Genomic DNA, 60,948 nt, shown 5'->3' with positions numbered 1-60,948 from the left:
GGCACATGTTCCCTCACATAAATAAATAAAATGTAAAAAAAAAAAAAAAAAATGGAGCTGTTCTTGAGTACACATCATCAGTGACTGTGAAAACTGGTTTATGGGTATATGCGCATGTCAAAATATCTACTTTGTATAAAGCACCATAAAATATATAGTCTCTAAACAGATACAGAGTGACTATGTGGTATAAAATGAAGGGTGACTAGGAAATCTAAAAAGGCTCTTTCGGGAGGCAATTAAACACGTAAGAACCCTGCTACAGAGACGCTTGAGAAATCGAAATACTGAAGCAACTCTACTTGAACGTTAAGTCAAAATACATGGATAAGTGTTCGCAGCCGTCGCCCCGTCACTGCGCCGCCGTGGCTCCCTAACGCCAGCGCCGCCTCTCGCTTGCAGAGCTCCAGCCGAAGGAGAAGGGGGTTAAGTAAGGAGGTGCCCATACCATGGCTCGTACAAAGCAGACTGCCCGCAAATCCACCGGTGGTAAAGCACCCAGGAAACAACTGGCTACTAAAGCCGCTCACAAGAGTGCGCCCTCTACTGGAGGGGTGAAGAAACCTCATCGTTACAGGCTTGGTACTGTGGCACTCCGTGAAATCAGACGTTATCAGAAGTCCACTGAACTTCTGATTCGCAAGCTCCCCTTCCAGCGTCTGGTGCGAGAAATTGCTCAGGACTTCAAAACGATCTGCGCTTCCAGAGTGCAGCTATTGGTGCTTTGCAGGAGGCAAGTGAGGACTATCGGGTTGGCCTTTTTGAAGATACCAACCTGTGTGCTATCCATGCCAAACGTGTAACAATTATGTCAAAAGATATTCAGCTAGCACGCCGCATACGCGGAGAACGTGCTTAAGAGTCCACTATGAGGGGAAACATTTCACTCTCAAAAACTTTTTTCCTCTTCTTCCTGTTATCAGTAGTTCTGAATGTTAGATATTCTTTCCATGGGGTCAAAAGATACCTAAGTATATGATTGCGAGTAGAAAAATAGGGGACAGAAATCAGGTATTGGCAGTTTTTCCATTTTCATTTGTGTGTGAATTTTTAATATAAATGCAAGATGTAAAGCATCAATGAAAGCAAAATGTCTCAGTGAACACATTTCAACAGTTCAACTTTATAACAATTATAAATAAACCTGTTAAAATTTTCTGGACAATGCCAGCATTTGGATTTTTTTTAAATAAGTAAATTTCTTATTGACGGGGAAAAAAAAACAACAACATGGATAAAAACATTATGGGGGGGTTGGTGATTTATCTCAATAGTAGAATGCTTGCCTAGCAAGCGCAAGGCCCTGGGTTTGGTCCTCAGCTCTAGAAAACAAAACAAAACAAAAAAACCATCATGGTCACTATGTTCCTAAGCAATGCACTTGTTTGGCCCATGCTTCTCTTAGGCAAGGTCATTAAAATTTGCAAAGAGTTGGAATAATTGCCAGGCGGTGGCGGCACATGCCTTTAATCCCAGCACTCGGGAGGCAGAGGCAGGTGGATCTTTGTGAGTTTGAGGCTGGCCTGGTCTACAGAGCGAGATCCAGGACAGGCACCAAAACTGCACAGAGAAACCCTGTCTCGAACCGCCCGCCCCCCAAAGAGTTGGATTAATTAAAAAACAGGCTTGTAAATCATTAAGTTTATAACACACAGAGTACAAACCCAAAAAGTAAATTTATTTAAAATATTACTAAAATAGCTTTTAAAGTTATTTACACATTAGCTGCTACAATTTTTTTTCCTGAAACGTATAAGCAACATATCACTTCAAAATTATTTAAGTCAGTGGAACATTTAATAAAACACTTCTTTTTCCATATGATATGTATGTAAAAAATAAAGACTTTTCAAAACTTTTTCTTTTATAATTCTTTATAAAATAAACCTGTCGCCTGACTTCTGACAGGAACAGATTATAATAAAGGTACACATGTTGCTAGTCTCCTTGGAAAGAAGTGAGACCACTTTCTCCCACCCACCATGAGACCCCCAGGGGGTAAAGAAAGGTTGTCTAGGACTCTAAAGTAGAACTTTCATCTAGAACTCAGATCTAGAGCTGTAAGAGTTGAAGACAAGAGGGCAGCTGGCAGACAAGAAAGCCGAGTTCTAAGTGCAAAGAACCTGAAATACTGATTGTAACAGCAGAGACGTAGGTCCAGCGTTCTTCAAGGGTGGTCCGGTTTACTCTTCTTGGCTTGAGGCACTCAATAAAACTGAGCACGTGCAGAGTAGATTTTCGTATTTGTTATGGCGTGCTAGTCAAGGGCTCAAAGCACACATGTGCAAGCACAAACCGGGGTCCTCTTCAACAGCCCAGCAGGGAACTGGGCACCAATGTCTGAAGGTGTGTGTGTGTGTGTGTGTGTGTGTGTGTGTGTGTGTGTGTGTGTGTGTTGGGGGAGCGTGGTAAGACAGTATTTCATTCTGCAGCCCATGCAGGCTGGCTTGAAACTCGCTATATAGCTAGTGATGGCCACGAATTCACAGCAATCCTCCTGCTTCAGCTTCCCAAGTCCTGGAATTACGGACACGAGACACCTGACTTTGAAATGTATTTCTACTGCTGGGGGATGTAGTTCAGTGGCAGAGTGCTTGATGGGCAGGGTTGGGCCTTAGGTTCAATCCCTGCTATTGGCAAAAAGAAAAAAAAATTAAAAAAAAAAATTCTGAACCATCAAGTTGAGGATGTACTGGAAACTGCATTTCTTTAAGACAAAAACTGTCAGGTTATAACCAAAGAGACTGCTTTGAATTTACCTACCTTTAAAATTGTTAAGTGTCAAATAAGGAAAAGAACTGTATAACATACCTGCTTTAAAATCTTGGGAGGGCCATGGAATTCCCTTTTACCGGGGCGTGGGCTTGAGATAGGGTCTGATATGATACATACACTCTGACTGGCTTTGGACACCAGATGCTAACACCTCAGTTTGTCAAGTGCTGACATTACAGGTGTGTGGAATGCTGGGTATTGAACCCAGGGTAAGGAACAAGCTGTGCAAATGCTCTACCACTAAGCTTTGAACTCATACCAAGAACTTCTCCAAGTGGGCAAAAGAAGTATAAAAAGCAAATTGTAACAGCTCACCAAGGTAACATCCTAGACATGTGTGAGTAACCCACCTCTCAGAGGCTTGTTACTTTCATGCTTTTTTTTTTTTTTAAAGTAACATCTCATTTTGAAAACTTTTTTTTTTGGTTTTTCAAGACAGGGTTTCTCTGTGTAGCTTTGTGCCTTTCCTGGAACTCATTTTGGAGACCAGGCTGGCCTCGAACTCACAGAGATCCGCCTGCCTCTGCCTCCCGAGTGCTGGGATTAAAGGCGTGCACCACCACCGCCCGGCTAACTTTTTTTTTTTTTTTTTTTTTTAAGACAGTGTCTCATGTAGCCCAGGGTGGCAGAAAACTCACTATGTAGATGAGGTTGGCCTTGAACCTCTGACCCTCCTGACTGAGATTACAGGCATGTCTCGACATGCCCAGCTTGCAGCTATTTTTCCCCTTCCTTTTCCTTTTCCATTCGACAGTTTCTCTTCCCTTTCCACCTTCCAAACCCCCTTCTCCTCTAGAAGCCGGTAGGTGTGTGTGTGTGTGCGCGCGCGCAGTTTGGGGTTGGGGGGCAAACTGCATACCCAGGTGATCTTTCACGACTTTCGTCTTGTACAGGCAGAAGCTGAGGACCACACACTTAACTGGTATGAAAGGAAAGGTAATGGGGAAGCCCACAGCTACAACTGGAGAGCTGTCAGACTAATAAGGTCACAAACAAACAAACAAAAATATCCACAGTTAAAAATAAAGCTGATTTTGAGAAAGGAACCTAGTCCTTCTCTCTGGTCACACCACAGCAAGAACGAATCAGGCAGAATCAAAGCAGATTCTCAGGGAAGTGCATATACTTTAGGCCATGCTAAACACCCTTAATATAGTTCTCAGTGGAAAAAGAGAAACGATTCTCTAAAATCACAGATAATCAGGCTACATAAATGATTTAGGTATTCCACTTTTATGTATGAACTTCCTTCAAAAAGAAACCAGTTTTCAAAAACTGCTCCAAATTCCGTCTCTGATTACAAAGTCTGAACACTGCTCAGAACTCGAGACGGGATCTCCGCTTCTCTCCTCACAAGCAGCTGCCCCCTTTCAGGGCGTTTTCGGGCTGCACGGGCAGCACCAGGTGGGAGATGCGGCTCCAGAGCCCATTCAGCTTGTCTGGGTCCATGTGGTTGTAGGAGCTGGCCGTGTCAGAGTTGGTGAACTTGACTTTGAGGAAATCCCTCACTTTCTCTTCAATCTCCTTTAGGCCCAGACTGGCTGCCAGGGTCTTCTCCTCCAACAGTACCGTCAGGACCAGGGCTACGTCTTTGAAGGCTGCGTTTTCGTGGTCACAGTACTTATAGAAGATCAAGGTTGAGCCTGCAGGCAGGGACTCGAAGCGGTGTACCACAGCTGCGTTCTGGCCGTTTCTAAACCCATCACTCAGTTCTTGATCTACTTCTTGTTTGACGCGGTCGCTGTCTTGAGCGGCTTTCCCTGCCCCGTCGATGCGGATGGCTCGGACACTGCGGAAGGAAGAATAGGCGTCGGCGATCTGCTCACTCAGGCACTTGAGCGCCTCTTCGGCATCTTGGGCTGCCGTGAGCAGAAGGATGGCAGGCTGGGGCCGAGGGAGCGAGCTGTTGAGATGTCTCTCGAGGAAGGTTGTGCCTCTTTTCCACAGCTTCTCATCCTGACTCTGGTACTTGGACTGAAGTTGTCTCATCTGGTTCTGGAATTCTTGAACGGCAGTGGTTTCTACTGCAGGAGTACGAAAGAACCAAAATAATCCGATGGCAAGGGCGGCCACCAGACCCAGCAGCCACCACTTTGTCTTGAGAGAAGGCTCCCTTTGGGCACGTTCAGCAACTTCTGCACAGGGGGGGAAAAACACATATTACGTTTTCTTAGATTCAAGGGTGAGGGATTTCTTTTCATTCTGTGTATGTATGTGCATGTGGGCGCAGGTGCTCCCTCCTCAGAGGTCAAACGTAATGGGTCCTCCTGGAGTTAAGGTACATGTGACTGTGAATGCCTGATGGGTGCTGGGAATTCACCTGGGTCCCCAGCATGAGCAGAACATACTCTTAACCGCTCAGCTTTAGCTCCGGCCCCATGCGTGACTCTGTCTAGTACTCAGTATGTAGACCAGGCTAGCCTGAAACTCCCTCCCTCTGCCTCTTGAGTGCTGGGATAAAAGGTGTGTCCCACCATGTTTGACTAAGAGGGAATACTTTAAAGAAGGGAGCTGGCAATTTTCTTTTTTCTTAAAAATAAATATATACTCTTCAGGAAAAGCTCATAAAACCCTAAGTTATGGATATATATATATATATATATCATAAATATTAGAAAGATAATAGTTTCTAAAGAAAAGTAATTTGAATATATTTAAATAAAAACTTTTCATATTTAAAAATTTCATAATTCAGAAATAAATTCAGAATAAAATTTCATAATTTCAGAAGTAAAACTGTTTATAAAGCAAGACTTATGAGTATTTTCTCATAGTTGAGAAGTACATAGTGGATGCTTTATAAAACTGTTTAATTTAGAAACCCAATAGTTAACATGGCTGGCTATCTGGGGTAGAACATTTCTGAAGTATATAAAGGATCCGATATAAATGAATGCATTCCGTATGCTACACCAGCTACTTGTCCATGTAAATTCACTGTACTGTTACCTATCTTTGTGGCATGCGAGTTGACAGTGTTAAAACTCTGGCACCAGGGCTGGAGAGATGGCTCAGAGGTTGAGAGCACCAGCTGCTCTTCCAGAGGCCCCGAGTTCAATTCCCAGCAACCACATGCATCTATAATGAGACCTGGTGCTCTCTTCCTACCTGCAGGCATACATGCAGGCAGAATACTGTATACATATAATAAATAAATAAATCTTTAAAAAAAAAAACCTCTGGCACTAAACTTGTCATTATTACTGGAAATAATTATGGTATCATTTTGCTTACATAATGCTTTTCAATTTATATAGCATTTTTCATAGATCACTTCATTTACCGACAAATCATACACTCGTGATACCGCTTCTGAATCTTCTATTTGTGGATTACTCTAGCCTAACAGATGAACAGGGACCTTTTAGAGCAGCAGTCTCAGAGTGTGGGCTGCAGCTACTCAAGCAATATTTAGTAGGTGTTGTTCCCCAAATTAACAGGAAGGGTTTTTGTTTTGTTTTGTTTTTGTTTTTTGAGACAGGGTTTCTCTGTGTAGCTTTGCTCCTTTCCTGGAACTCACTCGGTAGCCCAGGCTGGCCTCGAACTCACAGAGATCCGCCTGCCTCTGCCTCCTGAGAGCTGGGATTAAAGGCGTGCGCCACCACCGCCCTTGTTATGTTTGTATATGTGTGTGGAGGTCAGAGGACGGCTGTCAGGAGTCAGTTTTCTTCTAACGTGTGGTACTGGGGACCAGACTCCGGGCATCAGGCTTAGTGGCAGGCAGCTTTACCTACTGAGCCAGGGCACCAGCCCTCCCCCGATTTGTTGTTGTTGTTGTTGCTTTTTTTTTTTTTTTTTTTTTTTTTTTTTTTTTTAAATGGTCTCTTTGCATAGCCCTGGCTGGCCTGGAACTATGTAGACCATGCTGACCTCGAACTCACAGAAATCCACCTGCCTCCTGAGTGCTGGGTGATCCTCCTGTCTTCCCCTCTTGAGTGCTGGGATTACAGGCATGGGATACACCTGGCTATACAGACTGCTTTAAAGATGAGTTCTCACTCTGTAGTCTGGGCACGATTCTCCTGCTTCAGTTCCCCACCACACCTAGTAAAAATCTGCATAGCTTAGTGAATCAGAATTTTCTAATGACCAATGCATGATGTCCCATTCAGATTCTAAGAAATTAAGCAAGATGTTGTGGCACACACCTGTAACTTTAGCACTTGGAAGGTGGGGGCTGAAGCATCAAGAGTTCAAGGCCAGCTTCAGCTACATAGTGAGTTCAAGGCCAACATAGGTTATTTAAAAGCTCGCCTCAAAAACAACACACACACACAGCCCACCAAAAAAGGAACTAACAAAACAATTCTAAAAATTGTAATGCAAGAGCACCAGAAATTCATTAACAGTTTCTGATTTCACATTTCAGACTGCTCTTAGGAAACTACTGCCATTCCTCTTGTGTGTCACATCCTCTGGTCCTCCTGCCCATAACTCCCACCTCCTTTATCCTCCCTAAGCACTCACTTTCACACCCCCTTAGTCTTCTTTCTCACCCAGCACTCCCACCTCCTTTATCCTCCCTAAGCACTCACTTTCACACCCCCTTAGTCTTCTTTCTCACCCACCACTCCCACCTCCTTTATCCTCCCTAAGCACTCACTTTCACACCCCCTTAGTCTTCTTTCTCACCCACCACTCCCACCTCCTTTATCCTTCCTAAGCACTCATTTTCACACCCCTTTAGTCTTCTTCCTAGTGTTTTATGCTTTACCCACAATCACATCTCTTTATATGCACATATAACATACATTTAAGTATATTAAATTTATACATATACACACTTACACATTACAGGCTGGAATCTGCATATAAGAGAACATGTAGTTTCTGTCTGAGTTTGGACCACTTTCCTTAATGTTATACTTTCCAGATGCATCCATTTCCTTAAAAATTCCCTAATTTTACCTTTCTTTACATCTGAATAAAATTCCATTGTATGTATATATACCACATTTTCATTATCCACTCATCTGCGGATGGACAACAACCTAATTCCACTTGCTGTCATGAATAGAAAAGCAATGAACATGGATGGATGTCCAAGTGTCTCTGTGGTAGGACACAGAGTTCTTTAGCCGTATGCCCAGGTGGTATAAATGGGTGATATGGCAGCTCTTTAATTTTTGCGAAACCTCCATACTGATCTCCATAATGGCTGTGCCAGTTTGTACTGTCACCGGCAGTGAATAAGGGTTTTTTTCCCACGTCCTCACTAGTATTTACTGTCAGCTGTTCGATATTGAAATTGCAAGGAAAAGTCCACAATTCCACGAAAAGGCTTTTAAAATTCTTCATATCTGAACAATATTCTTAGATATCTAAATATAGAAGCAGGTGTGAGAATCCAACTAAAGTTTATTAAAGTAGACATTAATTTCTAGGTAAATATGAATAGGTTTAATCCGCTGTTTATTTCTTCTTAAAGCACCCCAGAAAGTTAAAAATAAAGTGCTATGTGATCCAGCAACGCCATTGCTAGGTACATACCCAAAGGGATGTATTCAATATATGGAGGAGACATCTGTATCCCAGGTTCACTACAGCAATGATTCATAACATCCAACAGTGGAGACCACTTAAATGTCCATCAGCTTAGGAGTGGTTATAAGGAAAATCATCCATAAAAGAATCCTGTAATTTTCAAATTAATTAAAACCCTTTGGGGGTACTTTATCAATGTAGAGAGAGAAAATTTTGAGAATCACTAGTGATTTCTTAGTACTCATTATTCAGAGTAACAGGCTTTTGGAATAAAAAACTTCCTCAAGGCCATATAAAAAGAAAGTGGTTCAAACACAGTTCTGTGGACCCTGGAACCCACAGCATTTACTTCTACCACACTACGTGCTGCCTTTCTGCTAATCCAGCATAGTTTGGTCTGCTAATGGTTAATAGGTGCTTACTCAATAACCAACAGTTTTTAGTTAATTTATTAGTATCATGTGTGTGCACAGGCCATGACTGATGTGTGGGTGTGAGCATGTATCGAATGGAGGTCAGAGTATAACTTTGTGGAGTTACTTTTCTCCTCTACCTTTTCGTGGGTTCTGGAGACTGAAATCAGGTGGTGAGGCTTTTACAGTATGTCTTTTTACCCACTAAACAATCTCTCCAGCCCTACTTACCAACTTTGATTTTTGATATTATGAACAATAAAGTTAAGAGGAAACTAGACATTTCATATAGTTGCCTACACAGAATTTCACTGCTGATAACACATATACTTTTTCCATAGAAGTACTTATATGATGCCTTAAATACCATTAAGTAACAGAGCTGTCAAAAAATGTTTTAAAACAAATACAGGCCACCAAGTTGGGACTCACTTAATGAATAGATAAACTTACGTTGGCTAGAGGTTGATGGAGATTGGTGTCCAAGCTCTGATTCCTGAATGCTGTTATCTAAAATAAAAAATAATTTCAAAGGACTATCAATTTTATGTTTTATTTGCCCACTTATTTCCATTAGAGAAAGAAAATGCAAATTCTACCAAAAGAAGGTAGAGGTAGTAGGTGAGGCAGAATACCTGAATGCCTGGTGCACTGAAGGCCCCTTCACAGTTAATCACAGCAACACAGAGTGAACATTTAAACACTCAGTGTTGAGAGAAAGCCCTGCAGTTTATTTAATAGGAACGGCAAATTTTGGGACAAAAGTAAGAAGACAAAAAAAAACAAAAAAAAAAACAAACAAACAAACAAAAAAAAACAAATAAGGACACTGTAACAAAAGCATGAAATCATCTGGAAGATGATCATTTACTAAACTGCTACCTAGTGAAGATACAGTAAAGAGGAAGAAAATGTAGACTATGGAGTTCCTAAACTACCTGGAATAAGCTATTTCTCTACAAAACTCAATCTTAAATCCTCATTATTTCCTATCTTAGAATAACTGAAATATCTCTTCTGGGGATTCTGACCATTTAAGTTTTTAATAATGTTTTTAAAATCTTATAAAACAAAACAAACTTGCTTCAGGAGGCAGAAAGGTCCAGCAACCTCACTGGTGTGGCCTCCATTTGCCATTATAGCCATCTCCCACGTGCCTGAAGTAACTTCTGCATGGGCACCTTTTAAATAGATAAATGATCTTCCTTGTGTTTATTAACAGCTTCTACTTGAGAAACACTGGATTAGACCAAGGAATAAAGATAGCACTGCTAAGATACAGAAACAAAACTGAAATACTCAACAACCAAGATAAGATGACATCATGCTAACTCCAAGAGCCATACTGTTTTTCAATTACTAAATCTGCTGAAAAAACTTTATTAGAAACTTCTAAATTATGCCATGAAGTTACAACTGCATTATTAAAAACCAAGTAATAAAAAAGCCCCAAATACATCAGATGTTCATCTTAAATACTTCATTACATGGTTGCAAAGATCAAGCGGGGATACATGACAAGTGGTGTGATGGATATAACAAATAACTAAGTATTACAATGTATTTTAATGTATTACTATGTATCATACACTATGCATGTAATCCACAGATCACAAGCACACTTTTAAGTCTGCTATATATGAACTGCTGAGGTAGGACACAGCCTAAAGGTGAGATTCTCTCTCTGACTAGAGGCAGTAATCACTAGAGTCTAGTAAGTCACTAGGGGCAGTAAAAACCAGAAAATCCGTAGATTTTTGAGCCTGAAGATTACAGCAGCAGTCACTCACTCCATAAAGAGGAGAGGGTGTGAACCCACCACAGTTCTTGATTTGTACGGACCACAAGTAAACTAACAATTACGTGATAAGACTTAAACATCGTGCTGAACGCAGAAGACTCATCACAGTAACTGACCCAAGGTACAGCTGTCTCTAAAGGTAAGAAAGCTGAAGTGCAGAAGTTTTGAATTGGCACCTGGGGAGCTGGGAATTAGAACCCAAGAGCTCTAATGCTAAGAGGTGTGTGTGCACTCTCACTTTTGAGAGGCCCCAAAACATGTTTCAAAGATCTGATCTGTCCAGACATATTTTAAACTATTTTAACACAAGGTAAGCAGAAAGAAGTACAGAGTGACTACATCTTAGCTAAGGTTAGGATGCAGATGGAAACCTGAACTGGGACCTTTTCCACCCAGGGAACTGGTGCTAACAAGAGAGGACAGGAGGAAAAAGAAGTTCCACGTTCTGAAACAAACAGTTAAAAACAACCCCCACCACAGCAAGCAGAAACGCATAACCAACAGAATGATGTGACACTTAGAATGCTGAGAGAGAGAGAGAGAGAGAGAGAGAGAGAGAGAGAGAGAGAGAGAGAGAGAGACACGAGAGGATGGGGGGGGGGGGAATGAGCATTAGCCAAGCATGATGGTGCACACCTATGATCCCAGCACTCAAGAGGTGGCAAGAGGAAAAGGAGATGGGAAGAGGAGAAGGCTCGTGTTGGCTACGTGAGACTCTGCCCAAAACCAAAACAGCAGCAACCGAAGCCAAAGCAAGACCCCAGGAGGAAAGTTTGAACAACGATCTCAAGAGTCATCTCTGTAAAGGCTGTACAAATCACCACAGGCTTCTTTCACCGTTAGAAATACTTTCTTCCTGTCCCTTGTTTTACCCTAAACAAAACTCTGTTAAAGGACCAATAATCTTCCTTCTCCCATTGGCCTAGGTATGTAGCCCAGGCCGTCCTCAAACCTCCAACTTCAGCAGCCTGATTACAGGCGTGCACACTATGTGCAGCTGGATGCGTGCATACTTCTTGTAGGCCATTTTTCTACAAAACTCTCAAAGTTAATTCAATACCTAGATATGGCAGTTACAAGTAAGTAAGTCATAGTAAATATACTAATGAAAGATGAAGTACAAATCCAAACTTAAAATTCTGAAAGTTAGCTACAAATTTGATGAAAAAATGCTAAGCCAGTCATGGTGACTTTTTACCAGTACTTGGGAAGCAAAAGCATTTGGATCTTTGAGTTGCAGGCCAACCTGCTTCATACATCCAGTTTCAGGCCACCCAGGGCAATACACACACAAAAAAAACAAAAACAGCAGCACCAGCACCTGTAGATGTAATTCAGTGTAGATGTAGCCAACGGTTTTATCAGACAAAAAACACAGAGCCGATTCAGAGAAGAAAGCCAAGAGGTCAGAGCCAAGAGAGCTCTCCGAAAGAGGGACCCTCCTTCCTGTGTGTCTGTCTCTATAGTCTCTCTGTTCTGGCTTCTGATTGGTTGTAAACCCAATCATGTGACTGCCTCGTCACTGCCTGTATGTACCGCCCTCCAGGTCATTAAAGGCATACACCACCACTGCCACACACTTGCTATGGCTCTAATAGCTCTGACCCCAGGCAACTTTATTTATTAACATAAAATACCACCACAAGCAGCAGCACTACTACATCTGTATTTCAAACATATGTTCAACATAATTTCTTGGGGACCGCAAGAATATATCATAGAGATTCAGCTGTGTATTAAAGCTGAACTTTGACCGGCCAAGGGTCTGTCAAAAGGGAAAGCCATTTATTATGAATATTTGGTGTTACCCAGCCTTTAATATTTCAACTGTCTTTTGCTATGAAATCCTTGTGTGCCCAGTTGGTAAACAGTTCAGCTCCCCAGACCTGCTGAACTACTAAGTTACTAACTACCCTGCTGAGCTTAGGAGACAAGCTGGCAGGAGACCACTAATTTTGTTTCCTGTGCTAGTGAAGCTCAGACCATCCCCTGGCATTGAGGAGGCCTAGCGGTTCTCCAGAGCACTTTGACTGAGAACAAAAGAGGTTTCTACATGTCAAGGTGAGAGATAAAACAACATTCCTGAGGAGGCAGGGAACCACGCTCCCAGGGAAAGAAAAGGCAGGTATTTTCTGTAGACAGGGAGAGAACAGCAGGAAGAAGAGAAGAGAATGGAAGAACTAGATGGGTAAGAACTTGAGAGGAACAAACTGAGATGGGGAAGAACTAGATTGAAAGGCTAGAAGAGAGTACTAGAGGAATGAGATGGAAGATGAGGAAGAGTCAAATGGGGAAGTACTACCTGGGTAAGAACAAGCTGAAAAGGACCTAGATGAGGCAGAATTCAGACAAGAGAATTAAGATAGAACTTAGAGGGAGCAGTAGATAAGTATAGAGAGAAATCAGGCAAGAAAGGAGCTAGGCACGAGAACAGAACTGAAGCTGTGTAAATAGGATGTTATGCCAGAGGAATTAAAGCAAGTGGACTATAGAGCTCAGTGTGCTGAGATTCTATTTCCCAAAAATAGTCCTCGCCGTTAGTAGTTCTCTCTCCTGAGCCCCTGGGATCTATAATATTAAGGCTGGTCCCTCTAATATTATACAAGAATAATTATTTTTCCTTTTGCAACGAGCAATGTCGTGGAGAAAATAAAAGCTTACAAGGAATTGGAGAGGTAACACTGAGGTTAACATAGCATGTACTGCTCTTCCAGAGGACCAGAGTTCAAATCCCACATCAGGGGGCTGGCTCCAAGGGATCTGTCACCCTCTTCTAACCTCTGGAGGTAGTGCACTCATGTGTACAAATACAGCACACACACAATTAAGAAACAGATTCTAGGGCTAGTGATGATTCAGCTGCTAGGAGCACTTGGCACTTTTGTAGAGGACCTGGCTCATGCCACTTTCTGTACTACAGAGGGCAGTCTGGGAGCCACAGCATAGCTGACCTTTAGTGCTTATCTAAAGAACTCACTATTCGGTGTGTGAGATATTCAACAAAAGTACAGCAGAAAAGAGGCAACTACTTACGTGGCAGTCTAGCCCTCATTCTTAAGACTTGATTAACCCACTCCTGAGGGTTTTTTTGACATCCTGAGCCTGAAGCAAACACACATATAAAAACATCATTTCATATACTTTCTAAGTTTACACCATAGTTCAACATTATATCATAAATCTAACAGAAGCAGGGGGAGAGGAAAACATCCATAGTAAAAGGTAACTCATAAGATCAGATGAGTGAAGACAGAAGCCTTCCCGTAACGAAAAATAATCACTCGCTGGACAAAACTATGTTGTATATCTTTTACTCTGGTCTCTAAGACTGAGTTCAAAACTAGGATTTTAATTACATTTAAGAAGAAAAGCTGGGCATTTACCCTGTAAGTAAACCACTGAGGCTAGAACAGCCCTGAATAGAGTGTCACAGCACAGAGTAATTATTACGTAGAGTACTGCTGTGGGATGGATTTAAAAAGCTGAGGAGGAGAAATGATTTGAAATCATATCAGAACTTTATTTACTTCTTTATTTGGTTTCTTGAGACAGGGTTTCTTTGTGTAGCCCTGGCTGCCCTACAGCTAGCTTTGTAGACCAGACTAGCCTTGAACTCAGAGACCCACCTGCCTCTGCTGGGGTTAAAGGCATGTGTCACCACACCTGGCCATGTAAGAACTTTTTATTGGTTGAGTAAGACAGGCACAAGGCCGACTGAAATAGATAACCGATTATCAACCACTTACTCAGCACTGAAGGCTGATTCTCATGAGCTGTGAAGTCCTGACCTAAAATAGAAAATAAGAATAAGGTCAGAGAATACTGGGAAACAAAGATAAAAAGATGTCATATAGACATTTCACTTATCTACCAGTAGTGCTATAAAGAAACCAAATCCAACCCTTTAACCAGTCAAATATACAATGTTTTTCCCTTAAAAAAAAAAAAACAAAAAAAAAAAAACTGTGCATGTGTGTGTACGTGCAAGTGTGCTGGTGTTTGCAGAACCCAGAAGACGTCAGATCTTCTGAAGGAGGAGTTACAGATGGTTGGGAGCTGTCTATTGTGGTGCTGGGGACTGAAGTCTGGTCCTCTGCGAGAGCAGCAAGCACACTGAACCACTGAGTCATCTTTCCCATCTTATTTTCCCCTTTTCTAAACTTAAAAGTACTTAGAACTGGACAATGACACCACACCAGCTCTAGGATCGCTGCTGTGAAAAGAACGGCTATGGCTGAAGTCACAGCTCAGTGACAGAGCACTTGCTAGTGTGTGCGAGGCTTTCATTCCCAGCACAGAGAGGAAACAGAAAAGCCAATCAACCAACTAAGCACGCTGTGGTGGTCTAAGTCTCGGGGTGACATTTAATACCTAGTTCCCAGTTGGTAGCACTGGTTAAGGAGGCTTGGGAGGTATGGCTTTGTTGGAGAAGGTGTGCCCACGGGGGCAGGTTTTGAGGTTTCAAAAAGCTTGGTGACACTTTGTGTGTGCTCTCACGGCCTCCTGCTTGCTGTGTGAGACGTGAGCTCTCAGCTGCTCCTGCCGCCATGCCTCCACTCTGCCATCAGGGACTTTCAACCCTCTGAACTGTGAGCCTCAAATAAACCCTTCCTTTTAGAACAGTGGTTCCCAACAGTGGGTCGTGACCCTGGTCCCTTATCAGATATCCTGCATATCAGATATTTACATTACGACTCCTAACAGTAGCAGAATTACAGTTACAAAGTAGCAATGAAAACAATCTTATGATCAGGAATCACTACAACATGAGGAGCTGTATTAAAGGGTCACAGTATTAGCAAGGTTGGAACCATTATTCTAGAAGTTGTCTTGGTCATAGGTGTCATATCATAGAAAATCAACAAAGAAACAGACTAAATGTATTCTATGGGTCAAGCTCAATTATGTAATTCTTACACCTATTGTGGTAATTATTATCCTTTATAAATAAGGGGAAAAACGAAATTGATACTTTCTACAAGATTACATATCTAAAAGTTATGGAACTAGCAAACAAATACACGCAGTAATAACTACAAACCATGCCATATAGAACAACATCTATCATATATGTGAATTTGTGGGCACCACAAAGCTGTGGAAGCAAAAGATGCTACTTGGGTTTTTAAGGATAATTATAAAATGATGCAATGGTAAATGTCAAAATCCGCCCTGAAAAGCTAAGTTATAACTGAAGATGACACACACAGGCATCTACACAAACTGACTCTGAACTTTATTTTTTCTGAACACAAATGCAATATATACTTGGACTGGCAAATTTTATGTCAACTTGACACAAGCTAGAGTCAACTGAGAGGAGGGAACCCCAGGTAAGAAAAAGCCTCCATAAGATCAGGCTGTAGACAAGACAAGACTACAGGGCATTTTCTTAATTAGTGATTTGTGAAGGGACAGCCCAGCTTATTATGGGTACCATTTCTGGGCTGGTGGTCCTGGGTCCTATAAGAAAGCAGGTGGAGCAAGCCATGAGGAGCAAGCTAGTAAGCAACACTCCTTCACGACCTTTTTATCAGCAGTTGCCTCCAGGTTCCTGCCCTGCTTGAGTTCCTGGATTCTTCCCTCAATGGGCTGTGATTCTAGCTATGTAAGCCAAATAAACTCTTTCTTCCCCAAGTTGCTTTTGAATGTGGTATTTCACCACAGCAACGGTATCCCTAACTAGAACAGGCCCTTTAAAAAAAACATACTTTAGCTGGGTGGTGGTGGCGCATGCCCTTAATCCCAGCATTCAGGAGGCAGAGCCAGGCAGATCTCTGTGAGTTTGAGGCCAGCCTGGTCTACAGAGCGAGTTCTAGGACAGGCTCCAAAGCTACAGAGAAACCCTGTCTCGAAAAAACCAAAAATATACTTTAAAACAAACAAACAACAACAACAACAAACTGGACACACAGCCAGTCTTGGTGGCACAGGTCTAAAATCCCAACTACTTAGGAAACTGAGACAAGAGGATTGCAGGTTTAAGGCTTGCTTAGCCAATTCAGTGAGGACCCTGTCTCAAAACAAAAAGTAAAAGTGGGTGTGTGCATGTGTGAAAATAAAGGACATATGTGCACACACATATACACACACTTTCTCTCCTTCATCAAATACTAAGAAGTATTTTTTAGAAAAAAATGCTTAAGGCCATATTTAATAATACAACTAAAATGGATATTTTCATCTTACTGAATCGTAAAAAAATGGCAACTTAGATTCAATGAGTATTTTCAGAAAGGAAATGTAGAAGGGGAAAAAAGGTTCTTGACTATTTACACACAAGTATATTATGAGTTAATAACTCAAATACTGGGATTTGATTTAAAAATAGAAAAATTAAAAAATACTATTATTTTGCTTAACCTAAGAAAAAACGTATGCATTATAGATTATTTGCAATAGAAAATAATAACAGCTAAGAAAACTGAGCTGGGGTATAGCATAGTGATACAATGCTTATCGAAAAAGTACTGAAAAACCTTGTTGTACCCTCAGCATCCCTAAAAGAATCAAAGCCAAACGCCACTGTTACCTGAATCTTAAAATATTACTTCAATATTTTAAAGCCTATCATGTCACAACAAATATGAAAAATTTCAAAGTTGTAAGACTCACACTACTGTATCAGGGTACAAACTAAAAGCAATTGATGTGATAACGTAAGCAAAGACACACGTCAAACCACCAAAAGCAAAGAGTTTGTCTTCCCACGGGGAGACACATAAACTCGGACTACTCACTCTGTGGTAACCTCCAAGGTGATTCTTGATGATGATGAGTAGATGACCTGGGGGCTTCATCTAAAAAACAAAAAGTATTTTGATGCATCACTTCTAAGTGCTCATTTTGTAGGAGAACAATGAGTATTTAATGAAAAGAGTAAAACAGATGAACTACAGGGAATAACCGGGAGCGCGTAACTGGTTTTTAAAGAATTCTCAGCCTGAAGCTGTATCGCCCGCCACACATGCCTTCTCTTATGTAACATGAAAGCAGAAGGAAGGACTATCTGCAAGGAGGAAAGGATCAGGCTAAAGTGGAGGTGCAGAAGACTGGGTCATCAACATTCCACCACAGGCGGGGGAGGGGCTCAGGACACCACCTCGCAGAAGGACCTACTGGGCAGTTAACAGTTGCTGGGGAAGGAAAGTCATAATCCCTCAGTGCTGTAGTCACTGGTAAGTTACCCTTGCCCAGATAAACCCTCTCCTCCACCCCTGCTCGTGCAAACAACCCTAATGAAATGTAGTGGGGCACTTACATGCACAGAAGGTAGGAAGGGGACTTGTTGGGAAAGCAGAAGTTTAACAGGAGGCAGGGGTAGACGAAAGAGGATAATGAGGGGAATGTGATCAAAGAACATTACACGTGTATGAAATTGTGAAAGAATAAAAATATGAAATGTTAAAGAAGGATGAGGGATGGAGAGGGAAGTGGGGTCAACAAAGAAACTGTAAAGATGTGTATATGTGAAAATATCAAAAAAAGAAACCCATTAATTTATATACTAGCATTAAAAACAGAAACAGTAATAACGATGCTGGAACCTGGGCACTGTGGTGTATCTCTTTAATGCCAGCACTACTGTGAACAAGGGGAGGATTGAGACAAGAGAATCGATAATTGAAGGACAGCTTGTGTTATACAGCACCTCCTGTCTAATAAAGTAAAAATAAACCTCTCTAAACAAAAAATAGGATTAAAAAAAAAAAAAAAAAGAATGGAGGGAAAATAAGGGGAGGAGATATACAAAATACCAAATGCATGTAAGCCAGCTTTTGAGCTTTAAATTTAAATCAGGGTTTCACACCCAAATGCTAGGCAAGCACTCTACCACCAAGGTTTGTCCTCAGCCCCATGAGCTTATTTTAGTGTGTAGCTGTTGCAGCCTTGACCTTGAAACACTACCCCTAGTGTGACAGCAAGTAACTGCCACACCAGCCTATGACCTGCCCCTGGGGCGTGGCCAAGAGGAGACCCCTTAAGACCCAAGGTGCATACATGCTTGTCTCTCTATTGATCCCTGGTGGGCCTGGAGGCTGGACTTCACCTCATCTCTCCTGGTTCCTGTAACTGACCCCTTATTGGCTGTAAGTTACCCCAAAAATAAACCTCTCTTGATTACCAGATAAACTACATGGAATAGTCTCGTTAATAATAGCAATAGCTTATCTTATTTTAATTTTTGAGATGGGATCTGACTATATAGACTCAATAGATTCCTGACTGGCCTGGAACTTGCTACCGAGACCCAGCTGGCCTGGATCTCAGAGAGATCTACTAGCCTCTGCCTCAAGTGAGTGCTGGAATTAAAGTGTGTGCCACCACACTCAGTCCTGTGAGCTTATCTTTAATGTAAAAAAAAGATGATGCAAATCATGAGAATTATGAGAGATTTCCATGAGGCAATATTCTGTGGGACCAAATATTTACCCATTTACAGAGTTAAGTTACTCCTTTTCTCTATCCAATCAACTCTTTGATGAGTATTCTTTTTTCTTTTTTTTTTTGGTTTTCCAAGACAAAGTTTCTCTATATAATAGTTCTGGCCATCCTGGAACTCACTATGTAGGCCAGAGTGGCCTAGAACTCACAGAGATCCGCCTGCCTCTATCTCCCAAGTGCTGGGATTAAAGGCATGCACCACCACCGCCTGACTTCATGAAGTATACTTAAAGGTAAGTTCACATGCACAATTACAGACTGTCATACTTAAACAACAAAAGCCCCTGTGATGTCTAACATGGTTAAGAATCTGACCTAAAGACAAAGCAATTATCTAAGAATACTAGAAGTTCCTAAAACTGAGCAATACTCCTGAGACTGTTGAATACCAATGTGATCAATTTCTCAAAATTCAAAAACAGGCAGTAGTTCCTGAGCATAAAAATATCTTTCCATAAATATTCAAGCAGTCTAAAAGTGCGTTATTGAGCTATTTGTTCCATGACACATTACTAATAACATGTATATAAAAGTGACTTTACCTCTAGACTCGACAGAATCCCTGGATCTGACCTTGACAGTGGTGTCACTGTAAGAGCTCTCCAGATCATCTTCAGTTTCTCCTAGAAGGAAGCAGACAGTGTACCAGTACAGTCTTTATGCTAATGTTCAAAAGATCTGCGGTAGACACAAGTCAATGTTAAAGCATCTGAGTTCCCAGCACACAGCTACTGTTTGTTTACTGACTTCCTATTTGGAAGAACAAAGTTCTAAAAGGGCTACAGTTGAGCTCATGTGTTTGGTGTTCTTTTAGCACGTAATTTCCTAAACAAATAATGTCTAAAAACTATACACGGAGGCTTGAATGCAGAGTCCAAAATGAAGAGAGGATCAGGAAATAATGGGAATTTTTTAGCTTATGGGAAGAAACTACATAGGAAACTGGCTATGTAATTTCAGCCATGACTAGTGCAGGCTTGCCCATCAGTGCATTTTTTTCCCAAGGGTAATGTATCTACACTCACAAACATTTCTATGTCCAAACTACTAATTTCAAATTATACTGGCTTAATAAACTAAATTAGGCAGGTGGTGGTGGCGCACGCCTTTAATCCCAGCACTTGGAGGCAGAGGCAGATGGATCTCTGAGTTCGAGGCCAACCTGGTCTACAGAGTAAGTTCCAGGATAGCTTGAACTGTTACACAGAGAAATCTGTCTCACAACAAAAACAAAAATGAACTAAATTTATGCATTTTTCAAAAACTAGTCATAAAAATTTCAGAGAGTGATTGCTTTAATATTACAATCAAAGGCAAACATATGCTAGAAGTGGAAAATATTAGCTTTCCTTAAAATTGAACAGATGAAGATGCTTAAAAGTATGTAAGGGCTTTCATTCCTCATTCTATCCAAACTTGTCCTGGTTTATCTTAACTGTTCACTGATGGTTTGTTTTTTTGTTTTGTTTTGTTTTTAAGAAAAAGACTGTTTTCTGCTCTTACCTCTTAAATACCTATCAAAACTGCTTCTACTATAAAGAATGGCAATATATTACATGATAGTTAAAAAGAAATTACCTTCTTCAGAGAAATTAACCTGTTGGATACCGGCAGCTTCTAAAAGAGAAAGGGCAAAGTATATAACACCAGAAACTAAAGCTTAGGGACACAAAATAAGAGCATATGAATAAGGAAAGCCAATATAAAAAACAAAAACTTTTTTTCTCTAAAATGACTAAGAATCTATCATTTCCTTCTGGCTGTTTCAGAAATCCGACAAATCCATATTAGAAGTAAATACTTTTATTAAAATATTAAATCATGTGTATTTGTGTCACGTGTGCAGAAACCAAGGGAGTGGCTCCCCTGGAGCTGGATTTGTAAGCCACCTGACATGGGTGCTGGGAAGTGAACTCAGGTCTTCTGCAAGAGCAGTAATTGTTCTTAACCACTAAGCTATCTCTCCAGCCCCAAATAAAGGGCATTCGTTTTATTTTTTTGAGACAGGGTCTTACTATACAGTCCTGACTAGCCTAGAACTCACTATGTAGTCTAGGCTAGCCTTGAATTCACAATGATCCACCTGTCTCTTGTCTCTGAATTACTAGGATTCAAGGTGTACACCACCATGCTTGATAGGCTTTTAGCTTTATAAAACATGTACTTTTAAAAAGATTTATTTTTACTGATGTGTATGTGTACAAGTGCCTGAGAGGCCGGAAGGGGGCATCAGAGTCCCCAGAGTTGAGGTTGTAAGCTCCTGACATGGATGCTAGTGAACTCAGGTCTACTAGAAGAGCAAGCATTCAACTTCAGAGCCAATCTCCCCAGTCCCAGGACTTTAATTTTTGTTTTTGCAACAGAATTTTAGATAGCCCAGGATAACCTCAAATTTGCTATGTAGCCAAGGTTGGCTTTGAACTTCTCATCCTACTATATGTATCTCTTGAATGCTGGTATTATAGGTGTATAGAACTACACCCAGCTAGAAATAAAGTTTACTTTCTCCTTTCATAGGCCTACTTGTACTCTAAATATGACTTGTGTGCAGAAGACATTAAACTGCACATTGACAAATATTCTAGGTTCCTACAGGTCCCACAGGTTTACACATTTTAATTCTACTTGCCAGACTCCCTCTACTTCCTCCAAAAGCCTAACAAGCTGAAGGAACAAACAAGTTCCTTCTGTACTAGTGTGACAAAGAAGAAGTAGGAACAGAACAAAAAAAAAATGCTTCTTTTTAGTTCCAGTAGTGTGATGCACATTGCTACTGTTCAGAAAACAACCAAACATATCAACAGCATTTGCACATGGCCTATTATGAAAGATTGTTGTTATAAGTTTTTTTTTCTTTTTTTTCTCTGAGACAGTTTGTCTTTTTCAATAAAGGAAGTTACACCTAAATATAAGCCTTACTGGGTAAAAATACTGAATAAAACTGTAGAGGATTAGGATGACTCGGACTTTAACAAAGCTGGGAGAATATTTTTCAGCTTTTACCTCCATCTGCTTTTTAAAAGGCACAAAAGCTTTCTGCATTACAACAGTCATTTATGGCAAACCTAAGCAAAGCAGACTGACGGCCACAGAAGGCTTCTCAGATGTGTGGTTATGATAACTACTCTAACAACGAGTCTGAAAACACAAAACTTTCGGATGAGTCACTTTTTTCTTCCTTTTTTGTGGTGCTGAGGGTTGACTCTAAGGTATAGTACATGGCTAGGCAAAATACCCTATGGATGACGTACACCTGCACCCCGCCTCAAGCTCCCAAACCACACTTTCTATAAAGTACCCACTGACTCCTGCAATTCTTCCGGTAGCCAGTGTGGTTTATTTTCAAACAGCTTAGGTGGACTAGTCTTTAAGTTTCTTTTTGCTGTTTACCTTGGATATGCTGGTATACCAGGACACGGGGACCTTGGATTGCAACATAGTTGCAATTCTCCAATACGCTTTGTTTTGGAGAGTTGGTTTTCATGTTTCTCAGTTTAGGCTGACAGGTGGAATTTCAGAAAGTGATTCTACACGTTACTTTATGAACTTGGAATTTTTTCACATAAATTTAATTAGGTTAATGTATTAGTCAAATTTTGAGTTCTGCTGAAAATAGTGGCAAGTATAAATCAGTATCTAAAATGCATTTGTCAACATTTTTGTTAGAAAACAGACAACCAAGCACTCGGAGAGACTTGCCAATCACATCATGCTGCTTCTCTCAGAGAGCTAAAGTCTGGTACAGTACATGCTGTAGACAAGGAGCCCATTACTACTCCTTCACTTTTTCTTTCTTTCTTTTTTTTTTTTTAAGATTTTATTAATTGTTTTTTTAGATTTTCATGTGCATTGGTGTTTTGCCATGGGTGTCGGGTCCCTTGAAACTGCAGTTACAGACAAGTTTGAGCTGCCATGTGGGAGCTGAAAATTGAACCCGGGTCCTCTGGAAGAGCAGCCAGTGCTCTTAACTGCTGAGCCATCTCTCCAGCCCCTCATTTTCTTTTTTAAAGAAGTAAAATGCCAAGTTGCTGGGTGTGGTACTACACAACTGTGATTCCAGCATTCAGGAGTGGCTAAGGCAGAAGAATCACTGGTGAGGTTGACCCAGCCTAATAAGACTCTCTAGCTCAAAACAGTCTCTCTCTCCTCTCTCTCTCTCTCTCTCTCTCTCTCACACACACACACACACACACACACACACACAATAAGGATGGGAAAATGATTAAAATTTTATTTCCATTCTGAACTACAGAAACTGTATCACTTTTTAAAGTCTTTTACCCTTTAAGTTTTTTTAATTTATTAGTTTAAAATTTAAAAGGACATTTTAGCCGGGCGGTGGTGGCGCACACCTTTAATCCCAGCACTCGGGAGGCAGAGCCAGGCGGATCTCTGTGAGTTCGAGGCCAGCTTGGTCTACAATGCGAGTTCCAGGAAAGGCGCAAAGCTACACAGAGAAACCCTGTCTCAAAAAACCAAAAATAAATAAATAAATAAATAAAAATAAATAAAAGGACATTTTATTTGTTGGGTGTGTGTTGTGATTGGAGGACAAGCTGGAGAAGAACCCATCATGTGGGCTCCAGGGACTGACTCATTGTTACCATTGGCAGCAAGTGCCAGGACCCCTGAACCTTCTCACTGCCCCCCTTATGCTTTTCTTTTCATTTTCTCTTTGAGTCAAATCACATAGATCCTCCTGCCTCTGATTCCTGAGTACTAGGATTAAAGGCATGTACAAGCATGCTCAGCTTTCAAATTTTATTTTCAAATTACTAGACTATTATAGCACTTTACTCTTTGCATAGCAGTTTTAATTTATATAATTATTCAGAAAGTACACATAAGCCACCACACCTGGCTTACTCCTTATAAGCTATTTACTATACAAAAACTTTTATAGAAGATTGCATTGAAACCAGGTATGGTGATGCAGGCCTGTAATCCCAGGATTTGGAGGCAGAGGCAGGAAGACTACAAGTTCTAAGTCAATCTGGGGAATAGGGGTTGTGTCACAAAATAAGACTAAACTGATTTTTTTAATCTATGATAATGAAAAAAGGGTACATTGAATATTCAGTCATTTCTTTTCAGTGTTTTATGACTATGTAACCCAGACTGGCTTCAACTTCATAATCTCTTGTCTCTTTCTCCATTGATTACAGGTGGGGGCCACCAACCCAGGCTTCTTAAAAAAGAGAAAAAAGAAGTTGAAAACTGTTTACCTACTGTCTGAAGATCTTTTCTTTAGAATTCTTTTAACGTTATTAACATCCTCAAATATTTATCAACAGCATTTAAGACACAATTGATAATTGGCTATATAAGGCTACTTTGATCTCATCACTTGAAAAAAGCCAGTACTAGGCTGGCAAGATGGCTCAGTTGCCACCAAGCACTAAGACCTGACTGAATTCCTTTCCTATAACCCATCTAGTAGACGGGAGAAAAATGAAAATGATTCCCACAAGTTGTCCTCTGACCTCTACACACACACACACACACACACACACACACACACACACACACAGCAATCCTTATGTGTGATGGAGAACATCATTCTACACATTATTAAGGCTTCCAATAGAGACCCACTAACAGCGCTGTCACCAATATCAAGGGGCTGTAACTCCTTCAACGCCTGGTCTCTAAAGGCAAAATGATGACGCTTGTTCCAAGGCAGATCTGCAAGTCCCTTCACTGCCTGGGCCTGCTATTCATACTTCAATTAAATGCCTTTCCAACTTAAGCTGAACCTCTTCGTGTAGGGCACTTTTCTTCATGTTCTACACAGACTGTCGTAACAACTTACAAAGTTACGACTATTTTTCCTTTGAGTTGGTAGCCCAGGCTGGTCTCAAACTCACACTCCTGCCCAGCTTCCTGGGTATGGAGATTCCAGTGATTTTTAATCCTGGTTTTCTTTTTCGTTACCTAATGTACTTCTGAGATACAGAAAAGAAAAACCGCATAGCTCTGTACAGTCCTAGCATTTAGGTCAGCCACTGACACAGGCAGTGGTTAAGAAGGAGTTTGTTCACACACAGCAACCTAAGAAAAACAGTTTGAGACTAGCTCTCGCTAAGAGCTCATACAAGGTTTTCAACATTTCGTCTTTCTTTCTTCCTTTCCTTTTCCCCTTCCCCCTTCCTTCCTTCCTTCCTTCCTTTTCTTTCTTTTTGAGACAGAATTATAGGGTACTGGTCCCACTTCTGATCCCTCTCTATCAAGCCTCCAAAGTGCTAAGACTATAGGTGTGTGTCTGGCTTGTTTTCATCTTTAATGGAAGCTACAAGGATTTACAGCCTGGGCTAGAAAAATGGCTCAGTGGTTAGAGCACTAGCTACTCTTCTAAAGGACCTGTGTTCAATTCCCAGCCCCCACATGGTGACTTACAACCACATGTAACTCTAGTTCCAGGAGATTTGATGCCTTCTTCTGACCTCCATGAGCACCAGACACATACACATACATGCAGGCAAACATTCATATGCATAAAATAAAAATAAATCTTTAAAAAGGACTATAGAGACAAATAATTAAATGCAATCTGATGATGAATCAGTAGCATCTATTACTTCCTGCTTTGATTTCATTCCTCTCTTATGCAGCTTCCTTTATTCATTTTTTCTTTTTTAAGACAGTCTTACTCCATAGTCCATGCTGACCTACAACTCTTAATATAGTCCAGACTAGCCATGAATTTGTGGCAATCCTGTTTTAACCACCCCTCCCCCGACTACCCCAGGTGCTAGGATTACAGTCATGTCCCCATGATAAGCAGATGCCCATGTTAAATAAATGACGCCCAGTTAAATAGAGAATTGAAGAAACTCTCAAGCTGGGCATGGTGGCAAAGTCTGTAATCCTAGACTTGGAAGGTGAAGCTAGGAAGATCATGAGTTCAAAGCCATTCTCAGCTACATAGTGAGTTTGAGACTAGCCTGGGCTAAATGACGCTCTGCCTCTACAAATAAAACAAAACAAAAAAAATTAAGCTGGGCGGTGGTGGTGGCACACGCCTTTAATCCCAGCACTCAGGAGGCAGAGACAAACGGATCTCTGTGAGTTCGAGGCCAGCCTGGTCTACAAAGAGAAGTTCCAAGACAGCCAGGGCTACACAGAGAAACCCTGTCTCAAACCGCCCCCCCCAAAAAAAACTCCAAAAATCAAAAAACTAAAAAAAAAAAGCAAAAAGGAGACTCTTGTAAGTAAACGCACATATGATAAGGTATATATTGCAAAGTTCATCTTAGCATCCAGAAACTATAGATCCTGAAACCTTTGTAAAACTTAGTTCAGGCCTAGGTAAAAATAGGTTTAATAGAGGAAGTTATAACTATGTACTTATAAAGAAAACTGTTTAAATATTTGTCTTAAAATTTTCAGTGAATCCAACCATATTCAAGGTAGCTTCATGTAAAGCTAAGATGGCTTTGAACTCCTGGTCTTCTTGCCTGCCCCTTCTAGTACTGGGACTGGGACTCAGGCATGCGCCAACAGGCCCAGTTAAAGCTTCAGATTTTATTGTTTTAGATATACATGTTCCTTATTTGTGTATGTGTGTGTGCTGGTGTGTGCCCACACACGAGCATGTAGAGACCAGAGGAACACAATGGCTGTCCTCCTCTACTGTTCCCTGCCATATTGCCATCAGAGGATAGCTAGCCACGGAGCATCCAGGATCCACCTGTTTCCACACTTAGGAGTTAGGGTTCCGGGCACTGAGTCATGCCTATCTTTCATGTAGGTGCTGGGAATCTGAATTCCAATCATGCTTACCCCGGAACCATGTCCCTAGATCCCCAAACCAGATGTTGAAATCTCATGTTCCATATCAAGGCAAACACTAAAAAGAATTTAAAGTAGTGAAACAATAAAACAAGGGGAGCAGCTTTTATGAAACAACAACAAAAAAAAACATTGAATCTAGGGAGAAATACACCTTAGTTGACATTTCCTTTCCCCTCACAGTATAAATTTAACAAAGGCTAATAAAAAGGACCTGACTTTGTTAGGTTTGGTGGCACACATCTGTAATTCAAGCACCTGGGAGGTGGAGGCAGGAGGATCAAGAGTTCCAGGTTATCTTCAGCTACAAAGCTGAGACCAGTCACAATACATGAAACCTTGTTTCACAAAACAAATCAAAATACCAAACAATAACAAAACAGAAGGAGACAAACAGGAGGGCTGAGAGGATGAGACTCAATGGTAGAATGCCTGACAAGCATGTGTGGGGTCACACACACAAAAGCACTTACTACTACCTGCTCTCTTATAAATTCGAGTAACAAAGAAGACAGAATAAAACCTAAGGAATTCAAGCAGGCCCTCATTCCAGGGACGCTGCCCCACAAGCAGAGATAATGGACCAAGTAACAGTCTCGAGCCAACCACAAAACACACACACTTGTATATTTTGCTGCTAAGAATCTTCAATAAGAACATTTAAGAATTAGAGAAAAACAAACCTATTTCATTCATTTTAGTATTTCCATTGGTTTTGTATGTTGAATCTGTAAGAGACAGCAAGGAAAGGATTAGAATCGAAAAGGAACAGCAGCATACAATCCCTTAACCACATACTCAGACACGTAGATCTTACCATCTTAAAGGGAGCGGCTGAGATGCAACAGAGACCTAATCAAAAGGACCAATAAGCACAAAACGAAGAGCAAGCAGATTGGATGGAGTGACCTTACTAGTTTCTTTCACCATTGTGAAACCAATTTCAGGACTTCCCAAGTTTTAGTCAAAAGGAAATTAGTTGAGGCAGCAACATTTTATAGCTCCATGCCACAAAGCCTTTGTCTTGAATTTTTTTGTTAGTGATATACTGAGAAGACTAAAAAGTCCTCGACCTTAATTTGAAAGCATCATGCAAGCACGAGAGAACCATAGCAGTATGTAAGAAAGAATCTTTTAAAAACAACCCGGAAGCCTTTTATGTACATCAATATGGAAAGCTCTCTTGATACATGCGAAATGATGTGGAAACCAGCAACAAGGAGGTGCAGAAGAATACTCACTGATCCAGGCTTAGTGTTTAAAAAGGGAGACTGGTGGTATATATGGCTCTGACAGAAAGCATGCCTAGTATGTGCAAGGCTGTGGGTTCAAGCCTCAGCACTGTCAAAAGATGCAGGTGAAATAAGTATCTCTGGAGAAATAAGCTGACACTGGTTGCTTCTGACATTAAGGCAGGGTGGACAGAAGACAGTGGATGCAGAAAATCTTCATTAGTCTCATGTAGCTCAGGCTGGCCTTAAACTCTGTGCAGCCAAGATGATTTTGGTCTCCTGATTCCCCTGCCTCTGCCTCCAAAGTTCTAAGATTAAAGTGTGTACCACCATGCCGGGCTAAGTTTTGATCCACGTGAATACACGTCTCCTCTAGAAGTGACGCTGTCTTTGTAAGAAAGAGTTAAACCAACAGAGCAATCTCTTACCAGATCTTGGGCTTCTTAGTGGGGGTCTGCGTAAGTTACTTAGAGGATCTTCACTCATCACTGGTGCAGGAAGAGAAAGATATGTGAAACATAAAATTTAGTACGCACTCATCCTCACTGGGTCAAGAAAGTTTCCCAAACTTTGATTATGATCGGAGGCAAATTTCTCTAGGGGACAGCCTCTTGTGAACTACTAGCAATAGTAAATTAGAGTGAACTTACCTGCTATACAGAATGTATGGTCTTGAAGAAACCTGAAATTTTTTCTCAGTAGACCGTATTGTACAAAAGAAGAAACTAGTAAATAAAATTCTTCTTATACTCAAGCAAGGCATGATGGTGTATGTATATGCCTATAATTCTAATACATGGGAGGTAGAGGCAGGAGGATCAAGAGTTTGATATTAGGTTATCCCCTGCCACTGGGTGGGTGCGAGTACCATCTTAAGACTACATGAGGCCCTGGCCCCCAAAACCAAAAACTATTAGTAACCAAATTCTGGGACCAGAGATGCATCTTCTCCAGCCTGTATTAGACCCTGGGTTCAATCTTTAGCATGCCAAAACAGGGTTGGGTGGGGACCAAAATATGGACTACATCATCAATTTGGCTATTCTATGTGTGGGGTTGGCCTCTGCTTTTTTTTTTAACAGGTTGCACTTCGTAGCATAGGCAGGCTTTATACTGGAGGAACTCTCCTACCTTGGCCTTTCAAGTGCTAGGGTCATAGGCATGTACTATCACACTTTATGATATATACTTGTAATATATTTTTTGAGTTAACATACTCTCTTTGACTATTTAATCATGCATATGTCCAGGAAATGGAAAGACTAATTTTAAATAAAATATTAATGCTAGCCATGATTCATTTCAGATGATCTGAGTTCAAAAGTATAGTGTTTGTAATAAAGTCATTTAAAACATGCTGGTTTTAGTCTAGAAAATTACATATAAAGATACATTTTATCAGACCAGTGGGATGGCTCCAGGGGTAAAGGCACTGGCTGCCAAATCTGACAATCTGAGTTCTGTGACAATAATTCACATAAAGATAGAAGAGAATCTACTTCACGAGGTTTTCCTCTGACCTCCACAAATGTACAGTGGCAACAATACACATCATCAACACACAAGAATTTAAAAAAAAAAAAAAACTTCAGTGAACTATTAAATGCAACCTATTTGCTTTTATAGTGATTCTAAGACAATTTTTCTTTATTACATTTTAAATACCTCTGAAATCATGTACTATAGCATGTTATCATAAATTATCAGAAAATTTTTTTCTCTTCTAGGTGGTACATAAAGCAATGATGTCGCACCTTGCAACTGAAACCTTGGGTTTAAGGAAACACAGCAATAAGTTGACAGAACTGAATCACTGTGCCAGGGTTTTAGTATACAGAAACAACAAGTAGAAGCACTGTGACGTAACCACTTGACACTCTATGAGTTATTACCTGAGAGTGAAAGTGAGGGTATGGGGACAATGAAAACGTTTTAGACAGACAAACCTGAGCCTGTGATCTTAGAGAAGAACCTCAGGAACTCTGAGCTCCAGTTTTCTCATCGACTAAGGGGTGCAGAATACTTCCCTGCAAGGTTATGAGGATCACAAATACAAAGATGCTGACAGCTGAACTCACTCATCAGTTCACTCTTGTCTGTCCTTGGAGTACCCAGACGGCTTAATTTAGTGAACTGATAAAGAAGACTCACAAAACTTGGAAGTGTGAGTTGTGATTCTTGATGAGCCCTTGGCAGGTAAAGAGAAAAACAAAAGACAAATTATTCTTACTTGAAGTCTCTGGTGTTCTGACAGTTTTCTTTGAGGCTGTTGGGCTTGTAACAGTTTGGGAAGAAGGTTCATCCTCTGCAGAAGGGACAAGAGATAAAACTCAAGTTAGATGATCTGGGAGAAATCAAGGCCCAGAGTATGCATATTTAACAGTAATCTATAAACAGAGATACAAGCACTCAATTTCCCTAGGTTCGAAACTTAGGAATTAAACTAGTCAGAATTCTTTTTAAGACACATTATAATGAGGTCTGGAGAGAGGGTTCAGTGGTTAAGAGCATTTGCTGCTCTTCCAGAGGACTACAGGATCCCAGCACATCTGTCCAAGAAGCTCACAATAGCCCGTAACTTCAGCTCCAAGGGACTTGATGTCATCTTCTGGCTTCCAAGAGTACCTGTTCATCTGTGAGCATATACTCACACAGATACATGCAACCGCAGACACACACATAAGTAAGACTATTAACTATGAATTGTTGCTTTACAACAAAAACATTACTTTTAGAAAATTAAAAAGATGGATTCAAGAGTCAAAACTGATGTGGATTAAACAGGTAAAAGAAATGTTCAAATCCTTTAAAAAATGTTCCAAAAGGTAAAATTTATTAGAGTGCACTCCTGTGGGAGAGTCAATAAAAAGTTAACACATTGCTGCCCACCTGCAAAGCACCGTCTCAGATTCTGAGACAGAATTAAACCAAGTACCTACATTACTACCAGGCATACATGACAGGCTCCTGTTTTTCAACATGTTTATCATCTTAAAAGAAATACTACTAACATATATACAGAACAAACTGTCTTGCTACATTCAAAAGAGCATGCACATCTCTAGCATAAAGTTTCCAAAAATCAACAGGTCTTCCTTCAACTGTGTCAGGATTTTAGGGGCAAGCAAGTAAACCTACAAGCCGTTTATGGTGCTCCAATCTGCTGAAAATTCACTCCTTTTTAGATGTATCAATGTCTACTACTAGTGATGTCATTCCATTGTGACTCAAACCCTCCAAGTTTTACCTCACAATTAGGTAATTTATATGGGACTTACTGGAAACCACCTGCGACTAGGTTATATCTGACAGCAGGGTGTGGGGGGATGTCTTTAAAGAAATTTGATTCACTTGTGACTTAACTATAGTACATACACTGTCCGTAGCTGGGGGTTCCTAATCAATAGAACCTTGTTTTATTTCGATACTTTGTCAGCCTTGATTTGTTTAGGTACTTGAGGTTACACGGATGGCCTTCAACCTGGGGAGGGGGGAAAGTTGGGTAGAGACCACTACACTTTACGCATTTGGAGTAAGGTCACAAGCCAATTCATTAAAGTCGGCTATTCTTAGTAGCATTCGCCTAGAAAACATCTCTTTTCCCCAGTTTTGGTGGGAAGATAATAGACTGGAAAGTTAACTTAAAACCATGATTCTCAGCTGGGGACTTGGTAGCCCCAAGATTTAAAAAAAAAAAAAAAAAAAAGGAAATGGAAGTGGCTTCGATAGAAGCCTCCGCAAGGGGACGGAAATGAAACCGAGCCTAGAGCAATTTTGGAGTCCCGACAATGGCTTAATCGCCGACGCTAGCAAAAGCCTGCGGAAAGAGGCGACCTAGACTCCCTTAAACTGATGCTCAGAGATGGGCAGAGCTCCCTGTATCTGCTCGGGTCACTCGGCACCACCATCTCCCCGCGGGTCAGTGCGTCCTTCCCTCCTGAGGGTCCGGCTGGACTCAGGCCGGGAGTGCGCGCCCAAAGGGCCGCCGAATCACCGGTACCCCGGCGGGGCCGGACTCCACAGGGGCGGTCCTCCCGCCGCCTGTCCCCGTGCCCGTGCCCGCCACTGCGCGCGCCCGGGAGCGGCGGGCAGCAGAGACTGTTATCTCCGCGGTCCTCACCTGAGGACTGAGAGTCCCGGAACCCTCGTCGGCTCGTAGCCGGAGACGGCTGCGGCTGAGGCTGCTGTAAGGACTGCTCAAACCGGGCAGACCTCCGCGTCTTCATCTCCTCGGCTTCCTGGCTCCGCCGCCTCCGTGGTCGAGACCGAAGGTTGTAAGCGCTTTCTCTCACTTCCTCTTTCGCAGAATCCGGCCGGAACTTTTCTGGCAGGGTTCGTCTACCCCCCGGGGACCTTTCTTTGGCCGCCCGGGGCTCGAAGTCGCCGTACACTTCTGGCGGCTCTTCTGAAAACCTCACTTCCCGTCGTCCGTGGCGCGACGGATGAGTTCCGTACGCAGGCGCGTCACTGCCGTCGCCATTTTGAGGGGCGAGCCTCCGCCTGGATTCCCGGATGGGGGCTCTGGGCGTGACGTCGATGGCCCAGCCTTCCCCCAGCGCCTCGGTCGGCCGCCTCTCGCCCTCCATAGTTGTTTACGTAGCTGTTAAAGTCCGTAGTGGAGGTGGCTCTGCCGCCGTTAGAGTCCCCGGCAGGTGGTGGCGATGGCTTCCGGGGAGGTTGTCGCAGTGGTCAGGGAGGTAGCTGAGAGTCGCCGGGGCCGCCGCCTGCGTCGTCCCTCGTGTGCCACAAACCAGCCTCTGGGCCCATGGTGTGTCCTGAGGGCTGTGGGAGAGGCAGTGCCCGAGCTGGGTCAGCTGCTGTGGGTCACCCCCGCCTCCTGGCTGGAGGCACCAAAGAGGAGGAGAAGAGGGAGGAGAACGTCGCTGTCCTTGGCCTTAAGGGAGGGGAAGGTGGGGGCGACGAGGAGGTGGTAGGACAAGTGGCCCGTGCCAACTCCTGGTGTCCAGTTGCCCACCACAGGAGGCGCTGGTCCCGGGTCCCCGAGGCTCTGGGAAAGGGCGAGTTAAAAGTCCTTGATTCCAAGCTGTTGCGCAGTTTTCCTGCTACTTCTGGCCACTCCTTTTCAAGTGTCCCTAGGAGGAGGAACGATCAGAGATACTTTTGCGTGTCATATTATAGCGAAAATTAGAGTTTTAAATCGCCTTCTGAAGGCGCTTACCCGGTTTAAACTTTTAATTCATCTGTGGGCCCTTTAAAATCGTGTTGAGTTCATACTCATTGGGTGGATTTCCCTTTTCTGAAGCGTAGCCATCACAACCTTATTCCTGAAGTTTGACATGAAAGTTCTGCTCCAGCAGCACTGTTGGGAAGAGTGAATGTTGCGTTAGGCAGCGTGAAATGAACGGGTACCTGATGAAAAGCAGCACTGTTATTTTTGAGAGCCATTATTTTACTTGGATTCTGGATAGGGTGTTTCTGCATTTCACTTACTGGAATTCTACGAGAACATGGACAAAACGGTTTAAACACTGCATACCATTTTTACACGTATAATCCAGAGGTGTATAACAAAATTTAGACAAACTGAAAAACGGTCAGTTTACTTATAAAGGCTGAGTTACCACTGAGAGAAAAACCTACTACATTCAACTACATAGCATGTCTCCTTGGAGAACTTTCTGTGATATAAATGAATAGACCCCCCCACTCCTACAGTACTGGGGGCTGAACCTAGAGGCTCGTGCTTACTAGGCAAGTGGTTTACCAATAAGCTATATCCCTAGCCCTAAAAGAATCAATTTTAAGTTTTTGTTTGGAAGCCTGTTAACAATGGTTTTGAAAAAAAATTGTGTTTACTTTTTACATTATTTTAAATAATGATCTTAAATTGTTGCTCAAACTTATACAAATTCCCAGTTACTGAAGTTTTCACTAATAGTCCATAAATTTGGTCACCAACACAAAGAATTAAATGATTTAGAGTCAGGCAGGATATATTCTTTTTGGAGCTTCGTTTAGCACTGTTTATTATATACAAAGAAATATAACCAGAGGAACTAGAGGAATTGTAACAAGACAGCTGCCCTCTTTTTTTTTTTTTTCTTTTGAGACCGTGTGTGTCTCATGTATCTCTGCCTGTCGTGGAACTACTGTGTAGACCAGAGTGACCCCAAGCTCACAGAAATCTACCTGTCTCTGCCCCCCAAGTGCTAGGACTAAAGGTGTGGACTACCATACCCAGCCCCACTTCTCTTTTTAAAATCTGTCCAGGGAAAAATGAAAGTGATACTCATTCATGGCAGCCTGGAAAATCTGTGAGACTTTTTTCTAATACCTAGCTTTTTTTAAAATCTGTTTGAGGAGAAATGAAAGTGATACTTATTCATGGCAGCCTGGAAAATTTGTGAGACTTTTATCTAATATCTGGCTTGTGTGTTTTTCAGTAATGCTTTCTTTGTAAAGTAGCTATTTACACAATTACCAATCATAAAATTTCTTTAATAGATGGACAGTATTGAAAAGATGTCAATTTTATAGTGTTAATATTCTAAGCTCATATTATGCACTGTGTGTGTGTGTCTGTAAAGAGCCTCTATAAAACATTTACCACAACAGATGACTAAAGAAACCTGGGTGCTGGCTTGTAAAACTCTGGATTGGAGAACGCATTGAAAAAGAAAGTGATACATAATTGGTCAATCAGAGAAAATGAGAGGTTACAAAGATCATTGGGTAATTGGCATGTATGTTATTTTGTAATAAAAAACTGCTTATAAAAGGCTTATGAATGGCGTTTTCAAAGGAAAAATGATGAGAATGTTAGTCTAGAGGCAGGTAACTTTAGCGTTAACATACATTTGCTTGTCTGGGTTATAGGGATCATCATCTTAACTCTAGCAGCTACCACCCACACCTAGCAACTTTGCAAACACCAAACTGATTACAGTGAGTTAAAGCCAAATTCTTGTCAAACCAGATATTCTGCTGTAGATGTTTCCCAATCTCTTTTGGGCCACCTTTGCATACTAAAAGAGGTAACATTATAGACAATGGACTCATTTCCAGTATTATAAGAGGTTTTCTGGGCCATCAGTGTGGCGATCTGAGCTTTGAACTTGAAACAGTTTCTTTGGGAATGAAGAGTTTTACTGAGAGAATTTACCATATGTTAGAAAAGACAGATTCACAAAAAATAAAATTAAAATTAATGACTGGTATTAACACATATGTCTAGCTCACAGAGCTGTATCTAGAAATCAGGTGCTCTTTATGGTGGTTTTCTAAATTAAGCAACTTTTAAGTAAAAAAAAAAAGTGTGTATAGGTGTTTTGCCTGCATGTATGCCTGTGGACCATGTGTGTTGCCAGAGTCCAGCTCCAGCGGGGTTCTGTGCCACAGGACAGATGTGTGAAGTCGGCGAAGGAATGAAGTCTGACCACTGGTTGTCTTTCAGCCTGATGACCCCGACTAGCTCAGGTCATCTTCATTTATACAAGTTCTAATGCATTCAAACATGAGGAGTTTCAAATCATTTCCCTTTAATCATTTTTCCAAGAATCATTAACATTTATTCATTTTAGTTTCTCTTCTTTCCCACTCCCTTGATGTCATTGACCTTTACCCCAAATCATTATAATGCAAGCCAAATGTTTATATCCAGCTGGGTACATCTTATACTGTGCCCTAGCCAGCAGCAAACATGCGGTTACAAAGTAAGAGATTTAAGCCCTATGATAAGTTTTTAACAGTATGAAATCAGCTGAGTATATTGTCATGCCTAGGATATCATTTTCAGGTGTATACCAGTTTCTGAGTAATCTGTATGTCACCTTTATTATGTTGATTACCAGTTATAATCCTATTTCTTATAAATTCTCAAACAGTAGTGATTAATACCTAACTCTTAACTGTTGGGACTAAATTTCTGTTTTTCTTGGTAATTTGTTCTTGTACTTTTTTTTTTTTTTGGTTTTTCGAGACAGGGTTTCTCTGTGTAGCTTTGCGCCTTTCCTGGAACTCACTTGGTAGCCCAGGCTGGCCTCGAACTCACAGAGATCCACCTGGCTCTGCCTCCCGAGTGCTGGGATTAAAGGCGTGCGCCACCACCGCCCGGCTTGTTCTTGTACTTTTTAAGGGAACTAGAAGTTTTAGATTTCCTTTATTGATACTTTGGCATTAGAAGAATATCCTGACGCCAGAGAAATGTCTGACCTTACATATCCTATGTCTTTTCCTTATATATTCCTATAAGTTTTTAATGTCATCTTTTGAGAAACCATTTTCCAAATTCTTAAATGCTTTGGAGTATATTTACTTATCTCTTTTTGGAATTGAATAAGCAATAATCATTTACCTTAGTGAGTTCCTCCTGCTTACTCAGGATGACTGCAAAGGCAGCCAGGGGCCACCGGAGAAACAGGTTTTTGTAACAAATCAGAGAAATTTAATTTTTCTGTAGAAGCTTTTGCTCCCAGTAAACTTAGGCATAATCATGACTAACAAAGCAAAACTAAGAGTTAAGCATAGCAAAGTTAGAGAGACCAGTAGTCCATGAGCTCCTCAGGATCAGTGCAGAAGTCTGGAGTATCAGTGCAGAGGTCCTTGCCAAGTGGATGGGATTCTCCAAAGGGCCTTGCCATCTAAGGAGCTCCATTTGCAAAACATTTATGTGCTGTCCCCAGGGGTGACAGCAAAGCTTCCACCACTCATTTCTGAGCTTTGAACTTGAAACAGTTTCTTTGGGAATTTGAGAAATGTGGAAGAATGGAGAATTTTCCTGAGAGAATTTACCATATGTTAGAGAAGACAGATTCACAAAAAATAAAATAGAAATTAATGACTGGTATTAACACATATGTCTAGCTCACAGAGCTGTATCTAGAAATCAGGTGCTCTTTATGTTGGCTTTCTAAATTAAGCAACTTCTAAGTGAAAAAAAAAAAGTGTTTATAGGTGTTTTGCCTGCATGTATGCCTGTGTACCATGTGTGTGTCTGGTCCCCATGGAGGCCAGAGGGGGGCATTTGATCCCCTGGAATTGGAGTTACAGATAGTTGTTAACCACCATGTGGATGCTGGAAATCAAACCTCCATCCTCTGAATGAACAATCAATGCTCTTCAACTGTTTTAAATGAAAGTATTTTATTGAGTAGGGCTTTTTGAAACAGGGTCTGATGTAGCCCATTCCGGCCTAAAACTCACTATAAAGCTGAGGCTGGCCTTGAACTCCTGATTTTCTTACTCTAATCTCCCAAGTGCTAGGAATTCAGATATATGTCACCATGCCTGGAAAATCACTTAAAACGACTCTTTTTAATTATTGAAAGAATGTGGGGGTGGCTGGAGAGATTGCTTAGATCTTAAGAGTGCTTACCGTTCTTACTGTTCCAGCACTGACATGGTGGCTCACAATATCCTGTAACTCTAATTTTAGGTGATCTGATACCCTCTATTGGCGCCCTTGTGCTCCTGCAAGAACATGGTTTACATTAACTCCCATAGGCACACATGTACACATATGTATGAATAAAATTTTTCTTAAAAATAGAATTGGTTGAGCCGGGCAGTGGTGGCGCACGCCTTTAATCCCAGCACTCGGGAGGCAGAGCCAGGCGGATCTCTGTGAGTTCGAGGCCAGCCTGGGCTACCAAGCGAGTTCCAGGAGAGGCGCAAAGCTACACAGAGAAACCCTGTCTCGAAAAACCAAAAAAAGAAAAAGAAAAAAAATAGAATTGGTTTATTGTGCATAGTCACATGTCTGATTGGGCAGGGAAATACTATGGGAGTTATGGCTTTTGTAGCAAAGGGCAAAATGTATTAATTTTAATAAGGGAAGGAGGAAGTGCGGGGGATGTAGCTCATTTGCCAGAATGCTGGCCTGGCATGCACCAAGTCTTGGGTCCTCTAAACTGTGTAAGCTGTATAGACCGTCTGTGGTGGTACAGTCCTGTAATCCCAGCATTCAGAAGATAGAGGCAGGAGGATCAGAAGTTGGGGGTATTCTCTGTTATGTAGGGAGTCGGAGACCAGCATTGGGCTACCTGATACCTTGTCTTTTTAAAAAAAGAAAAGAAAAGATGTGATGGCACAAAACTTCAATCCCAGCACTATGGTGGGGGTGGGAGCTGCATAATTAGGTGAATCTCTGAGGGTTTGAGACTAGTCTGCCCTACAGTCAATTTAGGTCTGGCAGGGATACTACATAGTGAAACGTGTTTGTTGGTTTGTTTGTTGGTTTTTCGAGACAGGGTTTCTCTGTAGTTTTTGGTGCCTGTCCGGGAACTCAGTCTGTAGACCAGGTGGCCTTGAACTCACAGAGATCCGCCTGGCTCTGCCTCCCAAGTGCTGGGATTAAAGGCGTGCGCCACCATGGCCGGGCTCTTTTTTTAAAAAAACAAACAAAAACAAAAAAAGCCAAGTTTTTTTTAAAAACTGCCTTTAATCCCAGCACTTAGGAGACAGGCATGCAGATCTTGTGAGTTGGAGGCCAGCCTGGTTAGTCTACAAAGCGAGTTCCAGGACAGCCAGAGCTACACAGAGAAACCTGTCTTGAAAAACAAACAACAACAAAAATGGACATGGTAATACACACCTTGAGTCCCAGCATTTGGAAAATAGATGCAGACTCTGTGAGTTGTTCCAGGCCAGCCTGTCTACATAGTTAACTCCAGGCTAGCCAGAGTTATATAATGAGACTCTGTCTCAAAAAGCCAAAATAAATAAAAAAGATGAAAATACTGTAAGTAAACTGAAGACATGGTAGCTGACTCCGCTCATTCCCACAGAAAAAAAATAAACACTATAAAAATGAAAATGTAACTGAAACCTGGCCTGGTGGCATGGGCCTGTTAATCCTTATACAGGAAGGAGGATCCAGAGTTTAAGTCTAAGCCTTAGAATGAGTTCTAGGAAAGCCCGGGCAACTCAGACGCAGAGAGATCTGCCTACCTCTACCTTCTGAGTGCTGGGACTAAAGGCATGTACCACTATGTCCCAAAATAATAGCTATTTTTGATTCCTAGTCTACTATAGCCCGTTAGCAGACATGCTACTTTGTTGTTCACAACTTCAAGTGAGTATGAAGACTTGTTCCCTTTGACACATGCACAAACGGAGATTTAGATTAAGCCATCCGTTTGAGGATAGCCTGTAGTTAGGATAAGAAGCTGGGTTCAAAGTCATGTCTGAGTGGTGCTTGCCATTATCTTTAGGTACTGTCTCTCACTGTACTGCTCTCGGAGGTTTTTCTAGGCCGTGGATTTCAGGTTATTTTAAAGGACTAGGTGGTCAGAGTCTTGCAGCATGTTTACAGTCACACGTCAGCCTTGAAAGCGAAGTGGGCTGTGGCTGGACGGCAGAGGCCAGCACTGAGGTTCCGGAAGCCTAGAGGGAGAAGCTGCGGGAGGTGGGGCCAAGGGACTACCCATCCCAGCATTCCGCGGGCTCCTCCCTGCGGAGCTCACGTCACGTGGGCGGGACAGGCGACATTCTGCCGTGGCGGCTGGGGGTTGCAGACCAGCGCTGTGGAGCGGGAGGAACAACCTTGTCGCCGCTGATCCAGACTGTCCCATGATTTAAAATTTGGCTGGAATTTGTAAGTAAGCAAAACGAATACACAGCTTTACCGTGTTTTAGTGTCTGAACTGCTATTTTCTCCTCTCAAAAGGTCTTTGAGAAAGGATCCCTCCCCACCCCCACCTCCCTACGGCACAAACAGAAATCGAGGTAGGTTGGGATGGGTACATAATTTCCGGGAGGGTGCTGAAAATCTACCTGGAATCTTTCAAGCATAAAACGAAACAAGGTGAGAGTAGATTTTGGGTAGAGACTTCAGGAAAGAAGTAGAATTACTTTTAAGTTTGGAAATGCAAAGAATTCTTACTGTAGGCGTCCGTTTCTCTTTATCTCTGCATACCAGGGTCCTAGTAGTCATTCTAACTCTTAAAAGATAGAACATTTGCGTTTTTCAGTTGCTAATAGGGCTGAAAGGGACTAACTTCGAAGTTTTTTTGTTTTTAGAGACAGGGTTTTTCTGTGTAGCCTGACCTCGAACTCACAGAGATCCTCCTGCCTCTGCCTGTCCGCCCGGCTAACTTTGAAGTTTTAATAAGACCTATAATTATTTTGCTTACCTGTTTATGTACTCAGCTGTGTTTCATACCCATTTTTTAAAAAAAGTTCATTCTTTTTCTTTCTTTGAACAGAATCTGTAATACTCTCTGCGTTGTCAGATTTTATGCTTGTTTTCATAGATTGAGGGATGAGTTAACTTTTTAAATTAAATATGCCCGTTTTGTTTGCGTTACTTGTTTCTCCCCTCCCAAGACAGGGTTTCTGTTTGTAGCTCTGGCTGGCCTGGAATGCAAGAGATCCCCAGGCCTATGCCTCTGGAGTGCTCCGACCCAAGGTGTGCCCCACCACACCCAAGTGCCTGTCCTTAGGATTTAAAATAGTTTATTTAAATATCTGAGAGGTTTTGTTTGTTTTGTTTTTAAAAGCTACAACAAGGCCCAGAACTACAAGTTCTAATTGTTCTGGGAAGCTTTTTGCATTGGGATAGTTTAAGGCAAACGACCTGACTTTCATTATGGAAACTTTTGAGGCTCTTTCTTAAGTAATGTTGATACATTGTTGATACAATGTTAATACAGAGTCCACAACTAGATAACCAATTTTGTTGCAGTTATGATGTGACCTTGGCTGACTCATGTGAGCTTTTTTTTTTTCTTTTAAGTTTCCCTCCCAATGTAGAGATACCACACTGAGAGCTTCTGTAAAAACAAGTAACCAGAATTTAGATCCTTACTTGAGAAACAGAGTAGTGTTTTGTTTGGTTTGGGGCTTTTTTAATTTATTTTTCTGAGGCCGGGTCTCTGGCTTATTTGGACCCCTCAATTAGACCATTTTAGCCTCGAACTCAGAGATCCACCAGATTCTGCCTCCCATGTCCTGGGATTAAAGAGTTGTGCCCCCATGCTTGGCTATGTTTCAATTGTGCATTTATCATAGGTTTTGTGCAGTAAGACACGCATTTGTCAATAGGGTATCTTGAACAGTGGTTATATACACGGACTTTGGAGTCACAGCTGATCGGACGGACTTCCTGGTCTGTCAGGCTCCCTCGCTGGCCTGAGGATCTTAGGACTTTGGCAGATAACTTCTGAGCCTGTTTCCTTATTAGTAAAGTGGGAGTTATAGGGTTTTCAGAATATTAAATGAAATCTAAATACAGAAGGAGAAACAGCTATTACTAATATCACTAATTGGGTTTCTTTGCTGTATACTAGGTAATCCAGATAGAACTGAAAAAAGTTCACCTGTAATTTCATTACTTCTACAGATCAAATTGTATTGCTTTTTTGAATTACTTTTTAAATTCATTTATTTTACATCCGACCGAAGTTTCCCCTCCCTCCTCCCCTCCCAGTTCCCCATCCCCGTGTATTCCTTTTTAGTTGCTTTAGTGCTTGACAAAACCAAATTTAGAACGTTGGTTTTGCCTTCTGAAGGTGTAGGCAGCACTGATGGAGCCACCCAGATTCGCTCTATTCTGATTTACTAGAGGAGAGCAGCAGCACTTTATTTAGTGCCCTTTCCGTTTACTAGCTACAGTTTCTGAGACCTTTCTGTACCTTGGTAGTGCTCCATGTCTCATGTGACTGTCACACCGCCTCGGCTGCCTGGGTGGTGTTAGCCCACTTGTGGTTAAGAAGGCCCACAGCATAAGGAAAGGATTCAAGTCGGCACAGGAGCAGTCATTCAGGCTCAGCAGTAGAGGGGATAGCTGTTGGTTCTGTTTGTGGACGGCGGTCCTGTCTGTAGACGGGAGTTATCCTAGGGAACTTGTTAGCATAAAAGTTGCAGTGTGTATGCTTTGTAACTACGTGGCCCACTGTTTAACATTTTATAGGGAAATACTGAGAATAGTAGTGTCTCTAGTGCTTTAGAAGAAGAATCCAGTCACCTGTGGGTTTATTAATGGTGGCTATGAAAACAATTCATATTCAAGGCATGTTACAAATTATCCTTTGAAAATGAGCGATTCAACAGGATTTTATAATAAAGGGAGCTAACTTTTTTCTTCTTTGTAGGACCTGAGTTATGATCCCAGTATGCAGGTAAAAAGTCAGGTGTGGAGGTGCTTGCCTGGAACCTCAGCCTAGCTCCAGGTTCAGTGAGATATGCTGTCTCAAAGGATCATCTGGCAAACATACTAAATTTTGGCATGAGTTCCTCAGGTTTTCAGAGATTCAGAGATAATGTGTCTGAATTTGTAGTTCTGATGCACTCCCATGAAGTGCTAATGATTCTCAGATGATGAATATAGTAAAGAAAGAAATGACTGGGCAGTGGTGGCATACGCCTTTAACCCAGCACTCAGGAGACAGAAGCAGGCGGATCTCTGTGAGTTGGAGGCCAGCCTAGTCTACAGAGCGAGTTCCAGGACAGCCAGGACTGTTACATAGAGAAACCTTGTCTCAGGAAAACAAACAAGAAAGAAAGAAATGGAGTGTTAGTGGTAAATGGTACAGTGGCACAAGCCTGTAATACCAGCCACTCAGGAAGCTGAAGGAGGAAGATCTTAAGTTCAAGGACAGCCTGAGCAACATGATGAGGCTTTTAAAAAGTAGTTATTGTCTTGCTTGTCACTTTGATGATGTCCAATAGAAGTGGACATTCGGATCTGGTTTTTGAAAAGCTTGTTGGAAGGACAGTAGCCAGTTTTAAGTCTTCTAATGGCCAAGTTAAAACAGTATGAAGAGCAAATTGAATGATGATAGTATGGAATTTAACCCCATAAAATATGTATTTGTGAATCCTTACTGATAACAGCTTACTGGATAGGTGAGTGAATGGAGAAGGAATAACTCACTCTGACAGAACTTCATAAACAAAGCAGGCAAGAAGGAAATAGGAAGCCACCATTAGACAAGCAGTACTGTAGGCATTATTTCATGTAATATCTGCCTGTGGTGCTAGTGGGTGAAAGCTAGAGGAGAATCAGGGTAACTGCACAGTCTTAAAGTGTCTCTCCTAAGATAATCATTAACTGCAAAAGAAAACAGTCACTTGACAGTGGGGATAGTGTGCAAACCTAGGGTCAAGGTTTATATCCACAAGACACAGGCACAGCATGAACCTAATAATATGATGGCTGAGGACTTGTTTCTTCAGTTTGGGTTCTTTTATAAACTTTCTGTCTTCCAAATCACAGTAAAATATAACACAAACTTTAAACAGGCAGACTCTGTCCAAACTGATGCTGTTCTTCCAGACTATCAAGGTCACAAAAGACAAGGTAAAATTGAGAAACTTAATATTAGAGATGGAGGAGAAGTAAAAACCAAATGAAATGTGGGATCTGTTTTAAACGTGAAGATTTTTTCCAAAGTTCTTGGAGAGATTTGCTGATACAGATTTCAGATAATTAGGTCCTTTAACATAAAACTGGTTGCTGGACTTTGGGGGAAGCAAGGTAGGAGATTCAACAGCAGACTGTAGAACCCAGGAAATCCTTACATTTATAGATTTAGCAGCTTAGAGAAGGTACTAGATAGGATGTAAGACCTTAATTTAGGAAGCTAATCCTATTGGTCACTATGCCTTGTGGGTATTACAGGAGCTGCTTAGCAGTTTAGGGAAGAGAGCAGGGAGAATATGAGGGGTGGTGATTCCCTCTACAAGGGTAGCCTCTTGATCATCAGGCTTGATCCTGGCTTTGAACTGAGAACAAAAAAAGAACATTAACAGGAAAATGGGGGAAATTTTAATGTGACTTCATTAATAGAGCGATGTTAAATTTCTTGGTTTTAATCATTTCACCTTATATCAGATACTGAATGAAGCATGTAAGGAAACTGCGTCGTTTCTGAAACTTTTCTATGTGTTGGTAGAACCAGGTATGTTGGTAGTGCATGTTCAAGGCCAGCTTGGTCTACATAGCTAGTTCCAGGCCAGCCAGGGCTACACGGGAAGACCCTGTCTATAACCCCAGCCCTTTGAATAGGGGGTATGGGATAGGAGGGGGAGAAACAGGAAGATGGTTGGCCCCCAGCCTACCTTCTAGTTCAGTGAGAGAAGACCCTGTCTCAAGCAATACAGAGCAGGTTGTGTAATCCCCAGCATTGGGAGGTAGAGGCAGTCTAGGTAGATCTGAGTTGAGGCCCAACAAGGTTACATAAAGATATGTAAGGATAAAATATTTAAAAGATTAGATGTGAGCTGGGGGGTGGGGGTGGCGCACACCTTTAATCCCAGCACTCGGGAGGCAGAGCCAGGTGGATCTCTGTGAGTTCGAGGACAGTCTGGGCTACAGAGTGAGTTCCAGGACAGGCTCAAAAGCTACACAGAGAAACCCTGTCTTGAAAAACAAACAAAACAAAACAAAACAAAGACTAGATGTGAGTAAATAAGCTAGGCATGGTGGTGTGTACTTTCATTCCCAGCACTGGGGGGGGGGGGGTGGCAGAGGCAGGCTGATTAGAGTTCGAGGCCAGTCTGGTCTGCAAAGTGAGTTCCAGGACAGCCAGGGCTACACAGAGAAACCCCAAACCAAAGCAAAAAACAACAACAAAACAAGTGAGTGAATAATAAGGTGTGCAGAGAGTATCTGTAATCCTATTAGTCAGAAGGCTGAGGCTGGAGGACTGAGTTCAAGTTTGGGTTACATAACAAGACTCGAGAAAAAAGTAATTATGGAAGTTGAAGGACAGTTGGGGGTCATAATCAAGTCTCACTGTATATTATGGGCACTCAAGAGGCTGACACAGGAGAGGCACCAATTGAGGCCAGATTGGGTTAACAGAAGTATGTAGAGTATATGAACTGCTCCAGGCATCTAGTTCCTATATTAAAAACTTCCCTAAGGAGGTATTGGAGTGTTTCCTCCTAGTTTAAACTCCCCCTTTCACACCACCTTTCAGGTACCCCAGAACACTTGTTTAAACATTGTTACCAGTTAGTGAAGATAATAATCCCAGGATATTGCAATATAGACAGATAATAACAAACGTAGATGCAGCAACCTTTTACAAAAAAGAAATAAACAAGTTTGGCATTGGGTCAAGAAGCGGCACATTAGCTTTAAAGGTTTGGTTGTTGGTGTTTTAAACTGAAACTCTAGAATTTGAGCCAAGGAGTTTAATCAGGGCAGAGTAGATGCAGCTGTGCCAATAAAAGTCTGATTCTTTATGCTTGTTTCTCTCCTCCCCCCATAAGTATGCTTGCATGCTCTCTTGGACATGTGCCTGTCCACACCTGTTTTGTCAGGTCCTGGAGCAAAAGAACATTTGCAGCTGTTTTCTAGCCTAGCATGTTTCCCAGTTGTCCACTGTTGGGAAGAAAAATGTGTGTGCTCAGTAGTGAAGATATAAATCCTTACTGACTCATCTAAATTCAGAACTAAGTGTGGAATATGAAGCTCTTATCATTTTACTTTGTGGATAAACTTAGTGAAACTTAGCGTGGTGGCACACGCCTTTAATCAGGAGGCAGAGGCAGGCAGATCTGAGTTTGAGGCCAGCCTGGTCTACAGAGCAAGTTCTGGGACAGCCAGGACTATACAGAGAAATCCTGTCTCAAAAAAAACTTGGTGAAACTGTTATACAAAAGGTAGACAATTACAGTTATTTACTAACCTTAGTAAATAACTTAAAATACTTAAAATTATAATCTCTCCAGCCCCCCAAAGTTTTTTTTTTTTTAATTTTATTGATAATATATAGATCAATAGTATCAATGGCAGATTTGGGCTGGGGCATCATGGCATACATCTTGAATCTCTGTTAATGTGAGGCCAGTCTGGTCTACATGGGGGAACTCCAGGTCAGTCAGGCTGTGCAGTGAGACCCTGTCTCAAAAACAAATAGGCAATCAGACATTGTTGTAAGGCAGGTTTGGTTAGGAATGTAGCTCAGTTGGTAGAGTGTTCACCTAGCGTGCTATGGTTTCTGCCCCTAGTGCCACAGAAACCAGAAGTGGTGGGTATGCCTGTAATCCCACCACTCCTGAAGGCCAGCCTGGGCTACATGAGATCGTGTCTAAAAACAAAACAGTGGGGAGTGTGGGGCTGGAGAGATGACTTAGTGGTTAAGAACACTGGCTGCTCTTCTAGAGGACCCGGGTTTGAGTCCCAGCACCTCTGTGGCAATTCACAAATGTCTGTGAACAGTTCCATGGGATCTGATACCCTTTTCTGGCCTCTGTAGGCACCAGGAGTGCATATCGTACACATACATACATGAAAGGAAACACCCATACACACAAAATGTAAAAATACATATCTTTTTTTTTTTTTTTTTTTTTTTTTTTTGGTTTTTTGAGACAGGGTTTCTCTGTAGCTTTGCGCCTTTCCTGGGACTCACTTGGTAGTCCAGGCTGGCCTCGAACTCACAGAGATCCGCCTGCCTCTGCCTCTGGAGTGCTGGGATTAAAGGCGTGCGCCACAGATTTGGGGTTTTATACTTAACATTTATTAAGGAGAATGAAAGGGATGAGGCTAAATTCTTTAACTCATGTAAATCTGTTGCTGTTAATTGATGTATGCATTTCAGTGGATTTAAATAGAATTCAGTTTTTCTGTTGTTAGGGAGAACATTTCTATTTACCCCTGGCTGGCTGGAACTCACAGTCCTAGAGCTTCTGCCTGCTAAGTGCTCATGTTCTCAAACAAAAAAAGCAGATCTGTGTTTTGTGCAGTATCTGGGTTACGTGGAAACTTTTTAAGCTTTGGTTTTGGCCCACTGTTTTTTGTGTGTGTGTGTGTGTGTGTGTGTGTGTGTGTGTGTGTGTCCCCGGTTTTTCGAGGCAGGGTTTCTCTGTGTAGTTTTGCGCCTTTCCTGGAACTCACTTGGTAGCCCAGGCTGGCCTCGAACTCACAGAGATCCGCCTGGCTCTGCCTCCCAAGTGCTGGGATTAAAGGCGTGCGCCACCACCGCCCGGCTTGTTTTGTTTTTGATTGTTTGTTTTTTGCTTTTTGTTTCCCTGACTGTCCTGGAACTCACCTTGTAGATCAGGCTGGCCTCAAACTCAGTGAACAGCCTGCCTCTGCCTCCTGAGTGCTGGGATTAAAGGGGTGTGCTGCTATGCCCAGCCTGCCCGCTGTGTTTGTGATCAGTTTGTTTGCTGGCTTTGTCTATACATGTTACTAAATGTCCTGTGATCTCTGTGGGTGACTTTTCTTTAAAAAAGCTCGTGTAAAGTTCAGTAAGCTTTCAGCTGTAATAATGATTCCAGTCTAGACTCGGGAAGTGTGGAAGATTATTTTCTCTGTATGTGTCTTAATTGACATTGTGCCTCACATAAGGCAGTTTTTGATTTTTGGTTGTTAGTTTGTTTTTTCAATTGTATTTCTGTGAAGACGTAGTGCTTAGAATTTGTAGGAAAAGCAATGATACCTACTCTCTGGGCCTCTTTGTTTTTTGAGGCAGGGATTTACTGGGGCATCCAGGCTATCCTGACACTTGTGATCCTCCTGCCTCTTGCCTTTGAGTACAGGGATCTGGGCACACGCCACAGTGTCTGATATGGTCCTCTGTGTATCCCAGTGTTCGACACCTGTTAGCCTCTGGGCAGGGTCACTTCCTCTTGTCCTTGGTGCGGAAGGCTGGCTTTGCCTGTGTCTTCTCTCTCTTACTGCTGTTTCTGATACTTGAAATTATATAGTAATGAATAGAGATGCTATAAGCCAGTAGGATTTATGATAGAGAGAGCATCTTTGTTCTCCACCTAGTTACAAGAAGGAAGAAAAATGGGCTCAGTGGTCAAGTGCACATGTGAGCCCTGGATTCAGCTCCCAGTATGGGGGTGATGGAGCTTCCTCAGATCCCGTTCGCTTCCCTCTCCTTTCAAAGAGAAGTTATGGTGCTGCTGAGCTTCCCATTTAGCTGTATTGCATGTACTCCTGGACAAATAATAGTTTTTCGTGCTTTTGAAACTCTGTAAGTGGAAAATTTATATAAGAATGTGTGTATTCATATGTATTTTTTTTTTGTACTTTTATTTTTTTAACTCAGCAGTTTGGATTTCACCTGTGTCTGTATGTTACATTCTGTGGCAGTATCTCAGTTTATTCATCCATCTTATTTGTGGACATGTAGCCTTTAGGTTACTGTTACACTGGGCTACCATGGAGGTTTTACTTATGCCTTTGAAAGCGTCTATGAGGAATTCTCTTGAGTGTATTCCAGAAGAGTATGTGAGGTTACAAAAAATGGATTTCTTTAGCTTATTGGGTACTGACTAATTTCCAAAGTGGTTATATTAATTTACACTCCTAGCATTAGTATAGAGGTTCAAGTTGTCCCTTATTTTCACTTACTTCTTTAAGACTGGCAAGATGACTCGGGGGTAGAGGTACTTGTCATCCAGCCTGACGACGACCTACTTGGGATTCACATCCTAGGCCTCTGACCTCCATGTGTCTGCTGTGGCATGTCCGTGCCCATACACATACACAAAACAGATGAAATGTAAAAGTATTTTAAAGACATACTTGTGATAGGGAATAAAATCCCTGTAATAAGGAGTGAGGCTCAAAAGTCCCGGCTCTCGGCTGTCTATGCTTTAGTGACAGAACAGGAACAGTTATGAGAGCCGCTGTCAATAGGTCAAGGAAATCTACTATTCCTGGTTTCACTCCCAAATACTTGCTTAGAAATATTTCCGGAAACTGAGGACCTGAATTGGTAGCCTGGTACCCAGTTACCTGGGCCTCAAAAAGCACATCATTGCAGGTATGCTGACTCTGGTCTCCTATCAGAGTGTGGCCCTGCCTTTATAGTGTCGTCAGGGGCTCGCTTGCTTTCACTCTGTCGTTGGAAAATTCTCGAGACTCTAAGAGAACTGCTTTGCTGCGTAGTGCTAAGAGAACTGCTTCGCTGGGTAGTGCCAGCGCTCTTCCTCCTGCTTTCAAGACCCCTGTTACATTGTTTCAGTGTCCCTGTTCTCACATGATTGAGCCTCGGGATTTATAAAACTACTGGAGGGTGGCAGGGCACATACTGTAATTTGATAAACTGACACTTCCTCTACAGCCATCTTGATCCATGTGTCCCACTTCCCTACCTTGTGTGTGTTACATTCAGGGTCATCAGAGTAGCTCGGGTCTATTAGGATTTTTCCTGGTTAGATTGAAGCCTATGTTGGAAAGGCTGTCATAGTTACTGGTACCTATATGTTAGGGGAAAGAAAGAAAATCTACACCAATCCTCATATAAATCCTGAGTGATTCAGAACCCATCCCAGTGCCCAGAAGAGTCACTGCCAAATAGGTTGGGTGGGTTTGACCTAAATTAAGTTATGGGGAAACCCATGAGACTGTTGTCATCTGCTTTGACTGATGCAAATAATTCTCACATGCATGTTTCTAATATTGTGAGCAACTGCAAAGCCCATATGAGTTTATCATTTGCAGGTATGTGACGCATTCCCAGACCTTCCTGCAAGCTCAACGCCAGCTCCTTCTGTGACTGGGTCCAGATACAGGTCCTTTCAAGACTGACTTCATTGGATCTACTGGCAAGGACCCCACCAGGTTTTCCTGACCTACTACGTCACTGTAAAGAGCCATCGGGCAGGAGGACCAGCATCAACAGAAGACGCACTGGTCTGTCAGCGCCTCTGCTTCACCAGGCATAATAACCTTACCAGCAGTGCGGAGTACCTTGTGGGACACCATCACCCGCTGATACTGCTGCTGCTGCTGCTGAACAGTTCAGACTAGAGGTCTGGCTTTCCTTAAGACGCTGGGATTTGAAGGAGCTATTCTGTGATCTGTGCTTCTAGTAAGTGACTGATAGTATTCTAGACTGGACTGGTCTGTGAGTACAGAGACTGAGTTGCAATTAAGTGAAAAATAGAATACAAGATCTTGAAGAACTGCACTGAGGTGCAAGCCAGATTTAACACTCCAGTGCTGTGAACTGAGAAGTTGCTAAGGAAACCTGTCACAGGACTGATTGTCGCCGCTTACTGCCTTTCTCTCTGTGTCGTTGTTGCCTTTTGCTGTTACACTGCTTGTGCTGTCTTTCTAAGCCCAGATGTTCTCCGATAACTCCCACTGCCCTGACTGTGGGCAGCAGTGGTTCCCTAGTTTAGAACTAGGGCATTGGTTATACCAAACTGAACTTGTTGAGAATGAATGTTACCAAGTGTTCTTAGACCGTATTAACCGAGCTGATTATTGTCCTGAATGCTATCCTGACAATCCTGCTAATAGAAGCCTTGTTCTGCCTTGGTCTTTCCCACTTGAGTGGGCACCTCAAAATCTCACCAGGTGGACCTTTGAGAAAGCTTGCCACCCATTTCTTCTGGGTCCGCCACTGGTTAGAAAAAAGATACACGACTCCAGAGTAGCTGGTTTTAATCCTGCATTACAGTTGATCTTGACCAGAACAGACAAAACCTTAAACAAGAAACTTGGCCAAAGCAAGTGACTTCTGTAACAGAATCATGAACTCTTCCAGGGCTTTGTGTTCATAGCCTAGGGGAGATGAATAGTAACTTGTTTCTGTTTTCTTTCTCTTTTTCTTTCTCTCTTAATTTTTTTTAAGGTGCTGGGGATTGAATCTGGGTGCCCTTATGCATGCTAGGCAAGTGCTCTTCCACTGAGTTTAACCCGAGGCCCCTCTAAATCCGACTCAGACTGTCACTACTTGGTCTACTGCTTGACTTGTTGGGTCTGCTTCTGCGATCTATGCATTTTGTTTTTTGTTTTTAGCATAAGTTTAGTCAGTATTGCAGACTATTTACCTAGAACCAAACTAACCTGTAGTCCAGACAAATGCTTTAGAACTAGATTGCCCCTCCTAAGTATTGACGAGATAATGTGGGCTGGAGGGGAGGCCCCACGCTCTATGCCCCATTAACTTTTTCTAACAGCAACTTTTATGAGAACACATTCTTGTAGCTGGATTCTAGATTATTCTAGTAAATTTTAATACACTACATTGTTCTAGATTTCTCCTCTTAGACATTGATCAGTAGTGAGAGAGATGTGTATGTTTATAAAATTTTTTCACATATATATTGACACTTTTATCCTCAGCATAAGTGTTACAGTGTTGATAACTGGTCCTTTCACATTCTATTTGTCAATACCTACAGAGGTTACAAAAAAGGGTTGAGAATGCTGCCAGTTTACACTTACTTGTCTCTACATAACCAAAGACTGCTCTGTCTTGTGGTGACTGAATTTAACGCCCTCCTATGGAAATGGAAAAATAACCTGTGCTATGAAATTCAGAACAAATGGTAAAGCTTGACTCCATATAATTTAAGAATAGTCTAGTGGATGCTTTTGATATAAGAATGTGTTGCTGAGCATTGGCCACATTCTGGGGTTCTCCTGTTCATGGAAATCATGGAATCAGATTTGGAGTTAAGCAACTAGAAAAAGCTCCTGGGAACATCTGAGAAGCCACTGAACAATTTTTAAATCCCACTTAAGATTCTAGGTGATCCAGTGCTTGTGTAGCAGCGAAAATGTCGTCAAGGACCTGGTTCTTCTCTTTGCTCCCCTGGAGTTCTTAGGGGGGTTGCCTTTTTTTCATAGTTCTTCTTGAAATGAGTTCAGTTATGCTTTGTTGTGCCAGACTGTAGGGGCACGTGGCTTTCTTTCTTACAAGTCTTAATTTGGAAATAAAATCTTTCTGAAACGTCTCAGCAGATTTTTTTTTTTTTAATCTCATTAGCAGGTACTGGTTGACACTAGTCTGAGGAAAAACTTGGCAAAGGAGAAGATTGGCCTTGCCCTGATATGGCACATTGCCTCTGCTGATAAAACTGTCATCTTTTAAGGGGGACGTGGAAGAATGAATAGCTGTCAATATGCACCAAATCTTGCTTTCCACATGTTGTGAAATCTGGGTTTTGTCTGCCTCTATAAAGATTGTATTCTAGTGAGCCACTGTTGTGTCTGCCTATGCCCATCATGGTGGAGGCTCTCTCCTGGTACATTGCTGAATAAACTGTGTGGACTGCTAACTTGAAGACTAGTCAGTCATTAACTTGCAGTGAGGCACTCCCTCACTGTTTGTCCTAAAGCTCTTCCCAAGACAGCCTTTTTAGAGGCTACTATTGCCTCTTCATTAGTTAAGAATGCCTAGGCCCCAAGGACATAGGCTAAGATTCCACATGTCTAAGATTGAAACATTAGCAAAATAGAAACAAATTTTTGTTTTAACCAACTTTTTAACTAGTAGTATCAACATACAAAGAATTTATACCATTGAGTTCTCTAAACAAGCAGCAACTGGACATACTTTTAAATTTAAAATTTCTTAGTCTATAAACTATTGTGAGGAGTCTATGGACCATACACTGAGACCTGCACCAGTACATCCATAGTATGTGCTTAATCTGGCTTAAGAGGGGAGCCTGATGAGCTCTGAATACTGCAAGTGACAAGTTGAGCAATTAATCAGAAATGGTCTGTCTTCTTCAGCAGCTCTGGGTGATGACATTGTAGAACTACATGAGTATATGGGCCAGAGAAAGGACTCGTCATTTTGTCTTCACATGTACATAAAATGTCAGTATGTAAGAAGCTACTAGAAATCATTGTCACATGGAAGAGCTAAAATTGAGCAGAGAAGGAAATTTCGGAAGCCTTTGGTAGCTTAGGTCTTTGGAGTATTTTTAAAAATACTTTTAGAATGCTGTGTAGATTAGAACACTTCCAGTATATATGAATAATGGATTTTACCAAAATATTAATTTGATTAAATTCTAATGATTAAAATCAAAATGATCTGAGATACTCAGTGTTTTGTGCTTGCTACAGTGTTTTCATAGTGTGGATAATGATAATGACATAATGATAACATTTTTAAAATGACCATCATAACTTCCCGTTATTCTCTGGCAGATTTGGGAACAGAAACATTGGGGTGGACTGGAAGAAAAATAGTCTTCAGAGACTGCTCTTACTGTGTGTGAGTGACTGAGGTTATAGTCTCCAAGTTACAGGGAGAGGAACCTCAGCCAAACAAATAAGCAAATCTGAGGCTGTGGCATCCAAGGGATATGACAGTCTGCATATCATGGCAATCTGAAAAAGTTAGGTGAGCCACCTCTTTACAGTCTCCATGGATTTTTGACAACACAGCTTGAAAACTGCTTTTTTGTTTTTGTTTTTGTTTTTGCAATGAGTCTGGTCTCAAAACTCGAGAGATCTGCTTGCCTCCGCCTCTGCTTCCCTAGAGCTGGGATCACAGGCATGCACCACTATGCCCAGTAAAAACTACTTTTTATGAGGGAAAAATAGTAGCTTTTCAGCTTCTGGATTTCTATTCTAATTCTATTAGATGGCCTTGGGCACTTGAACTGGCTTCTTCACATGTGAGACTGTGATCGTACCTGCCTCGTACTATGACATACTCTACCGGTCACATGACAGGAAAGGTTTAGACAATGAAGCTGAAAGCTAGAGGACAAAGTCGTAATAACAAGTCGAGCCAGTTAGAACTTGATGCTTGAATCATCAAAAACTTAAATCTGATGGGAGGACGTGATTGATCTTGGGATGTGAGTAGGAGTTGTGAGTCATGTGATCTCAGGTCTGAAGGTTGAGAGGCCGGGAGGAACAATGACCCAAGGTGGATGTAACATCTTTTGTAGCTTAACTGGTAGATATCAATGTGATACAAATTGGTGTTACCAGAGACTTTCTACAGCATTGAAAATAAGCATTTTGAATAATGTTGTGGATCTGAGCTGGTGGGCATGGTAGTGCAGGCCTTCAATCTCAGCACTGGGGAGGCAGAAATAGGCAGATTTTTGTGTTCAAGGACAGCCTGGTCTACATACATAGTGAGCTCCGGGCCAGCCAGCCACCTTGCCTGGAGGATAGGGGAGTGTTGAAGAATCTGCGTATTTACTCAGGCTGTATATACTAGAGTCCCAGTTCAAACCTAGGTCAACTGGACCAGAGTCAGGGATCTTTGCAGTGTTTAAGCTCTTTTTTTTTTTTTTTTTTTTTTTTTTTTTAGGGTCTTAGTTAAAACACTGGGTGTCATAAGCAGACCACCACCTCACTTTAGATCCTGACTTTATACCTTTAGTTGTGTGTTCTTGAGTAAGGTTTTTAACCCACATTTTGGTTTGGAAAGTAGTAAGAATATTAGAATAGTTTCTACTTTATGCAGTGTTGCAAAGATTGAGTTGATAATACATGTTTGGCTTCCTGGCACCAAGAAGGCACCCTGTAAATGATCAAAACCAGCATCCAATAAGTGTTAATGATCACAGTTGTTAGGTATGCTGTGTTCTTTGATGCCAGATGAGGATGGCAAATTGCTTACATCCAAGAAAACTGTTCTTTTTGTTCTGAGAGCCTAAAATGGCATAGTTTACAAAAAAAAAGGAATCTTTAAACATATCCGACCCTACAGCTATGCACTTTTCATGGTGTCCTTCATGTCTAAACATCCATCCTGGAGAGACTAATGGTCCTTTGCTCTATTCATATTGAACTTTATTCCCATCTCCCCCTCTTTGCTTCCGGATACCCAGCCCTTCCCTTTTGTTCTGGCTTCCCCAGATCTCTGTCTTTCCTTGTTTTCCATGGGTTCCTCCGGCCACACCTGAGACTTGAAGGACAAGAAGGATGAACATGGCCCTGCTGCCCTGCCAGCCCTGAGTTTTCTTCTCCACTCAGCTGTTCCTGGCTTTCCAGCTTGTTATAAAATGGGTAGGAGGCTGTGGTTGAAGCTTCGTGTGCGCTCCTGATTGTCATTATAGGCCCTTACAGGTACTTTTTGTACAGAGGCAAATATATTTTGTTCCTCTTTTTTTTTTTCTTTTCCTTTTTTTCTTGTGGTATGTGTGGGCGTGTGGTGCACACACCTGAGTGTGTTTGTGTTTTCACCCATGCACGCATATGTGGAGGCCAGCAGAGGACATTAGTTTTCCTCTGTCAGTCTTCAACTTACTCCTACCGTTTTGGCTAAGCTGGCCAATCAGCAGTCTCCCAAGACCCACCTGTCTCTGCCACCCAGCCTTGAAGATTTGAACCCAGGGCCTCATGTTGGTACGGCGGGTGTTCTTGCCTGTTACAGCATCTCCCTTACCCATTATTTGTGGTTTTGGTTGGTTGGTTATTTGTTTGTTTGTTTGTTTTGGTTTTTCGAGACAGGGTTTCTCTGTGTAGCCTTGGCTGTCCTGGAACTCGCTCTGTAGACCAGGCTGACCTCAAATTCATAGAGATCCTCCTGCCTCTGTCTCCCAAGTGCTGAGATCAAAGGCTTGTGCCACAACTACCCAGCCCTATATTTGTTTTTTGTTTTTTGTTTTTTGTTTTTTTAAGTTACTAATTATCTTAAACACAGAGAAAACTGCAGGACATTAACAAATATTTGCACCCCGATCTAAAAGACATTAACATTTTGCCACATTTGCCAGAAAAATGTAAGCTACCATTTAGTATAGGCTCCTTGAGTGGAGAATGAATCTTAGAACTTTCGAAGTCATGGGAAAGCTAAGGCAGAGTGGCCAAGGTTTGGTGCAGGTTTCAGGGCTACAGGGCTAGGGTTAAAGTGGACATGATCCAGGGAGAATTGAGCTACATTTTACTTAAGTAGAAAAGTGAGTTACTGTGGGACACTGAAAACCAACATTTCACATTTGAACTTGGAAGAGTTTCACTAAATGTGTTTGTGTCAGTGGAGACACATTCTTATGCTTTGTGGGAAAGATAACCATCAAATACCTTTTTTAGACAGCTAAGGATCAGTTTTTCTGGTTACAGAAAGTCTCCCAGCAATGTATTTTTTATCATTATGAGGCATGGCCTCATTTTGGGTTTTTTGACATAAGGTCTTTCTTGTAGCTCAGGCTGGTCTGGATCTTGCTGTAGCCTAGATGATCTCAAACTCATGATCCTCCTGTCGCTGCCTCTCAAGCGCTCACCACAGTCCCCAGCTTCTGCTGCCCTTTCTTTGTGAGGGTCCAAATGAAATCGCTTCCTAATATGGACTAGTCACTGCTCAAAGATTGCCTGATACAGCAGCCTCCAGATTGCTCAGATACCAGACCACGTGACTTTGTGAGTCGAGGTAAAAAACATGTTTATCCCCCTTGTGCTTTGCGGGAATGCTGCTTGAACCCTGTACAGAGGTGAGGGCTTACAAAGGGTTTGGGAGCAGCTGCCTGCTGACGTGTGCTTGTGACAGGAGAAGTTATGCTGAGCATTTAGAGAATTTGCTGTGGGGTTCCTTTGCCACTGCTTTTTACTACACTAGCTGGACGAAACATTTTTTTCAATAGAAATTCCTTTATTAGTCAAATTGTCAATACATTTTGAGTATCTCGTGAGGACATTTTTTTGGCAAGTGCTAAAAAGTAAAAAATACAACTTGGTGTTCTGACTTCCCAGAAAACTCAAAGTTGAAAATTAAGGGGAAAATGTAATGTTTTTGTTCATTCTTTGAGAATGTCATAGTTTATTTTGATCATATCCTACTCTTACCCCAACTCTCCAGATCCACCCTCTCCGTCTTCCCCTCCAAACACACTCAACTTGGAGCTTTTTCTTCCCCCAACTTCCTTTTTTTCCTCAACCGAGTCCAGTCTGTGTTGTCCAACTAGTCTTAGAAGTGGGGTCTGGAGTGTGGTTGACCTGCCAGGAGTCACATCATTAAAGAAAACAGACTCCCCCAATAGATATCAAATGCCAGGAATTCCTTAGCTCCTGGTGATAGTTCATTTCCACCTTCCCCCTTTCCGTGATAGGATTTTTTTTTTTTTCTAACTCAAGCTTGCACAGCGTCACACATGTTGTCGCAACCACTGTGAGTAGTTCATATGTATGTGACTTGCTGTCTCTGGACAAGTGTCCCCTTTAAGTTATCCATCGCCTCTGGCCCTTAAAGACTTCTGACCTCTCTTCTGTGAAGATTCTAAGACTTGCAGGGAGTGGGGGGTGACATGGATATCCCATTTGAGGACTGAGTACTATAGTTTCTCATCCCTTCATATTTACCAGTTGAGGGTCTCGATATTAATTGTCATCTCCTGCAAAAGGAAGCTTCTCTGATGAGGGCTGAGTAAAGCTCTCATTTATGAGCATAGGAACAAGCTATTAGGAAACATTTTCATACTATGTCCATTTAGCACAATAATAGTATTGGGTTCTCCCTAGGGCCTATGACATATCTGGCCATAGATGAAACATTTTAGGACATTCTATTTGTCATAATGTTAAGAATAAAAGACATACAGCAAACACACAGGCTTTACGTTAGACGACACATGACACTTGTTGATCACCCCAGTTTTCCTCAGGCTGTTTTCTAGCCCATACTCCTTCCTCTAGCAACCGCTAGCTTGCTTTTCTTTCCCTGTAAATTTTAATCATTTGCCTAGTCTAGAATTTCCTATAGATGGAGCCATATGACATATTTTTGTTATAATTTTTTAATGTGGTGCTAATGACTAAATCCAGGGTCTTGCAGATGCTATAGAAGTCAACCACTGAGCTACACCTACACCCTTAATGAATAGTCTCTTTGTCTTTGTAGTTATAATTAATATACTAGAAAATTCTCCTCTCTGAAGTCTGTAATGTTACTGTTATATTTATTACTAGGAGGCTGGGCATGGTCGCTTGTGCTTGTGATCCCAGATCCCAGCAGGAGAATTACTGTAAGGTCAGGACCGGCCTGGACCATATGGCAAGTTCCAGGCCTACTAGAGCTATGTAGAGAGACGCTGTCTCAAACAGCAGTAAAGGAGGGAGATACGGTGAGGACTAGTGTTGTAGCTCAGTGGTAGAAACACTTGTTTAACATGGATGAGACCCTGTGGTAACACACACACACACAAGCTGAAGTGTCACATCTAAGAGCTTGAAGAAAAAAAGAGCAGACAAGGATCCTTTAAATTTGAGACACGCTCTTAAACATTCATACCAGCAGAAAGAGGGGCCTGTTCCTAGGTATCCATTCTCTCCAGTTTATATACCACACACATTCATTTTCTTAAAAAATATTTAACATTTAAGCCACGCGGTGGTGGTGCATGTCTTTAATCCCAGCACTTGGGAGGCAGAGCCAGGCAGATCTCTGTGAGTTCGAGGCCAGCCTGGTCTACAGAGCGAGTTCCAGGACAGGCACCAAAACTAAACAGAGAAACCCTGTCTTGAAAAACCACAAAAAAAAAAAAAAAAAGTCTAACATTTATGTGTTTGTGTCACATAACATGTATATGGAGGTTACGGTTGGAGGATAACCCATGAAAGTAGGTTTTCTGTCACTACATGGACTCCAGCACTCAATCTTAGGTTGTCTGTTTGGTTTGCATTTTATTTTGCAATACTGGGGGTTAAATCTTAGGTCTTGTACATGCCAGGCAAGGGCTGGACCATCAAGCCTATCCCTAGCTCTTGGTTATCAGTTTTGGAGGCAAATGCTTTCACCTGCTGAACTGCCCTGCCTGTCATAAAATTTTAAATATGCTTTTCAAACAGTATATAGAGTTTTACTGTACACTGGGCACTACAGTAGATGGCTGAGTTGAAATATTAGCATGTGAGAGTACTGTGGAAAAATGCAAAGGAAGCTAGCTTTGATATGCCTCTCAAATGGGCTATCAAAAATGTGACCCTTTCCTAGGCCCTATCCAGCTGTGCTTTTGAGTTTAATCCTTGGCCTCATTTTAACAGCTAATGGAGGAGGTTCAGGAACGTACTGAACAAATTGTATTCAACAGTAAGACTTCACCTTACAATGACTTGGTTTTTATGGCCTAAAATTGGCTTCCGAGTTTGCTCCTTTTGAGTAAAGCTTGTATTTGTCTTCTCCGAACACCACAAGGACATGGGATGAATGGGTCTGTGTCTCCGTAGGATTCCAGATGTGTGCCTGCTGCATCTGCAGGCAGTCCGCAGCTTGCAGGCAGCACAGGAGCAGTTACTCATAGGTGAGCACTTCTGATCCCAGCGGTGTGAGAGAGCAACCCGGGCCAGAGACCGACAGCAGGGGAAGTTCAGGGCTGCCGCTACATCTGTTTGCGCGAGGATTCTGGGCTGGAGTTCAAAGGATTCTCTTTAAGATTCTGGTCCCTTGGTCTTACTTTTTGCACTCTTGGAATACACTAGGGAGTTTTAGAAGACGGTGGCGTCTGTACAAGATTCATAGTCTGCAGAGTTTTTGGGGTTTTTTTTTTTTGGTTTTGTTTTTTTTTCTGCAGTTTGCCATTGGGATATGAGGCTTCTGAAGAAAGGGTTTAAGAAATAACACAAGCCAAGCGGTGGTCGCACACGCCTTTAATCCCAGCACTCGGGAGGCAGAGCCAGGTGGATCTCTGTGAGTCTGTGAGTTCAAGGCCAGCCTGGTCTACAGAGTGAGATCCAGGACAGGCACCAAAACTACACAGAGAAACCCTGTCTCAAAAAAAAAAAAAAAGGCGAGGTGGGGGGAAGAACACAAGACTAAAGAGTTGGGTTTTTGTTTTGTTTTTCGAGACAGGGTTTCTCTATGTAGCTTTGCGCTTTTCCTAGAACTCACTCTGTAGCTCAGGCTGGCCTCGAACTCTCAGACATTAACTTGGCTCTGCCTCCTGAGCGCTGGGATTAAAGGCGTGTGCCACCACCACCGGCAACTAAAGAGATTTTAATCAGAGCTGGAATTGAGTTTGGCCCTAGAGTGGATGGAGTCATTTAATTGTTTGTTTGTTTTCTTTTAGACACTGTATGTCCTTGCTTCTTGCTTCCATGGGACACATGAGTCTATTGGAACTTGGGACAAGAAGGAAACAAGGTATCTCCACAACGAAACCCAGACACTAAAAAGACGTCCCAAACTCTGGAGAGCTGGACACAGACATGGCGGACAGTGGCTACAGGGCCCCTGTGGAAGGTAAGACTGGTCCTCACAGCACCGGGCGAGTGCTGTAGGAAATGGGGCTGTGTTAGGGAAGAGTGTCTCTGGTGACCAAAACCTCAAGTTCTGAAGGAAGAGATTATAATTCAGTGGGTTAGTTTGTTGTTATCCTTACTTTTTTCATATTCACTGATTTTTACATTATATTAAATCTAATTATAAGAAAGATAAATGTTTTAGATTCCCGTAAATAGGGAATAGTTATTTTAGCAAAATGCTAGCCATCTTTTAAAAAGATGGTAGACTCATCTTTAGAATTCTGTTTATCAAATAAAAAAACCTGTGATTTAGAGGGGAACGTTCATACAACGAAGTCTTCATCCTGCTTCTTGGTGTGTGTGTGTGTGTGTGTGTGTGTGTGTGTGTGTGTGTGTGTTATAGAATAGGCAAGTGTGAAATAACTTTTTCAAAAGAGAAAGAGGACATCAATTCTTTTTTTTTTTACATCTTATTTGTGTGTGTGTGTGAGTGCAGATGCAGGTGCAGGTCAGAGGACAATGTGTAGGAATTGCTTCCCTCCTCCTTCTACCATGCAAGTCCTGGGGATCAAACCTGAGGTGTGTGTGTGTGTGTGTGTGTGTGTGTGTGTAATTGCAGACCTTGTTAGAGTATAAAACTGTGGGTGAAGTGGGTAAAAGGAAACATTTTTATCTCACTAGACTCTCAAAAGGATTTGGAAAATGATCCCTCAGTCAGCTCTCAAGCCCAGGGCACTACAGTCACACCTAATGACACTGAAGAAGCCCAGACCCCACATCCTGCATCTGATCTCAAGACCCACCAGCATGAGGTAGGGGCCAAAGGTCAAGAGCATGCAGACCCAGGTGACAGATCAGGAAGTTCAGAGGACGCGGCTGTAGGAAGACACCCGATGGATGAAGCAGAGCACAAGAGCACCCCGCATTCTCAAGACACAGAGCAGGGGCGTCACCCCGCCTCAGAGCATCTGGGTGCAGAGGCCCTGGATCTGGATCCTGCCCGCTCCCAAAGCAGCAAGGGAGGAAGAGCAGGTGCACACCGGGGGAGCAGGTCTGCAGCCCCCCCAGAGGGAGCAGGGGACAGATGTGACGCTGCTCAGGAGCCACTTGCTGCAGATGCCGCCGCCGCCACCACCGATGCCCAGAGTCCTGATCACTGCAGTGCAGGCCCAGGGAGCCAGGATGTACTGA

At 42.0% G+C, this 60,948-nt stretch overlaps 3 protein-coding genes, 1 long non-coding RNA gene and 1 pseudogene across 7 annotated transcripts in view; 4 read left to right on the top strand and 1 right to left on the bottom strand.

Moving 5' to 3' along the window:
- Positions 1-355: 355 nt before the first annotated feature.
- On the top strand, positions 356-985 carry LOC131925118 (histone H3.3A-like; annotated as a pseudogene).
- Positions 986-3,989: 3,004 nt separating this feature from the next.
- Tor1aip1 (torsin 1A interacting protein 1) lies at positions 3,990-32,758 on the bottom strand. 4 transcript variants are annotated; one of them, XM_059280239.1, is made up of 11 exons: positions 32,062-32,758; positions 30,172-30,246; positions 28,370-28,429; positions 27,393-27,437; positions 20,497-20,535; positions 19,461-19,541; positions 17,214-17,273; positions 14,220-14,261; positions 13,507-13,575; positions 9,126-9,182; positions 3,990-4,910 (listed from the first exon to the last, which is right to left on the bottom strand). In XM_059280239.1, the coding sequence occupies exons 1-11, from the start codon at positions 32,525-32,527 to the stop codon at positions 4,126-4,128; spliced, it is 1,779 nt and encodes a 592-aa protein (XP_059136222.1). In that variant the 5' UTR covers positions 32,528-32,758; the 3' UTR covers positions 3,990-4,125. The 4 variants fall into 4 exon arrangements, with proteins under 4 accessions (XP_059136222.1, XP_059136224.1, XP_059136225.1 ...); XM_059280241.1 differs by lacking the exon at positions 32,062-32,758 and adding an exon at positions 31,080-31,191; XM_059280242.1 differs by lacking the exon at positions 32,062-32,758 and adding an exon at positions 30,981-31,097.
- LOC131925010 (uncharacterized) lies at positions 17,554-24,673 on the top strand. Its single transcript, XR_009383125.1, has 2 exons — positions 17,554-17,651; positions 24,084-24,673. It is a non-coding gene; the product is annotated as an uncharacterized LOC131925010 (long non-coding RNA).
- Positions 32,759-38,358: 5,600 nt separating the features above from the next.
- On the top strand, positions 38,359-51,560 carry Tor1aip2 (torsin 1A interacting protein 2). The gene is made up of 2 exons (XM_059280243.1): positions 38,359-39,495; positions 49,315-51,560. Exon 2 carries the CDS (start codon positions 49,940-49,942, stop codon positions 50,333-50,335), a length of 396 nt encoding a protein of 131 aa, XP_059136226.1. The 5' UTR covers positions 38,359-39,495; positions 49,315-49,939; the 3' UTR covers positions 50,336-51,560.
- Positions 51,561-59,718: 8,158 nt separating this feature from the next.
- LOC131925009 (torsin-1A-interacting protein 2-like) overlaps positions 59,719-60,948 on the top strand; it is a 9,490-nt gene continuing 8,260 nt past the window's right edge. Inside the window, exons 1-2 of the mRNA XM_059280245.1 lie at positions 59,719-59,755; positions 60,439-60,948. The exon at positions 60,439-60,948 is cut by the window's right edge and continues 21 nt beyond it. Coding sequence (XP_059136228.1) covers positions 59,722-59,755; positions 60,439-60,948 — 544 coding nt within the window. The 5' untranslated portion in view covers positions 59,719-59,721. The remainder of the gene's footprint in view (positions 59,756-60,438) is intronic.

The sequence above is a fragment of the Peromyscus eremicus genome, chromosome 15 (assembly GCF_949786415.1).
Source record: "Peromyscus eremicus chromosome 15, PerEre_H2_v1, whole genome shotgun sequence".
Classification (NCBI taxonomy): domain Eukaryota; kingdom Metazoa; phylum Chordata; class Mammalia; order Rodentia; family Cricetidae; genus Peromyscus; species Peromyscus eremicus.
The sequence above is the reverse complement of the archived record's forward strand: the minus strand, read 5'-3'. Positions and strand labels throughout refer to the sequence as shown.

Coding starts and splice junctions, on each gene's coding strand:
- Tor1aip2 (XM_059280243.1), top strand. CDS start 49,940: ATGTTCTCCGATAACTCCCACTGCCCTGACTGTGGGCAGCAGTGGTTC.
- Tor1aip1 (XM_059280239.1), bottom strand. CDS start 32,527: ATGGAGGGCGAGAGGCGGCCGACCGAGGCGCTGGGGGAAGGCTGGGCC. Junction 20,536..27,392: donor TACTAAAATGAATGAAATAG/GTTTGTTTTTCT, acceptor TTTCTCTTTTAG/AAGCTGCCGGTATCCAACAG. Junction 19,542..20,496: donor GGTTAATTTCTCTGAAGAAG/GTAATTTCTTTT, acceptor GCTTCCTTCTAG/GAGAAACTGAAGATGATCTG.